The 72089-nt window shown below is 41.0% G+C and overlaps 3 long non-coding RNA genes across 6 annotated transcripts in view; 2 read left to right on the forward strand and 1 right to left on the reverse strand.

Moving 5' to 3' along the window:
- Nucleotides 1-18006: 18006 nt before the first annotated feature.
- On the reverse strand, nt 18007-31862 carry LOC124227764 (uncharacterized). The gene is made up of 5 exons (XR_006885545.1): nt 31125-31862; nt 27077-27150; nt 25847-26237; nt 23078-23240; nt 18007-18403 (listed from the first exon to the last, which is right to left on the reverse strand). It is a non-coding gene; the product is annotated as an uncharacterized LOC124227764 (long non-coding RNA).
- Nucleotides 31863-31920: 58 nt separating this feature from the next.
- Nucleotides 31921-57517, forward strand: LOC124227763 (uncharacterized). The gene is made up of 6 exons (XR_006885544.1): nt 31921-32230; nt 46225-46337; nt 47265-47315; nt 53571-53643; nt 54883-55026; nt 55444-57517. It is a non-coding gene; the product is annotated as an uncharacterized LOC124227763 (long non-coding RNA).
- Nucleotides 57518-69174: 11657 nt separating this feature from the next.
- Nucleotides 69175-72089, forward strand: part of LOC124227714 (uncharacterized) — a 42326-nt gene continuing 39411 nt past the window's right edge. For 3 of the 4 annotated variants that reach the window (XR_006885522.1, XR_006885523.1, XR_006885525.1), the window contains exons 1-2: nt 69175-69938; nt 70623-70672. This is a non-coding gene — a long non-coding RNA (uncharacterized LOC124227714). The remainder of the gene's footprint in view (nt 69939-70622; nt 70673-72089) is intronic. The other variant, XR_006885524.1, reaches the window with a different exon arrangement.

Consider the following 72089-nt stretch of genomic DNA (forward strand, 5'->3'; position numbering starts at 1 on the left):
GTGAATGGGGAATATGCAGCTGGTAAAGAGAGAAACTGGGATTGGTGGGCATGAATTCCTAGCCCTGGAGACCCTTGGTTTAAATGATGCTGTTACAAGTTCCTCCAGGGTGCTTTCTCAGGCTTGACCTTCTCCTGGACATTTCTCTGAGAACAGTTATCTAGTGTGGTAGAATAAAGGAGTGTAAGAAGTACCCATGAACTAGCTTGATAAGCACCCATACACACTTCCATCCAGTAGCCACTTCTTCCTCCCTTTTGCAAGTAGTTTATTATTGTTACAAACATCAACTAGTCATTTTCAGTAGTTGAGAGTTCAACTTGACTAAAAATTTGTCAAAAAAATTCACAACTAAGGTAATCTAAAAAAAGATCTGATTATAACTCAACCCTTTAATGGCAATATCGTTTCATAGTGACTAGTCCATGTTATGTGCACATGATGATATTTACACTCATCAGCATCCCTAAGGGATTTGCAAACTTAGTATATTAAAAATAGAGGCATATATATATATTTTTTTTTTTTCTCCAGAGGAACAGAATCAATAGGATGTACATGTGTATGTGTATGGATAGGTATATAGTCATGTGTCGCTTAACAGTGGGATATGTTCTGAAAAATGCATCGTTAGGCAATTTTGTCATTGTGGGAACATTATAAAGTGTACTTACACAAACCTAGATGGTATAGCCTGTTACATACCTAGGCTATATCGTATGCTTATTACCCCCAGGCTACAAACCTGTGAAGCATATTACTGTACTGAATACTCTAGGTAACTGTAGCACAGTGGTAAGCATTTGTGTATCTAAACATATCTCAACATAGGAAAGGTACAGTAAAAATAGAGTATAAAAGAAAAATGGTACACCTGTATGGGGCACTTACCATGATGGAGCTTGGAGGAAGTTGCTCTGGTGAGTCAGTGAGTGAGTGCAAGTGAAAGTGAAGGCCTAGGACTTACTGTACACTACTGTAGACTCTGTAAACACTATACACTTAGGCTAAATTTATAAAAAAATTTTCATTTTTCAATTATGAATTAATTTTAGCTTAATATAACTTTTTAACTTTATAAACTTTTAATTTTTTTAAACTTTTGACTCTTTTGTAATAACACTTAGCTTAAACCAAACCACATTGTACAGCTTTACAAAAATATTTTCTTCCTTTATATACTTATTCTATAAGGTTTTTCTATTTAAAAAAATTTTTTTTTCTTTGTAAAATTTGTTGTTAAAAACTAAAACACAAACACACACATTAGTTTAGGCCTGCACAGGGTCAGGATCATCAATATCAGTGTCTTCCACATCCATGTCTTGTCCCACTGGGAGGTCTTCAGGGGCAATATGCATGGAGCTGCCATCGCCTATGATAACAATGCCTTCTTCTGGAATACGTCCTGAAGGACCTGCCTGAGGTTCTTTTTGAGGAGGTGTCACTTTTTTCAGAAATATATCCATGGTGGGTGGTTTTCTTGGTATGTTTCTCTTTTTTTGTCATGGATTTGCTTGTAAGCAGATAATGCACCATGAACATTCCTCTCTATTAATAAAAGTCTTTCAGCGTTGGGGTCTATGTTTTCACATTTTTTAAGGAGCTTGTTGAGGCCTGCAAAAGCTTTTGCTAAACCCTTCTCTGTGAATTTTCTTGGGGTTCTTCTTCTTTTTCTTCTCCTACAGTTTCCTTTTCTCTTGCCTCTTCTTGGACTATGTGGTCCTATTCCAGTTCCAGTAACTTCTCATTAGTTAATTCCTCAGGAACCACCTCTAGGAGCTTCTCAGTGTCATCCTCATCCACACCAAGGTTGTAGTTGTTTGCTATCTTATCCACAGTCTTGTTGATTTTTGCAACCTCCTTATCCTTGGCAAATTCTCTGGAGTCATGGATGAACCTCTTGAGTGTTTTCTTCCAAATGCTATTTATTTACTCCTTGGTGACATCACCCTAAGCCCAAGCAAGTTTCTTGATGCAGTCAGATATATTGTAATCCTTCTAGAAGTGTGTCAGTGTCTTCTCAGTGTCTTCCTCATTTGCAGCAACAGCCTGGGCAAATGTCCTTCTCAGGTAGTTGGCCCCAAAAGCTGCAATAACTCCTTGATCCATTGGTTGGATCAAAAAGGTGGTGTTTGGAGGGAGAAACACCGCTTTGATATTGGGATGAAGATCACCAATAAAAGAAGAATGTCTCATAGCATCCTCAACAATACACAAAATCTTGAAAGGTTCGTTATTCTCCAAACAGTACTTCTCCATTTTTCTGGCATAGCAATGCAGGAGGGCATCTTGGAAAAGTAGCTGAGTCATCCATGACTTCTTATTGTTCATGTAGTACTGGCAATGTGTGCTTATTGATATGCTTGAAGGCACTGGGGTTCTCACTGTGCCAGATCACAAAAAAGTTTCAGTTTGTAGCCTGCAACATTGCCCCTAAGCATGACTGTTACCTTTGTTCTTAAAAGCCTTGAAACCCGGCATTGATTTAGCATCCTTATGGATAAAAGTCCTTTCAGGCACCTGTTTATACAATAGAGAGGTTTCATCCATATTGAATATCTGCTGTGGCAAGTAATCTTCCTTCACAATCAGCTTATCTAGAGTTTCCAAAAGTTCCTCAGCTGCCTTCGCATCAGTATTCGCAAACTCACCACTCACTTTCACGTTATGTAGTGAATAACAATTCTTGAATCATTTAAATCACCCAGAGCTAGCAATAAATTAAACGTTATAGTCAAGTCCAGCGTTTTCTTTCAACATTGCAAGCAAACTTTTTTCTTTGGTTGTAATCATCATGGTGCTGAGAGGGTTATGCTTCTGTGTCTGGTCTTCAATTAGAAGTTTCTTCATGTCTGATATAGTCTCTTCTCAAATTTTTGTATCTTTGCTTTTAATAAAAGATCCTTTAGCAGCTTCCATCACTTAGTTCTCGTTCTTCAAAATCATAGCTACAGTGGAATAGAACATACCTGACTGGTGAGCAGTAACCATCGCTGATTTTCTATTTTTGTAGTCCTTAATCACTTTTAATTTCGTTTCCAGGTCAATCACTCAATGTGGCCTTTATTAGCAACATTAACAGTTGATTGGGTAGGTTTAAGGGCCATGATGAACAAAAGAACATGGGATTAGATTGAGCACAAGAGAAAATGATACAATCAAGAGACATGGTAAACATGAGATGTATAAGGCTGCTGCTAGCATAACTTGGCATACTGTTTTACAGTAAACTTTTTTTATAAGTATAAAGAATACACTCAAATAATGCTATGAAGTATATTGTGGTAAATACATAAACCACTGACATAGTCATTTATTATCATTATCAAGTATTACGTATGGTACATAATTTTAAGTGATATACTTTTATACACTTGGTGGTGCAGTAGGTTTTTTTGTATTAGCATGACCACAAACATGAGTAATGCATTGTGCTACATTACGATGGCTATGACATCACTAGACAATAAGAATTTTTCAGCTCTATTACAATCTTATGGGAGCACTGTCATGCATGTGGTCCACAGTTGACCAAATCATTGTTATGCAGCATCTGACTGTAGATAGATATATAGAGATTTATTTATTTTAAGGTATTGACTTAGGCAGTTGGGAGCTGACATCCTAAGGGCATGCTGGAAGGTTGGAAGAGTTGATGTTACAGGTTATATCCAAAGGCAGTCTGCTGATAGAATTCCTCCTTTCTCTGGGAACCTTAGTTTTTGCTCTTAAGGCCTTCAACTGATTGGATGAGGCCCACCCACATTATGGAGAGTAATCTGTTTTACTCAAAGTCTACTTATTAAAATGTTAATCACATCTAAAACAACTTTCACATCAACATCTAGACTGATATTTGACCAAACAGGTGGCCCCATAGCCTAGGCAAGTTAATACATAAAATAAACCATCATAATGTATGTTTCCAACAAAGCATTAGGATGTACTGAACATTTTAGTTTCTGCATTAGTTTCCCAGGCCTGCTATAACAAATGATCACAAACTTTGTGGCTTAAAACAATAGAAATTTATCCTCTCACACTTCTGAAGACCAGAAGTCTAAAATCAGGATGTTGGCAGGACCATACTGCCCTTGAAGGCTCTAGAGAAGAAGCTTTCCTTGCCTCTTCCTGGCTTTTGGTGACTCCCAGTAAACCTTGGCATTCCTTGGCTTGAATATACGTCATTCCAATCTCTGCCTCCATCATCCACGTGGCATTCTCTCCTGTGTGAATCTCTGTGTGCACTCTCCTCTTCTTAGAAGGACACCAGTCATTGGATTTAGGGCCCACTCTAACACAGTATGACTTCATCTTAACTAATGACATCTGCAAATAAGGTCTAAAGTTCCAAGTGGGCAGGAATTTGGGGGGTGCACTATTTACCCCAGTACAGTTTTCATTCAGAGGTGGTAGGACTTAGCATATTTGTAATTAAACATTTATTTCTTTAATTTCTCTGTCCTTTGCTGATGGGCAGGGAGTGTGCTTTATTCCAAGGGCCTAGCATACTGCTTTACACAATACGGTGCTCAAGAGATATTTGAAAGATGGGCGAATTAAATTACTGAATTTAATATTTTCCTATTTTAACTTGGAAAGCCTGTTGCAGATTTACTCAAAGAAAGTAAAGACAACCAGTTTCTTTTAATTTTATTTTTTTCATGCTTTCCTCTTACAGTAGGAATTAGTTTTAAACTGAAGGTCAATTCTATCAGTAAAGCTATTCACAGATACAAATACTTTGCCCGCCACTTTGAATTGCAGAACTCACAATCCCACAAGGTTTCACCTTCACTACAACCCCCCTTCAGCTGAGTATCTGGAACACTGCCATCAGGTGTCCCCTAATAGACCTCCCAGCCCCTTCCACATTTTGAGTGGGACATACTTGCTAAGGTGCCAGGCCTCACCCTTCAGTGCTTCCTATTGCCATGGCCATGGCCCTGTCTTTGCAGACAGTGCCCAGTAGGTGTGTGCTTACACCTGTGATAGGGGCTCTGAATGAGAAGCCCCTAGAGTGGTGAAAGCAGCTGACATGAGGGTCTTCCTGAGAAAGTCTGGGGCAGGTAGCTTGCAGGGGTGGTGGGGCTGTATGGCAGTGGGCCCTAGGAGGGAGGGAGATGGGGAGCAACACCCATGCAGGGAGCTTTAGGTGCAGCTTTGCACAGAGAGGACTGGCCTGGGGTTGGGCATGAGATGGGAGGTCTGCAATGGGCAGCAGGCCTTGGAGACCAGTTAAGGGCAGTGTGCAGCCATTGAAGAGATTCAGTTGTGAGTGACAAGATTAGGTTTGCATTGAAACCCCCTTCCCCTGCAGCCCCCAATCTCTCCCAGCTTCAGTTCTCAGACTCTGCTCAGGAGCTCACCTGCCTCAGTCAGTACTGAATTACTTTGTCCTTCCTTGGGAACAGCTTTTACCTGACTTGTGTTTTTACCTCAGCCCTGCCCTGCCCTCTCCTGTCAGATCTCAGAAGAAGGCCATTTTGTCACTTGTTCTGTGACCTCATGTAAGGCCCTCCAAAGAGGAGACTCCTGATGCCCGTGTCCCCGGTTCTGTGTCAACCACTGAGAAAATGGTAAGTGCAGAGTCAGGGTTGGCATCTGCCTTATTCATCACTGTACTCAAGCAGAATGTCTCTTATATACTAAGAGCTCAAAAATGATTATTTCTTGAACGAACGAATGAACAAATTAATACGTAGAGAAGATCTATCAGCCAGGGCTCAGTCATCACAGCAGCCATTCTAAGAGCCTTGTGAGATAAAGAGTTAATGGCAGCAGTCTGACCTTACACAATGGTAGGAGGAGTTGGGGTCCCATGGGGAACAGAGGATCAGGGTGGCATCAGCACACTCTCAGACTGAGAAGGCCATCATGTCCAGCCGCTAAAGTGGGACTGCAGAGAGGGAGGTGGGGGAGGTCCATGTTGCCTTTGTGCAGCTGCAGCCTTGTGAATCCAAACGGCATCTGTGGTAGGTTGGGGGCTTCTGTTGGTCACCCGAGCCAGAAGCCAAAACAGACAGCTGGACTGGGGGGGACAGCTTAGAGGTCCCTGAACACTTTACATCTGTCCTTCGCTACATCTGATCTGGAAAAAAACCTTCAGAGAGTTATGACTGCTCAACCACCGCTTCCCATCTCTAGCACAAGTCCTTCTTTTGGCCAATGTAAACTGGAACATTCAGGAAAGGGAATTCTGGGAAATGCAGTTCTCAGCTTGACACAATACATCTGGCACCAGGTGAAAAGCCAACATCAAATTTATTGCAGAAGCTATGGTTCATTACAGCAGATAAAATAATAACAGTAATAATAATTACAATAGCTAACATTCATATAGCACTTCTGATGTGTCATGCACTAAAAGCTTAATGCATAATAATTAATCTGAAGCCCAAATTTTCAGTCACATTTAAATATGAGAATTCTTGTAGATTTTCATGGTAATTTTTTGTAACTTTAATTATCCCTTTTGGCATATCAAAATCTAGAACAACATTTAAAAAAAATAATAGCTGTATTGAGAGATAATTCACATGCCATAAAATTCATCCTTTCAAAGTATACAATTCAGTGGTTTTAGTACATTCACAGAGTTGCATAAACATCACCACTAGCTAATGTTAAAACATTTTTATCAACCCCAAAGAAATCCCATAGCCCCTTCCCCCAGATTCTGGAAACTACTAATCTACTTTCTGTCTCTATAATTTGTCTATTCTGGATATTTCATATATATATGTGATCATATAATATGTGACATTTTCACTTAGCACAATGTTTTCAAGGTCATCCATACCATGGCATGTATCAGTACTTTATTATTTTTCAGTGGCTGAATAATATTCCACTGTATGGATATACCACATTTTTTGGTTATCCATTCATCAGTTGACGGACATTTGGGTTGTTTCCATATTTTGGCTGTTACAAAGAATGCAGTTGTGAACCTTGTGAACACAAGTTTGTGTACAAGTTTTTATGTGGACTTATGCTTAATATCTCATGGGAATGTATTGAGAATGGATCTTTTGAGTCATATGATAACACTACATTGTTTAACTTTCAAGAACTGTCAAATTGTTTTCCAAAATGGTGCCACTATTTTACAATCCCACAGGCAATGTATGAGGTTTCCAATTTCTCTACATTCTTACCAATACTTATCATTGTCTGCCTTATTGATGTTACCATCTGAGTGGGTGTGAAATGGTATCTCATTATGATTTCCATTTCCATTTACCTTACAACTGATGATGTTGAACATCTTTTCATGTGCCTTTGCCTGTTTGTATATTTTCTTTGGAGAAATATCTATTCAATCTTGTCTTGTTACTATTTAGTTGCAAGAATTTTTATATATTCTCAATGAAAGTTTTTTATCATATATACAATTTGCAAATATTTTCTCTCATTCTGTGGGTTGCCTTTTCACTTTTTTTGACACACAAACACTTTTGAAGCACACTAGTATTAAATTTTGATGAAGGTCAATATACCTATTTTTTTCTTTTGTCATTCATGCTTTTGGCATCCCATCCAAGACACAGACATCAAAATGAAATAAAGGTACCACATGCCTTACCCAAGGTCATGAAAATTTACTCCTATGTTTTCTTCTAAGAGTTTTATAGTTTTAGCTCTCACATTTAGGTCTATGATACATTTTGAGATGATTTTGTATGTTGTGAGGTAGAGATCCAACTTCATTTTTTTCATGTGCATATCCAGTCCCAGCAGCATTTGTTGCAAAACAAAAAACAGAAAACAAAAAAACCTCTCTTCTTTCCGCCATTGAACTGTCCTGGCATCCTTGTAAAAAGTCAATTGACCATAGATGTATGGGTTAAATTCTGGACTCTTAATTCTTTTTCATTGGTCTATATGTCTATTCTTATGCCAATACCACACTCTATTGATTATTGTAGCTTTGCCATAAGTTTTAAAAACAGGAAATGTGAGTCCTCTAATTTTGTTCTTCTTTTTTAGTATGTTTGGCTACTTTGGATCCCTTGCATTTACATATAAATTTTATGATGAACTTGTCAATTTCTTCAAAAAAGCTAGCTGGGATTTTGTCAAGGATTGCAATGAATTTATAGATCGATTTAGGGAGTATTGCCACCTTAATAAAACAAAGCCTTCTGATCCATGATCATGAGATACCTTTCTGTTATTTAGGTCTTCTTTAACTTCTTTCAACAATGTTTTATAGTTTTCAGTATACAGATTTTGAATTTCATTCATTAAATTTATTCCCACATGTATTTTATTCTTTTTGATGCTGTTGTAGGTAGAATTGTTTTCTTATTTTCATGTTTGGATTGTTCTTTGCTATATATATAAATATAATTAATTTTCGTTTATTGCCCTGGCATCCTGAAATGTTGCTGAACTCATTTATTAGTTCGTGTAGTCTTTTCCTCAGGATTTCCTCTATACAAGATCATGTCATCTGTGAAAGCAAACAGTTTTGCATCTTTTCAAATCTGGATGACATTTTTTTCTTTTTCTTGTTTAATTGCCCTGTCTGGAAACTCCAATACAACATTAAATGAAAGTGGTGACAGTGGGCATCCATAACTTATTTTTGACCTTAAGGAGAATCACTCTGTCTTTTACTATTAAGCATAAACTTAGGGTTTTTCAGAGATGCCATTTATCAGATTGAAGAAATTCCCTTCTATTGAGGATTTTTATCACAAAAGTATGTTAGATTTTTTTCAAGTGCTTCTACATATGTTGAGCCAATTGTGTGGGTTTTGTCCATTATTTTGTTAATATGGTGTATTCTATTGATGTATTTTTGGGTGTTAAATCAACTTTGCATTCCTGGGTTAACTCCCACTTGGCATGGTATATAATACTTTTTATAGGTTTCCGGATTTGGTTTGCTAGTGCTTTGGTGAGCATCGTGTGAATTTCCATAAGGGATATTGGCTTGTAATTTTCTTTCCTGAGGTATCTTTGTCTGGTTTTGGTATGAGAGTAATATTTGTCTCATAGAATGAGTTGGGATGTTTTTCCTCCTTTTCTATTTTTTGTAAGAGTTCAAGAAGTATAGGTACTAAGGTATGAAGGTATTAAGGTTCTCCCTTAAATGATTGGTAGAATCCATCTGATTCTGGGCTTTTCTTTGTGGAAATTTTAAAATTGCTAATTCAGTTGATTTACTTGTTATATTTCTATTCAGATTATCTACTTCTTCTTGAATCAGTTTTGGTAATTTGTGTCTTTCTAGGAATTTATCTATTTTATTTAGATTATCTGATTTTTATACAATTTTTCATGGTATTTTCTTATAAACTTTTTTATTTTTATAGTGATGTCCCCGTTTCATTTCGAACTTCAATAATTTGTCTTCTCGCCATTGTTCTTGGTCAATCTAGCTAAAGGTTTGCCAATTTTATTAATCTTTTCAAAGAAGTAAATTTTGGTTTTGTTAATTGTCTCTAATTTGCCGTTTCATTTATTATTGCTGTAGTGTTTATTATTGTCTTCTTTCCAATGATTTGGATTTAGTTTTTTTTTTACCCCTAGTTGCTTAAGATGGAAGGTTGGGGTATTAGCTTGAGATCTTTCTTCTTTTTTTAACATTTTTAAACATTTAGATATTTATACATCAGCTATAAATTTCCTCTGAGCACTGCTTTAACTGCATCCCATCAGTTTTGGTATGCTATGTTTCCATTTTCATTTATCTCAAAATATTTTCTAACTTTCCTTGTAGTTTTTTTTCTTTGACCCATTTATTACTTAGCATTGTGCATTTAATTTCCACATATTTGTGAATTTCCCAAATTTCTTTCTGTTATTGATTTTTAATTTGATTTTTTTGAGAGAGAACATATTTTGTATGATTTGTAAACACTTTAAATTTACCGATGGTTGTTTTATGGCCTAACACATGATTTATACTGGAGAAAGTTCCATGGGGATTTCAGAAAAATGTATATTCTCCCATTGCTGGGTGGAGTTTATTAGGTCTAGTTAGTTTATAGTGTTGTTCAAGGTTTTTATTTTCTTGTTGATATTCTTTCTAGTTTTCTAATCATTATTGAAAGTGGGGTATTAAAATATCCAACTATTATTGTGCAGTTGTTGATTTATTCTTCTAATTCTGTCAGTTCTTCTTCATTTACTTTGGGGCCCTGTTGTTAGGTGCATAGATGTTTATAATTGTTTTATATTCCTGATGGATTGATCATTTTTTCACTATTAATATCTTTTTATTCTAGTAAATATTTTTGTCTTAAAGTCTATTTTGTCTGATATTAGTATAATCTCTCCAACTCTCTTTTTGTTATTATTTGCAAATTATATCTTTCTCCATCCTTTTACTTTAAATCTAATGGTATGTTTGAATCTAAAGTGTATCTCTTGTAGACAGTATATAATTGGATCATGTATTCTTTTTTATCCACTCTTCCAATGTCTCTCTTGTGATTTGAGTGATTAATCTATTTGCATTTAATGCAATTAATGATAAGGTAGACTTTACATCTTCCATTTTGCTATTTATTTTCTCTATGTCTTATGCATTTTTTTGTTCTTCGTTTCCTCCATTAGTGCTTTCATGTTAAATAGACATTTTCTATTGTGTCATCTTGATTTCCTCCTTATTTCTTTTACCATATCTATTTTGCATTATTTTCGCTGTGATTTCTCTAAATTAAATTAACATCATAACTTAAAACTATCCAGTCCAGAAATATACAAGTATAATTTCAATAGAACACAAAACTTTGTTTCAATATAGCTCTATTTCTCCCACTCTCCTTTGTGCTATTACCATCATACAAATTACATATTTATAGATTATAAGCCCACCAACACAGTTTAATAATTATTGCTTTATATGGTTAACTTTTAAATCAGCTAGAGGAGAAAAGTTACAAAAATATATTTATACTGTCTTTTATGTTTATGTAGTTGCCTCTTCATGTACTCTTTATTTCTTCATATACATTTGAATTACTGTCTCATGTCTTTTTATTTCAGTTTTAAACACTCCATTTTGTATTTCTTGTAAGGCAGGACTGCTAGTGTCAAATTCTCTCAGTTATTGTTTATCTGAGTATGTCTTAATTTCTCCTTCATTTATGAAGAAGTTTTGCTGGCTATAGAATTCTTGGTTGATATTTACTGTCTTTTAGCACTTTGAATTTCCACTGTTCTCTTACCTTTATATGTTCTGATGAGATGTCTACTGATAATCTTATTGATGACCACCTTCTATGTAATGAGTTGTTTTTCTCTTGTTACTTTCAAGCTTCTCTCTTTGTCTTTGATTGACAATGATTTGTCTAGGTTTGGAGTTCTTAGAGTTTATACTATTTAGAGATACTCAATGGAGATTCTTAGATGTATAGATTAATATTTTTTATCAAATTTAAGAGGTTTTCAACCATTATTTCTTCAAGTATTCTTTATGCTTCTTTTTTTTCTCTTCTCTCCTTATGGGACTCCTATTATGCATATATTGTTACACTTGAGGGTATCCCACAGGTCTCTAAGGCTCTGTTCTTTTTTTACTCTTTTCTTCTTATTCTTCAGGATGGATACTCTCAATTGGCCTCTTTTCAAGTTTACTGATTCTTTCTTTGATCACCTGAAATTTTTTCTTGAGCCTTTATGGTGAATTTTTCATTTTATTGATTATATATTTCAATTCAGAATTTCTTTTTAAAAAAATAATTTCTATTTATTTCTTGATATTCCTTATTTAGTGAGATGACATTCTTATACTTTCTTTTCCTTCTTTAGATATGGTTTCTTTTATTTTTTTCAAAAAATCTATAAAATGGCTGTTTTAAAGTCTTTTTCTTCTAAGTCCAACATCTGGGCCTTCTCAGAGGACAGTTTCTATTGACTGATTGTTGCCTTGTGTATGGGCCATATTTTTCTATTTCTTTGCAGGTCTTATATTTTTGTTGTTGTTGAAAAGTATGTCTTTTTTATACAATATAGTGTGGAAACCCTGGAAATCAGAGTCCCTTTTCCTCTTTCTCATCCAAGAATTTCTTGTTGTTTCTGTGTGTTTGTTAAGTGATTTTCCTGAAATGATTCTGTAAATGCTGTATTCTTGATCATACATGGCCACTCACATCTGCTCAGTTCAGCTAATGATTGGACAGAGATTTTCTTAAATGCCTTAAACCAGTAAGTTTCTCATTATTTACTGAGAGGCCCTTTGTGGATGTTGGGGCATGCTTTCAATACTCTGGCAGTTTATAATTCTGCTTTAGTATTCACTTCCTACTTGCTCAAGGCCTGTAGATTATCCAGAGTTTACAGATTAGGGCCTTTGCCTGTTTTTCCTGAGCATGCACACAGCCCTGCACATGCACACAGCATTCTCATTTCTCAGCAATATGTCAGAGCTTTTCAAATACATCTTACACCTCAGGTCTTCCTTTAAAAGTTTTATGGTGAGTCTGTTTGCCCAACTGGTACTACTGCATCAGGAAGCTGCAATGTTAAACAATTGCCATTGATTATTTTAAACAAATATCCTGGGCATAGGACTGTTTACATAGAGTAAGCACTAAGTCAGGGCAAATGAAGACAAACCTTGAGAATAGAATTTTTCAGAGAACTATCAGACAAGTCAAATAGTGACACTTAACTGGTAATGAAGCTTTTTGGAGAACTCCAAATCCCTTCTGCCCCCTCCTGTGGCATAGCAAGTATAGTTGCAAAGTTGGTGATTTTCAATCCTACTTCAAAGCTCAGAAGAGAAATATGATAGGTAGAATAACGTGCTTCTGCCTCAAATGCTCACTTCTTAGTCCCTAGAATCCATGAATATATTATGTTACATGGCAAAAGGGAATTAAGTTTACTGATAAAATTAAGTTACTAATTAGCTGAGCTTAAGAAACAGAAAGTATCCTGATTTGTCTGTGTGGGTCCAGTGTAATCACAAAGGTCCTTAAAAGTGGATGAGGGAGGTAAAAGAGAAGGTTGGTGTGATGTCATGTTAGAAAGACTAAATCCATCATTTGAGGCTTTGAGGATTGAAGGAAGCCATGAACCAAGGAATTAGGACAGCCTGAAGAAGCTTTAGAAGGCAAAGAAACAGATTGTCCCCAAGATTCTCCAGAAAGACATGCAGTTCTGCCACCATCTTGATTTTAACCCAGTGAGACCTATGTCGAATTTTTGACCTATAGAAATGCAAGATGATAAATTTGTGCAGTTTTAAGCTGCTAAGCCTGTGGTAATTTCTTATAGCAGCAATAGGAAACCAATATAAGGGAGATTGGAATAAGACAAGTTAAAATGCCACAAAGCTCACTATTCTTACTGAGATTCATCCATTTTTCTTGAATAAACATTCCTTGGATTGTTGTAATCCTTTGGATAATTTCCAGAGTTCTCAAAAAGGTGATTTTAATTTTTTTTTCAGTGTTCTTTTTGCTTTTATGTAGGAGTGGATCTTTGGAGGTCCTTATTCACCTTTCCAGAATTGCTACAGTTTTAAAATAGTGTTTGTTGAAGTCCTAGGACTTTTGTGAAAAGTTTTCAAAAGACAATCAGTATAGGAGGCTAAAATACGGCCAAGTAAGTCTCCTGGCCTTCATCCCAAAAGCTTAACCTATGGGCCAGCTGGTGGCATAGTGGTTAAGTGTGCACATTCCACTTCGGCAGCCCGGGGTTCACTGGTTTGGACCCTGGGTGCGGACATGGCACTGCTTGGCATGCAATGTTGTAGTAGGCATCCCACATATAAAGTAGAGGAAGATGGGCACAGATGTTAGCTCAGGGCCAGTCTTCCTCAGCAAAAAGAGGAGGATTGGCAGCAGATGTTAGCTCAGGGCTAATCTTCCTCAAAAAAAAAAAAAAAGCTTAACCTAAAGCAGTTTCAATACATTGTTTGAATACGTTGGACTGTTTAATACATTGGGCTCCCATTTAAATTTTATTTGAAGTGTTCTTTGTTTATTGAAAATGAGCAAACAAATTTGAAAACTCTGCTATCTCCTCTTGCCCTATCTTTTTGCTCAATTCTTATAATCACAAATGAGACATGTTAAAAAATTGTAGGATGATTGCTTCCTTTGTGGAGGGCCATGCTTGTTCAGCATGAGTCATTGCATTGTTCTAAGCAGAGGTGGCTGACAGCTGGTTCCAGATATGGAAACATAGACATGCGCAGGTTTATCCCATGAAACTGCCAATCAGCCATGAACTGGTTGATTAAATTAGGATGTGGTAGGGTAAAAAAGATTAATCTGAATTGAAGAGACTAGATAATAATGTAAAACAAAAACAAAACAAAACAAACCCAAGACGTCAGCAACAATGGTTAAGTCCTATAAAGTTATAAAATTGAATAGAATCACATGTTAAGTGTTAGAGCTGAATAGTCCACAGATGTCATCTGGTCTAGCCCCTCAATTTATAGAGGCAGCTATGTTGTTCTTAAGTTCCGTAGTGAGTGGTGGTTAGAAATAGTTCCATAACTTTCTGAAGGCTTACAAAGAATCAGGACAAAGTCAATGGTGAGGTGGCAGACTCACTGCTGAGGGTCCTTGGGCTAGAGGTCTATAGGCACCATTCTGGAAATAAATGTTTGTGACCATGAGAAAGATGGGACTATGACATTAAGTTACATGACTTTCACCCCCAGACTTATTTAACTTCCATTTCTAATCACTAGGTGTGTGACCTTGGGGTAACATAATTTAATATCTCTGAGCCTTGTTTCACTAACCTGAAAAGAAAGGAATAATTATCTCTGAGGAGTAGGTGGGATAACATATGTAAAATTGGCTGGCACAGAGCCTGGCACACAGTAGGGTTTCCCTTCCCTGACTTGTTGGATGTTTTGGTCAAAAATCCAATCACAGAAATTAGTTAGTTTCTGATAGAAGAAATGACATACGAATCTATAGAAATAGTGTGACATCATTTATGGTATCTCTATATCCAGCCATTCTGTTAAGGTGATAATTTCTAGGTGATTTTCAGAGTAGTCTTTTATTTTAAGAAGAATTAGAGTTTGACTACATGAAAATATCCTTTAAATAAGGGTTAAAAAATAAATAAACAAAACAATGATTCTCCTTCTCAACATAAGCCCAGTTGATGTTGGCTAGTTGACCAGTCCTCTGATTACAGGGCTTCTCAAAGATGTCCCTATCTCCTATCCCAGTAACATTTGGCAATACCTGGAGACACTTTTGGTTGTCAAAACTGGGATGGGGAGTGATCCTTCAATGCAAAGATAGCCCCCTACAACAAAGAATTCTCTGGTCTAAAATGTCAATAGTGCTGCTGTTAAGAAACCGCACCCTAGTGTTATGTAAATTAATGGGACTGAGCTCATGTATGATATGATCCTCTTTGATGGAATTCCCAAGTCTTTCTATCTGTAACATCTTTGAGTTATCAGATTACTTGTTGGAGTGTATCAAATGCTTTTCTCTTTCCACCTCCCTGTAGCAGGTTAATTGGCACTAAGTCCCTTTAGTTAACTCCTACAGTCTAGACAGAGCAAAACATCTAAATAAGCCAGACACATGTGCCAGGGTTACTAACTGGGGGCAGACCACGTCTCCTACCACCACTTCTGCTCCACTTTTCTCTCCTCTCTCACATCTCTCATATAAATGATTGAGGTGGGGTGGTTAGAGTAGAGAGATGAGAAAGTCATCATCATTGGGGCCGTAGGTCATGGGGAAAAGGTGGCATTTGTGACAAAAGTTTACTTTCTTCCTTTCATATAACACCTTCTCCTCCTCCCAGACTAGTAGACGAGTGAGGGATTGGAGATCTTACAAAAAGCCCAAGACTACCATTCCATTTCCCAATTCAATGTCTGCTTAGGCAAAAGCTTTACTGATGTTCTCCTTTTTCTATCTGAGTTGGGAGAAATGATGGTGGGTGGGGAGAGGTTGGTGGAACAGCAATTCATAGTCTCTCTGTTTAAAGTCTCAAATGGACATTGGAGTCCAGAAGGGATGCCCATTGGGCAAGAAGATGCCAGATTCAAGAAACTCTGCTGATGAGAGCTGAAGAGGAAGAGAAAGTCAAGCTGCAGCAGGAGCATCCATGTCAGGGAATTGTGTGGGGAGATGCTCCACAGAGTCATCTAAACGACCTCCCTATGGACTTCCCAGAGAGGTAGCACTTAGAAGGCTGATGGAGAGAAGGCATAGAAACTGGTCATCATTACTCTGAGAAGCATATGGGCATAGCCAGATAATAATGAGAATCTTGTCCTGTTTCTTCAACCTCTTCATCACGTCAACAAATTGTGTAGTGAAACAAGCATGAATGAGGAGCTTCCTTGCAGGCTTTGCTTAGTCTTTCAGGGAAATGTCCCTACTTTTGAAGGAATTTTAAGATTCCCTGTAATTTCATCTAGCTATATACCTGTCTCCCCATGGAAACAGTGACATCAGAAAAGGTTCCTTTAACTGGACAACAAAAATCCCAACCAGTCAAGTTCTTCCCTGTAGGGAAACTGAGGCACAGAACCAGAGACTCTGGAGGCATCTTGGCATGATAGTAGCAGAGTTCCAGGTCTTCTGGGGGCATACTCTGGCATTTCAATCCTCAGATAATGCAGTTTCTCTTTCAACTGTAGGGTATATTAGAGCAGTCCTAAACTTCATTAAGAACCACTGAACAGAGCAAGGTTCTCTCAGAAAAAGAAAATTGATGGAGAACATTATGCCTATTCATAGCAAATAAATCCCAAAAACATTCTCTTAAAGAAAAACTCAAAGTATTTTTTTCTGACATGAAACCTTTGAACTACTGTCCATATTTTCCATGAAAGGTATTTCTTTTTCAATATTACTCATTACAACAGGAAGAAAGTTGTGTATTAATCTGTCTATTAACACCTTATAGAATTATTTACAGGCAAGATGAATTACTAATTCTCCCTTTAACCAAAAGGACGTACTCCTGATTTAGGATTAGCACATTCCGGCAGTAGTTTTGGGATGTAGGGAAGGGATTAAACCTAGAGTTCTTCTGAAGAAAAGAATAAGCACCAGGCATGTGGGAAATATTTTAAATGAATCTTCAATTCCAGTTTGTGGAGCAGTGGTCCTCGAATGTTAGTGTGCACAAGAACTACTCGGGAAGCTTGTACAAAAAATGTAGATCCCAGGACCCCACCCCAAGAGTCTGATTTGCTAAGTCTGCTAAAAGTTCTGGAATGTGTGTTTTTAACAAGAACCCCAGGCAACGTGTTGTAGATGGTCCAGAGCCATTCAGTGAGAAAGCCGGAAGCCTCATCGCCTCATCTAACACCTCACTTTATGTGACGGGAAACTAAGGTCCTGAAATGTGGGTGGTTTGCCCAAAGTTGGGCAGTTAATAAGGGCTAGAACTCCGTTCTCAGCTCAGTATTCTTTTCATTATTTCATCGTATCTCCTAGGAAGATATCTTCTGACTTACATTTTGAGGAGAAGAGGCATTGCAAGATGGTTTAAAGTAGAATTTGAAGAAAGTTCCCACGCTGATAACTTTGCAAAAGCAAAAACATATGTTTTTAAACTTAACTACTATTAATTGATTCACTATCTGAAACAGGTTAAGAAGAAAAGTTTATTAAGAAACAGGTTCCCAGGAGTGCCGGCCTGGTGGTGCAGTGGTTAAGTTCACACGTTCCGCTTCACCAGTTTGGATCCTGGGTGTGGACATGGCACCGCTTGGCAAGCCATGCTGTGGTAGGTGTCCCATGTACAAAGTAGAGGAAGATGGGCATGGATGTTAGCTCAGGGACAGTCTTCCTCAAAGAAAATAAAAGTAAGAAACAGGTTCTCAGGGCCTGCCTGGTGGCGTAGTGGTTAAATTTGTGCATTCTGCTTCGGTGGCCCAGGGTTGGCTCATTCAGATCCCGGGTGTGGACCTATACACTGCTCATCAAGCCATGCTTTGGTGGCATCCCACATACAAAATAGAGGAAGACTGGCACAAACGTTAGCTCAGCGACAATATTCCTCAAGCAAAAAGAGGAATACTGGTAACAGACGTTAGCTCAGGGCCAATCTTCCTCACCAAAAAAACAAACAAGAAGACAACAGGTTCTCTCCTGACATGGTGCATTTAATCGCTACTGCTTCCCACTTCCCTGTACCTTGGTGGCCCTCAGAGATTTGATCCCTGTAATTCATTAACCTATTCAGCAGCAGGTACTTAGGATCATGCTCAGAGCTGGCCAAGGCCAAATTCAAATTGCCCGTGAATACTCTTGGCTTCGTCAATGTTCATCACGAGACTGGATTGCTTGATACATGAAGCAGTGGGACTTGTGTGGTGCGATCCACAGGGTCGGATGATGAGGGTCAAGGATCCTGTTCGGGCTTGGGCTGCATTTTACATCTACCTTTATGTTCTTAAATGACATTTTTTTCCTCATTTGGTCTTATTCTGAAAATCAACATTTTTGACAGCAGAGGACAAAATAGAAAGAACAGAATATAATTAGTTGTCATACTGGTTAAAGACATTATTCTGATGATACTTTAAATAGAAGTCAGTTATCATTTTTAGAAAACTGAAAAATAAAATGGCTTTAATGGGAGAGGTTAATTGAGCAATTTAGTTTGTTCCCTTCCTGAAACTCAGTCAAAACCTGAAGTAAATTGATCATCAGGGGAAAGCACCCTGGGAGCTTTGTGTGAACAATGGTGATCTCAGGGCCCATTGGGACATGATTGGCCCCTTACAGTGAAGGAGCTGGAATAGTGAAGGGTTCTATGTCATTGTGCCTGAGAGGGGGCACCCTGAACACATCACACACTCCTTGCTCTGGATCCCATAACACAGCACCCAAGCCTTTTATCATCAGATGATAGAACCTCCTTTCCAAAAATGTCACACTTCCAGCGTGACTACCTGCCAAGTTGGGCCTCCTTGGAAGTCTCACAATTCAAACTGGGCTCAGGACTAAAGGGTACGACTATCCTGCTGTTTGACTTGGACCTATTGAGCCAGGGGAGGTCATGCTTGCCCTCTTTTTGTTGCAATAACACTTTGCTAACATCAAGCTATCTCGCGGGTGTGGTAGAGCTGAGATGCAAGAATGATTCATTAAAAAAAAATCTCAGGCTGGGGACTTGTTCCTATGGGATTCTCATGTTATATGGGAAAACGTTGAGCACCGTACATGTCAACGCCACAGCCAACTGTTGGGATTCCGCCTTGTAAGCAATTGGCCACTGTGCGAAGGCAAAGTGTCAGGCTGTCTTAGCAGCAATGCCCATGCAGGAAAGAGCTGTAGGAACTCCTAGCAACTGTGTCATAGACCCATTTTTAGTAGTCATCTAAATTTATTTTTCCAGTATGAGTTAATAATCAAAAAGGTTGGGAAATTTCAAGGCTGGGTATATCCAATTGTACCATGTATTCACTAAGTTGTAAAACAAACAAACAAATGAGCCTTAAGAGCGTTGTGGTACTCCATACTTCACAGACAACTGCATGCTTCAAAAATAAGTTTTTAAAGTTGCTATCAGCACATGTCATAAAACTGATGACTGTGGAAATTTGTTTTTATTTTATATTAAAAAATGTTTATATTTAAACATACTTTTAAAACTTAAATTAGAACTATTTATTTTTGAGGAAGATGGGCTCTGAGCTAACATCTGTGCCTATCTTTCTCTATTTTATATGTGGGGCGCCTGCCAAAGCATGGCTCGATAAGCAGTGCATAGATAGGTCTGCACCCAGGATCTGAACCAGCAAACCCCGGGCTGCCCAAGTGGAGCGTCTAAACCTAACTGCTGCACCACCCGGCCAGCCCCTAACTGTTTAGTTTTTAATGTGAGATTCGGAAACCTAGATTGTAGCTCTTTGAAAAAAGATAATTTCTTGAGTAATCAATTTAAGATTTGGTATTATTTTGTTGCAATGCATGTGTTGGTCAAAATGATAGAAGTTGATCAATATTTTAAAAAATTAAACCTATTTTGTTTTCCTCTATAAGGCTTAGGATAATATTAATATGTGGCTTAAAAATCATCTGTACTTCAGTAATAACTTTCATATTAGTATTTCCACTGTTTATTAGTGAAGATCACTCCTTTGATCTGTAGTACCCTGCTGGTTTTTGTTTTAAATTGATTTTGGTTATGAGCTAAGTGGGAAAGATCAAATATTTTTCTGTCTACTGTTCGGAATCCATTTTACTGACACTCTATAAATAAAACTGACTTGTTGGCCAACCCTAATGGAATTTATACATAAAAGTGGTCACAAGATCTCAAATCTCTTCTTATCTTAGCCTAGATCCAAGGATGAAGAACTTGGATTCAAATCCAAGTCTATTCACCTTTTTTTTTGTAACATGCTATTCATATATATTTTAAAGAATGCAGGTGTTTTTAATGCAAACATTCTATGGGACGTTGGTGGAGTCAGAGGTGTTGTGTGTGGACTGGGAGGGGTCTACTTTCTCTCCTACCTGCCATCCACTGATGCACCCTTGGCTCCCACACAGATGGACATCTACAGGGTAAGAGAGGGGCTTTTCCTCCCTCACCAGTAATCCTCGAGCCTGGGGCAACTCCTGCCACATAGCAGGCACTCAATAATATGTGTAGAATGATTAAATGAAATGTTTGATGGTTCCATTTTTTAAGCAATAAGTTGATAAAGAAGACTGAGGAATTTGGGGAAAAGGCGCTTAGTAATGAGCCACCAGACGACTCACTACACTTGCTGTGTCATGTCCTCCCAGCTCTCCCTCTCACTCTGCCCCCAAGATAGCTGTCACTAGGGAATAGATTTAAAAGTGCTGTCGAACTCAAGTTAAATTTCTTTCTCTTTAAATAACATGTACATATATACGTACATAGACAAATAGATATAAAAATATATAATAAAATAATACATATATAATAAACTAATATATAATATTTACGTATTTTTCTCCTGGAAAAGCGAACTATACGGGAATAGAAAGAAAAATCACAGTGGCATCAGTTTCCAAGTAGTCCTGCTTCCTGCCTTCTTTCAGGCCCCAGATTCTTTGGTTGAGGCTCAGTAAAGAAAGAACTCTGACTGGGGCCAGCCCCGGGGGCGTAGTGGTTAAGTTTGCAAGCTCCACTTTGGCGGCCTGGGCTTTGCCAGTTCAGATCCCAGGTGCAGACCTATGCACTGCTTGTCAAGCCATGTTGTGGTGGTGAACCACAAACAAAATAGAGGAAGACTGGCGCAGATGTTAGCTCAGCGACAATCTTCCTCAAGCAAAAAGGGGTAGATTGGCACAGATGTTAGCTCAGCGACAATCTTCCTCACACACACATACACATAAATCTGACTAGATGATTTGGTTACTTTAAAAACCATTAACAAGGCTTAGCTTCCCAGCTCCTGTGCTCCTAGTGCTCAATAAAATAAAAATGTTCTAAAGCAAACAGAATGGTCTAACCATCAAGTGTTTTGTTGTGCTTCTATGTATTTTTTCATTTTTTCAAAACTGTGTTAAAATGTGTATTACTTTCATGCATTACAATTAATCAAGCAAGAACCCCAATAAATGTCATTTTACAGAATGGACTTAGGCTATAAGGACTGTGCCAGGTTCCCATCCTATCAACAGCGTGAGAAAATTTCCCAGGGTGTTCCATAGACTGGGAGCCTGCTGGGAGCTGAAACCTGCTGTGCCGCTTTGTCACCTGGCCGCTCACTGGGCCCAGCCCTCAGAACCCACGCCTTGCCACTCACCTCACCCATAGGGCAGCTTTCCCACACACACACACACACACACACACACACACACGGCTCCTGACACTTGGCTTCCTGGAGACTGTGAAACCTGTTTATTGGATGTGTTTCACAGCAAGCCACGGATTATGCACTTCCCACGAAGCCCTGCCCTTTCTGTGAGGGTGGATAATTAGTTCATAGGGTTTAATTTTGCTGTTGGACCTGCCAAAGCTTTGAATACTCTCACTTTCTAAGGGCGATTGGTCACCTGAGAATTCTACTGTGGTGACTGAGGCCTTTTCTCCTCTTGGGAATCAGATACAGTTTGGTAGCACTCATTTGGGGTGAATTTATTTAACAAAGTCATAGATCAAAACAAATGTGTCTCATACCTTATGAAAACATCCTGCTGAAGATAAAATAAGAATAAAACTGCCACTTGCTCTCACTGGAGATCTCCCTGATTCATTGTGTCTTAAAGGCCTTTCTGTACTGCTCAGAGAAGAGGACACTGCTCCCAGAGGTTCAGAGCCTCGGGCACCATGCAGGGCCATCCTTGCTTATCTGACTTTATTGTGGCTCATGGTTGGAATCCTTTGTTTGGTCAAAATGTGTAAGAATTTGTGGCAAATGCCCTATTTGGGGAATATTTTTTTCTCTTTTCCAAAATCATGTGTTGCTGAGATGATCAACAAACATGAGGTTGTGTGGGGACAAACACAGTCTAGAGAGAGGGGACATCTGTGAATTGGCTAGGGTCTAAGAGGTACACTCTGCCTTCTTTATCCTGATATACCTTTGCCCTAACCTCAAGAAATCCACTCTTCTAGCCAGAAAACAGATGGCTTCCAGGAGCCATCAGTTGTAGAGATGAAACAAAATGTCAACTAGAATGCACTTGCTCTGCTTCAATTCCTCTCTGACACATGCAGACTGGGCTGCGCAGGCCTCGACTGCCTCTGGGTTGAAGAGTACTCTCGGGGAAGGAGGGGTTGACCCAGAGGACTTTGGAGAGTCAGAGGGGTGGCTCTGCTGGCGCAGTGGGCACAGATGCCAACTCAACCCAAGATGCAGGAATTAAAGTGGTCCTTTAGTCTTTCATCAATCATTTTGTTTTCTGATAAAATATATTATTTTTAGTGAAGAACAGTTCATAAAACATATGGAAGTAAATTTAATTTTCTCTTTGTGCTGGAAACGCAAGAAAATGGAGTCAGGTACTTTGTTTTCTCACATTGTCCTACTGCTTCCCACTGATTTTATTGATGGCCCTTAAGGTTGTTCATTTCTCTGAATAAGGCAAATTGTAACTTATATAACAAAAGACTCTAAGATTTTACTGCTATTGGTGTTTGTTTCATGAAAAGAAGTTAGATGTTTTCTACTCACGGCTTTACTTTCAATGCTATTGTAATCTCTGGTGAAGAGCTGGATTCACTTATTCGTTCATCCATATTTGTTGAAGACATGCCAAGTATCAGGCATGTATGAGGCACGGGGACACAATGGTGAACAAAACTGCCTTCATCCTTACTCTGGTGGAGCTTTCAGTCTATGAGAAAGGATAAACTGAGATGTGGGCAGAAAATGCTAGATATTCTCTTAATGTATATATCTTATCCTTTAAAAATAATATTTGGTGCATACATTATTTATATAAGCAATATAATAATACAATAGTACATGCACATACTTTAAAATGGATAATTATGCATATCGTGTAAGTTAATTCAATTGATTTTTACTGATAAATAATTAAGATAAAACAGATTTAGAGAACCTTGGTCTAAAGGATGGTCAATGAATTAGAAAGTCAGTCAGAAGGTTGAAAGCCTTGGGATCATTTATCTTAAAGTAAAAACTGCTTTTACTAAGTAAGAAGTCTTGAAACATGTATTGTAAATGCCATCCTCACCCTTGCTTCCGTGTCCTACCACAGGCTGCCCTCTGTGCTTGGAGCCTCCTTTTCCAACTTTTCCACCTGATTCACAGGCATTTATTCTCCTCAGCTCAGCTGGGCTGCCCTCTCCTCCAGGGAGCCTTCCAGGGACTGCATGGGCAGCATGGAGAGGTGCTTCTCCAGTTCCTCAGATGAGAACATGATCGGGGGCTTTGCAGTGCTCACTGCTGTGCTTGATGGTTCATAACTCTTCACAGTGATTACTGTGCCTCTCTAGGACAACACTGACAACTTTTATTGTAAGCCTCTGTTTACTTGCATGTTTCCCTATGCTACGATAGTCTCAGCTCCTGAGTGTTCATTTAGGTTGTGCAGCTTCTAGTCTCCTTTAGCTGGAGAGAGCCTTGAGGAGGATGGACTGAGGAGCTGGAGGGCTCGTGTAGAGCACTGTCAGTCCAAGGAGGCGGCTAGGGTGGAGGCTGTCATGGAGCTAGGTGTGAGCTGGGTTTGAGGTGTCACACTAGTAAAGGGTATTTGTCACACTTAAGCAGCATGCAGGCAAGTGGTGAAGTGCGGATGTGCTGGGAAATTGCTAGAGATGTTTTGAACAACAAGAGAAGTGCAAACTCAATGGAGGACATCAAAGGGGGTATATTAATGTTTATATTTTTTTAAGCTCATAGTATACAGAGATAGTATTATTATTAAGACAACTTTGGATGAAATAGCACTTATTTCTCTTATCCTATAAGGTTAAAAGGGGGTTATCCATTCAAGTCCTCAGATTGAAAACTAGTTTAGCTTTTTTGACTCCACTGTTGACTGCAGAATTCACGTACATAATCTGTGATTTCAGTTATTTGATCAATTGCTATGTTTCAGTCTAGGCTCTTGGTACTCTGACAAGCTTCCTGGTCAACTATCCAGCTAGTAGCCCCTTTCCTCATCATTGTGATTTTGTATTTTACCTAAATCCTTGATTTACCACAAAACATTCTGGGTATGTGACAAATATGTGAGAATTTAGTCCCCAAGCCAAGATAGAGAAAATCATCAGAGAGGCTTAGTGTCAGTGATTAGGAAAACAAAACCATTAGTACAGAGGGCTTCAGAACGAGTCAGTGGGAGCTGCCGTCCAATCTCTCCATCCTGCTGGAAGTACGTCCTCCTCATGCTTTTGTGTTTGTTGTTCTTTGTAAGCTTCTGGACTAAGTGATATCTTTGGAATATATACTAACTATTAGTGAAATGATGAAGGAAGATATCATGATGTGGTGTGATGCATGAGAATAGCTAAGTCTTCCTTACTAGTTGCTCCAGATGCCTGATAAGCCTGTGTGTTTTTATCACATGGGAGTTGCCCAGCCAGCATGCTGAGCATGCCTTCCCTTTGGGGCAGCATCAGGACTTCAATTACTATGATGATACAGCCTCAAAAAACAAGTAAAACAAAATAAAATACAATATTTTCCTATACTCTATTGTCTGAAAACATCTCTAAATTTTCCCCCACACTGTTTGCCTTCTCCAGTGTATAGTGAGGGTAGGTCAATTGTCTTAATAAACAATAATAATTTCTCAGGTTTTTAACACAATGGTTTATTTCCCACAGTCTCATAGATTTGGAGATGATAAAGGAAAGTGTTGACAATGGAGGGGAGATGTGGGTTGGGAAGTGCTTGATCCACATAGTCACTGGGGGATCCAGGCTCTTTTCAACTCAAAGGTCAGCTATTGTCTAGGGCAGGGTTTCTTAATCTCAGCACTACTAATATTTTAGGTCAGACAAGTGTTTGCTGTGGGGGGACTATCCTCTGAATTTTAAGATGTTTAGCAGCATCTCTGGCCTCTACCCACTAGATGCCTGTAGCGCCCTGCCCACTTGTGACAACCAAAATGTCTCCAAACGTTGCCAAATGTCCCTGGGGGCAAAATTGCCCCAGGGTTGAGAACCAGTTATCTAGGGCCTCAGCATCCTCCCCTGGCTTCTATGCAGTGACCAGTAGGTAGGAGAAGAGAGAGAGCATGGAGGGTCACAAGGAAGGTTTGAGGGCTAAAGCTAGAAACTGTGTCACTTCCACTCACACTCCATTGTCCACACACAGTTATATGACCCCACAAAGGAGGCTGGCAAAGATGGTGAAGCTGTGAGAAAAATAGAGAGAAAAATCCTAAACAGTTGAAATAATATTTTAACTTAAAATGACAACAGTATACACAATATATGAGTGTTTCAACACACTGCAAGTGATACCTACCTTCACATATTTCTGAATTTTTCTTCCTTGTAAATTTCAGCTGATATTTGGTTGATATATGTTACGTATGTTGTGTGTATGTGTGTGTGTGTGTGTGTGTGTATGTACATATATGGACATAAATGTTTTTCTCCTTATAATTTCTCCTCACAATGTAATTATAAACTAAAGCAGCAGAAGCTGATATGATACATAATAAAAACAAAAGAAAACGAATCAGTAGATCCTTTATGGTTGGAAGATGAATGGAAGCAACTTTAACCACTGTAAGAAAGCCTTCAGAGACTTGGAGATGGAGTGATGCTGGAGGAGAGAGAAATACTCCCACTTAGGTGCTCAAGTGCTGCACATTTCCATGTCCTCCTGTATTTGGTGAAAGTGGAGTGATTACCTGCACAGTAAAAAAACAGTAAAAAAGTATGTGTGTATCAGGGGGAAGATTGGCCAAAAAGACATGATATATGTGATCTAATGTATTATAATACTATATATGGTCTTTTTGAGGGGGTATATGTGGCCCTTAAAACATAGTTCTAAATATCAGACAATTGACAACATTCAGTGACTACTATTAATTTCATGCAGACTATTGTACTAGGCATAGAGACAGGTACTGGGAAATAGAAGTCATGGCCTATGTACTCAAGGCATTTACAGGCAAATAGATTATATACACATGCCAGTGAATATGGATAATTTTGGCTGACAGCCCGATATAGATATGTTCACTGTTCAGTCTATCTTCTCACATTTTCCACTAAGTATAGTAGGAATAAGTAGGATAGTTTGAAAGAGTTCTTTCTCAAATAAACAAGTATTTTTGTGTCTTTTGTGGTAAAGCCCAGACCACTTATGGTCTATATGGGCAAAAAGAGATGAGTGAAATACTTTTTGAGTAAATTAAATCAGTGCGGATTATCAATCTGGATGCTTTTGGCTTCTCACCACTCTCCTTCGTCATCCCCAAGTCTAAAAATATTCTCTATAAGTCAGATTTTGCCAGAACAGATAGCCTTAATTTTCCAATCCACTTTGCTTGCATAGCTATCACCCAGGTCAGTGAAGCAGCATGATTGACAGGGCTGTCCAAAGCCACTGCTGAGGCACGTGTCTGATTTGGAATTATTTCAGGGCTATTTCATTTAGAGATGGATTGGGTCAGTGATATCGTGGAGAAGCTGTTGAGGGACTGCTTCAGATTTCCTTCCTCCTTTTCCTCCCCACCCTCACCTGTGTTGATCCCCAGCAATTATTTAACAGTCAAGGGAGTTACAGGCAAGGTCCAGCCAGTCAAATGCTTCCGCCTGTGAACAGAACACAAAGGACCAGAGCTGTGAGGGCCTTCATGGAGCCGGGTCATGGCCATTTTGGCTTTTAAGCACATTTAGTTATTTTGTTTGAACTTGTGTTGAAGGAAAAGACCCAAATGAAGTAATATAATACCCATTCAGGTTCACATTGACTGAAACCCTTTTTATTTTTCGCATGTGAATTCCTTCATTTCCCAAGTTCCTGTGATGGCTGACATATCTGTGTAAACTGATCAGTTCCCAAAAAGCTATCTGAAAAATAATCTGAAATATAGCTCCTCCTCAAATAAACTAGCAAGTATTTTGGGGCATGGGTCCTTATTGTGTTTTGGCTACACAGTGTTCTATTTTTTAATAGCTGTAGTCTTATGAGAAAAGCTGTCATTTACTGAGATCCTGGACTTCTACAAATCACCATTTAATAAATTATGTTGTTAAAATCTCATAAGGAAATCCATAGAAGAAGAGCTTTCATTATCCCCATTCTATGGATGAAGAAACCAAAGTTAAGAAACTTAGAGTAAATTGCCCAAGGCTACAGAGCTGGTATATCTAGGGACCAGATCCTGAATCTAGCGCCATATACTCTGAGTGTGGTTTGTAATGCATACAAAACTAATGTGTCAGTGAGGCCAAATTAATGAGGGAGGAGCTTAAGGAGAGCCTGGTAATTACTTGGTAAGTTAGTTCCTCCAATCCTCCTTTTCTACTGTTTTCAAACAAATATATTTTGGGTGTATTTGATATCTATGTTTGTTTCTGGAAAGTTCTAGCTGTTTAGCAAGTGTTTAGGTATTTCTTTGTGAGACTATCATGAAAGAAGTACCTTCTTAGTGAAGGAAGGAAGACTGTGCCTTGTGCAGTTTCTCTTGAAATCATAAATTTGCATTCTTATGAGGGTCAGTCAGGACCTACCATCTAGGGTAACAGCAAAACCAAGAATGAATGCAGAAACAAAACCTTTATCTGGAGGTGACTGTTATGGACTGAATTATGTTCCTCCCCTCCTCTCCATTCCTCACCAAATTCATATACTGAAGCCCTAACTCCCAATGTGATTGCATTTGGAGATAATTAGGTTTAGATGAGGTCATGAAGGTGGGGACCCCACGACAGGATTAGTGTCCTTAGAAGAAGAGGAAGAAACCAGAGCTCACTTTCTGCCATGTGAGGGCATGGTGAGAAGGCAGCCATCTGCAAGCTAGGAGAGGGGATCTCACCAGACACTGAATCTGCTGGCACCTTGATTTGAGACTTCTAACTACCAGAACTGTGAAGAATAAATGTCTGTTGTTTAATCCAGCCAGCCTATGGTATTTTGTTATAGCAGCCCAAACTGACTCAGACAGTGAGGTGACTCTGGGTACTCAGTTACTTAGTTGGTAACTATTCTATTTACACTGGCATTCAACACTGGTGTTACTTCTGGTACGTCCTGGAAATCTCCTCAGGTGATCATTAGGATCAATCACATTTAGAACCTAAATCAGGGGTGAGCAAACATTTTCCATAAAGGGACAGAGAGTAAATATTTTCAGCTTTGCAGGACAAACAGACTCTGTTACAATTACTCAACTCCAATGTTGCAGCATGAAAGCAGACATAGATGACAAGCAAATGAATGAACAGTCAGATTTGTCCTACAGGTCATAGTTTGCCAACCTCTGGCCTAGATCATTTGTATTAGTCAGCTCAGGTTTGTTACTATAACAAAATATCACAGACTGAGTGACTTAAACAACAGATATTTATTTTCTTTCTAGAGGCTAGAAATCCCAGATCAAGATCCATTAGGGTCAGTTCCTGGTGAAGCCTCTCTTCCTGGAGAGTCTTCTGTTACTCACGCAGCAGAGAGAGAGTGAATTCTTTGGTGTCTCTTCTTATATTGGATCGGGGCACCACACTTACAATCTCATTTACCCTTAATTATCTCCTAAAGACCTCCTAAAGACCATGTCTCCAAATACAATCACACTGGAGTTAGAACTTCAACATATGAATTTGGGGAAGAGGGACACAAACATTAAATCCATAACAGTACTCCATAGGCTAAATAGTAGATGGCTGTTTTGAAAATTTGGCCTTGGGTTTAGTAAGTATTAATTCAACAAACATCTATCAAACATGTACCATATGCCAGACAATATACTAGGTAGACAAAGAGAAAATGTGCCTAGTTCCAAAGAGTTCATTTACAACAGTGGTTCCCAATCAGACTGATTATCGAATTCATCTCAGGCATATTAAAAAGCATCTTCTCAGTCATCACCTACATGCCCAATCCTACTCTCTGGAGAGGTGCTAATCATCTGAACTTTTTTATAAAATATTCATTGGTGGTTTTGAAAAAACTGTTCTGGGGCTATGGCTGTAGGGGATGTTTTCTGAGCCAACTTAGGGGCTCTATTCAGTGTTATTATATGATTCCTATAGTACTAATCATGAGCTATTGTGTAGTGGAAAGAGTCCCCAACTTAGAATCAAAAAGCCCATATTTGAGACTTGGTTTAATTACTCATTAGCTGTGTGCCTCTGGGCAAGGTATTTAATCTACCTGAACTTCTGTTTCCTCACACGTTAAGTGCGGATAAAATATTTATTAGCAAGGTCATCATAATAAAGTAATAATGAAAGTATTTTGAAAATCACAAATGTCAGTGCACACAGTAATTGTTGTTGCAATATTATTGTTATGAATCAAATGTGGTCTTACTCCTAAAGAGCCATCATCGTGATCTCCAGGTCAGATGTGGACAACAATTTTGGTAGAATCAAACCAAAGTTGGGTGGTGTTTCTGGAGAGGAACAGAGGTGTACAAAGAAAACATTTCTACTTGCTTTACTTTCCCACTTTAATTATAGACTAATTTCAACCAATGAGGGCTACTAGTAAACATAATTTGGTGATACCTGGTATAGTTTTGCCGATCCTTAGAGGCTCAATTAAAATACTTTCTTGTTCAAAAATCACTTTTCCTATTAAATCTTACATGGATAAGAACCTAAACCAGGGACCAGCCCCATGGCCAAGTGGTTAAGTTCGTGTACTTCGCTTCAGTGGCCCAGGGTTCACCAGTTCCAATCCTGGGCGCAGAACCACGCACCACTCATCAAGCCATGCTGTGGTGTCATCCCATATAGAAGAACTAGCATGACCTGCAACTAGGATATATAACTATGTATCAGGGCTTTGGAGAGGAAAAAAAAAAAAAACAAGGAAGATTGGCAACAAATGTTAGCTCAAGGCCAATCTTCCTCACCAAAAATAAAAACCCCTAAACCAAAGTATGAAAAAGCCAGATGGGCTATTTGAAATCCTTGTAGCCCAGAAATGCCTTGTCTTCAAAATGGAGATTTTTCTAACCACTGGATAATAGAGATAGGACCTTTGAGTATTTTGAACAGTTTGAAGGAAATCAGCTCCATAAATTTAGTTTTCCTCAACAAAATAGATTTGCTAACTCGGTCTTACATATAAACCTATTCCCACAGCAGCTAATATCTTGTTTTTCCTGAATGCCAGAAATTCCACTACGAATACAATAAAAATGAGGTTTTTACTACTTTGAGTTAATATATCAGTGTACTTGGATGAATGAACTCTAGTGTTTAAGGTGTTTCAAAAACAAAGCTCGTTGAATCAGCACATGTACTCATTTGCCTGGACAGTGGAGCAGGTGGGTTTGGGAGTATTTGGTCTTCAGGAGAAGAGGCAGGTATCACATTCACATCACATTGGATGGTTGTAAAATGTCTGTGAAAACTCATCTGTGATCAGATGGCAAGTGCAGGGGAAAATGCCAGCACTTCTTTGATGCCTGTTTGAGGTTTTAAGAAACAATATAGGGTACAGTTAAGAGAGAGTTCTAAAATACTGGTACACAGTTTTGAAGAAGTTACAACAATTTTTTAAAGCCCAATTGTACTGATTAAAAAAAAAAAAAACCCAAAGCAAACAAACCACTCACTGTTTTGCTTTATGTCCAGAGACCTCCTGTCAGGACGTCAAGGCACCTTATGGTGCCACCTTGTCTCAGGATGCCCAGGCTTCCCCGGAATGCAGATCCTCCTCCTCACAGCCCCAGAGCCCTGGGAGGAGAGCGCTGCGTAGGTTAGTGTCCTCTAGCACCTTTGCCTAGTTTGGCCAGGATCCTGGCACTGGCTGAAATCCACAAACCTGCTGTCTTCTGTGGTACATTCAGCAGGTAAGACAAGCTAGACAAAGGCAGAGCAACGACGCTCCTGGCATAACTTGGCCCCTCCTCTGCTTCTGGGCTGGTGTCCCCCCATACAAGTATGTCCAGGAATTGTTTGGGAGTTGTATGAAATGCTCATTGGCAGACATTGTGGAGGTTTTCTTTCCAGTTGGTATTTATTCTGGTGAACAAGCCTGAGAGGTGTAAATCTTGTGTGTGTGCAGTGAGAACTATGTGAGTGAGCCCACCTCCTGCCATGATGACTCTCGGGTCCTTCTTCTGGTGCTTCCTGCATGCCTGTCAGGGTTCTCAGCACTGTTCATCCCAGCTGAGCACACACAGTTCCAATAACAAGACCAATAGCCTCCTGGCCAAGCTCCTCCTGTGTCACAAGAAAAGTTACCTCCTCTCACTACTCCACATTCCGCTGTAAAAACAGGTTGGGAGGCTTCCTGTGAGAAGCTGCGTTACACGGGCAAGTTAAGGAAGGGTATTTTATTCGGAGAGGAGGGCTCCCTCCCAGGTCATGAAGACTGAGTGGGAAACGCGGGCGTAGGCGGGATGGGGGCGGCCGCCCGCCGTCTCCAGAGGCGCAGGACTGGGTATCTGACTTGGGCGGGGGCGGGGGCGGGGGCGCTGACGTCAGTCCCCTGCTGAGGGCCAGTGTCTGGGCGGGGAGGCGCCGGCTCAGGCCTGCTAGCCCCTCGGCGGCGGGTGATGGATGGCCGGCCTGACTGCTGTGGGCAGGCCGCGTCCACAAGAGCGGCCAGTGTCCAGTCTCCCGCCCGGACTGGCTTCGCGTCGCTACTCAGCTCACGCCATCGCCCCCGTCGGCTGCTCTTCGCAAACGCTGCTCTCTGTGCCTGCAAACAAACAAGGTCTAAGCTTTTCTTCTCACTTCTTTTAAAGATTGGACTCCCCGTCTTATCCCTACTACAACCCCGCCCCCGCCACCCCACAGGCTCTTACAATTAATTGCAAAGGGTTTATTGAAAAAATCCTGGCTGAGGCTTCCAAGGGAGGTTTCCCTCTCAAGAGGCGCTATTCCCTGCTTGGCGCCCCTTTGTGAGGCTGGCCCCTCCTGGGAGGCTGAGGGGCGGGTTTCTGGGGAGGAGTGGGGCACAGATGCTGCCAGCACTGGGAAGGGCTTCCGGTCTCTCCACTCCCACTAGCCTGTCTTCCCTTCCACGCATCTGTTTTCATTTTTCTAGTGTTTAAACTTGATTCTCCCCCCACCTCCGTGTCTTCTAAGACAGAAGATAGATTTCATCTGCGCCCTGAAACAGGGCAAAGGAGTACTCAGCAAGTGGGGACACCAGGTAATAAGAAGTGCAAACTGTCACCTGGGCCCCTCCAGAGGAAAATAAAAGAATGCTAATAAGTTTTAATGAAGAACTCAACTAAAAGTTCCGTCATTTTGTTCCTTAAACAAGCTTTACCAATGACATGTGAGACCCATGAACCAAATGGTTTCTCAGGTTTACTTATGTTTTTTCCCTCTTTTTTTTTTTAACACTGATAAGCTGTAGGATCATGACGACAGCTTATCACATCTCTCTCTCTCAGTATTTGGATCTTTAGAAATTACACCAACCCTATTTATTCTACATGCTACTGTACGTAATTAGCTATTGCATCCAGATCATTTTAGTATAGGTTCTAGGAGAGGGTAGTGGAAAAAATATTTGCACAACATTCTTCAACTTTTTCTGTTTAAATTGGGTGTCTTTGAGCTTGGGGAGGAAGGAGGGAAGAGAAAGATATCAGGCTGGCCTGTCTTAGTGGCTGGCCCTTTACTCCCACCCCACAACCTACCTGAGGTCTCCAAAGAGACTGCCCAGTAATGTACCCTCCCAGGCACAGAGTCTTAAAGTTTTAGGACACTTGCATTTTTATTAAAAATTTTAAAAAATGTAAACTTAAAGCTAAACGGATTAAGCACTATGGTGGATTTGAGTCTCTTGGGTGGGTGAGAGTGATTAGAACATATTCCCTCATATCACATGGTGGAAACTTCCTATTCTTCCCATTCCAAGAGAGGCTCACAAGAAGGAAGAGTCCTCTCCCCCGACTATCCCATAACACTCACTTCCCCAGAGATTTCCATCAGGTGGCTTGTGTTTTTAGGGTCACTCATCAGGACAACTTGTTTTGTGCTTACTCCTTGAGATATACTTGGGGTTCATTTCCACTGCACTGTGCGGTGGGGAAAATAAATGCTTTGCTGGAACTTTTCTGCGGCAAGGAGGAGGTGCCATGGCTGGGGTAGTAGGCTTTTTCCTGGAGTTGTTGAAGGCAATTTTCTTGTTCTTCAGAGCCAATGATGGTGTCTTTGACGTGGTATTTCAAAAGGACTTCAAATATTACTGGGGTCAATGTCAAAGTCTGCTAAAAACACAAGGATTTTGTTATTTTCACTTGAATACACTCTTCAAAGTTTCAGTTGATGAGACAAATTCTAAATTGCCTAATGTAAATTACCTAATACAAATTTTCTATAATGTGAAGAAAAATAAAAGGGAATGATAATTTCAATTTGTGTACATATATGTAATATAAATTCTAATTATTTTAACATTTAGTAAGTTTTCATAGTGTATCCTACATTATACAAAACATACAGAATATAGAAACTCTTGATAAGAAAAAAACATAGAATGATTTATTTTACCTTAGGGATTTTTTTAAAAAAAGTTTTCATGTACTTTGATTCATCCGAAGGGCTTTGTACCCAAGAGTACAAAAAGATACAGAATCTGAAACCAACCCCTCATGAAACTGCTAGATTAGCCCAGTCTCCAAATCAAACAAGCTCAGTAGCCCCCCTGAAAAGGAAACCAAAAGTGAAAATTTCCACCAAGCCCCTCTTCTTCCTCCTCCTTCTCTTTTGTGTTAAATATCATTTGAAACAATCAGCAACTTTTCTCTGGCAATGAGTAACTCCTGTGAAAGCAGAATGAACCATTTCAGAACTAGGGAAGGAAAACATCTCTGTGACCCCTCTTTCATTTTCCTGTGAAGTAGTGAACCTTTGAAAGTGTTAATATAGTCATCAAGAACTGCCTGCCTGTGGACCTCCTAATGACTGCTTTCCATAGTGGCCCCAGGGGCCCATCCCATTCCCAGCATTTTCAAAATTCCCCAGGGCCACAAAGTTAATCTCTTTCATGGCCTTCCATTTGCTGTGAACACTGGAGGGGCTGAAGTTGTTATCAATACAGCACCTTCACAGAAACATTGAATGGACAAAGAAAAAAGACTCAGAACTACAGGGAAAGTAAGCAACACAAACATTTCTCAGAGGAAAAGTTGTTTTCAACAGGCGGTTGGTGACCTTTGCGTTGATGAGAAGTAAGGGCACAGTATGCTGTTTGTGAAGGGGAAACACTGTACCTTTATGTGGAGTTTGGGAGGTTAAGAGGTCTGAGATTTATGGAAACAACAAGGAATTTAAAAAAGAAGAAGAAGAAACTCCCCTTGCACGGCTGCAGGTGCAGGAACAGTGGGAGCCTTTCCTCTCCACTCGGGCTAGGAGACCTGCCTCCTGGAAGTGAGAGTTAAGTAATGGTCTGTTCTGCAGGACCTCATCTGACCCTCTGTGTCTTGGGATCAAGACACAGTGAGGAGGTCAGGGCTCCACTTGGAAAGGGCAGGCTTGCCCTCCAGCAGCAGTACTGGGATATGGAGCATTTGAAAAGTCCTAGGACTCTAGTGGACAAGCCTTGAAGTGTTAGGTTCTGTATTGCAGCAATCTCTGGATCGGTTCTTCTGGGTCTCTGTGTCTCCCCTGTGTCAGAGTTGGGCTTGACACAAAGAAAAGCAGCTTGGTGTGGTGGAACCAGATGATGACTCTACCCAGAGTTGCTTGGGCAAGTTATTAAATCTCTCCAAGCTGGGTTTGGAGTCACACTGCTCAAGTTTCAACACTAGCACCGGCTGTGCAATCTTGAGTAAGGTGTCTAACCTTTCTGTACCTTAGTTTCTTGTGTATAAAAATGAGTATAGTGAAAGTGCCTACGTCATTTGATTGCCATGAGGATTAAATAAGAAAATGCGTGTGTTTTAGCTAGAATTCTGCCTCACAAACATCACAGATGACCTCTGACTAACTTAAGCAGAGAACAAATTTGTGAGAAGGCTACTATGGCACAGCTGGAGAAGTAGGTTTAGAAAATGAGCAAGAACCAAGGATGGCTGGACCTTGACAGTGTTGAGCCCTGGTTGGGAGTCCAGTGCTGCTGCAGGACTCAGCTCCCCTGCAGCTAAAGGGAGACTCGCTAACTGTTGCTGAGAGGGAATCCTGTTCTGTGGATTCAGTGGCCCATCTGAAGGATAGGATGCAAGGCACCAAGGTGTGTGTTGAGGGAAAGTGGGACTCATTCTCCTAAATAGGATGAACATTCTGATGTTGAGCTACTAATCAATGGAAAATGTCCACTAAGACTCAAAGTGTATAGAATAACACCTTGCAAGGAGCAAGCACTCACTAGAAGGTAGTTGTTACAGTGATTCAGTTCTACATTCTATGGAATGGTTATGACAATACCTGCCTGAAAAGGCATAAGTATTACAGAGATCAAGTCTAGAACTTGGTATGTACTAATACCTGCTCAATATATGCCAGCTGATATTATTATGAGAATACTATAGATAAATGAAATTCATGGGCAAGTTAGAATATTTTAGCTGATCAATAGCTTCAATGTCCTTCCTCATAAATCGTAAAAATCACAATGAAAGCGTGGATCAGACAAGTTTCCTTTCTTTGTTATTTTCTACTTCACTACTGACACCTCCGTGTAACATCCCCACTTCATAGGAGAGAAAACATTTGCTAAAAGCTGGGTTTTCTCTGAAAATCAAATTCTGATGAAAAATGTGTACATGACACAGAAAGCAGCATTTATTCATTTCCATTTTAGTTTCTAAGTCTTGGGCAAATGCTTTTTCTTTTTATTTTGAGGAAGGTCATCCCTGAGCTAACATCTGCTGCCAATCCTCCTCTTTTTGCTGAGGAAGACTGGCCCTGAGCTAACACCCATACCCATCTTCCTCTACTTTATATGTGGGACACCCGCCACAGCATGGCTTGATAAGCAGGGAGTAGGTCCGCATGCAGGATCTGAACTGACGAACCCCGGGCTGCTAAAGCAGAACGTGCAAACTTAACCACTGAGCCGCCGGGCTGGCCCCAAATTCTTATTTTTAACTCAGAGAAATGTATACTGTCTTGGAAAAAAACACAAATGATGTCACTTAGCAGAATTTTTCAAAAGGTTGGAAAGTGTATGTGTTAGGGTCTTTCTTGGGTTTTAGATGAGAGCAAACTAACAATTAGAGATTTTAGGTATTTTATGTATTTCTCCAGTTCCTTATTAAAAATGTAACCTGTTCCATTCAGGGATCAAGATCTGGAGGAGAGGAAATGGGTCTGTTGTGTGTGTCCCCTTTTCTCTGTTAGGTGGTGTATATTTCCATATAAGGAAACCACATAGTTTGCAAGTTGCCACCATTATGTTTCCATAGCAATCTGTACTTTCTAGTCCTCCTGCAATTATTTAATACATTATGTGCATTCATTTAAATTCTTTATTGTACCTTGTAAGATCCACCAGGGCATTTTGTTTGCCACATATCCTCGGGGCTCAGCTTGGGTCAGCACTTGGACTTTTGAGCTGGAGCCCTGGCTGAAGCATCAGATTTGCTATTTTCTTGCCATGTGACCTGTGCAAGTGATTTCAACACTCTGTCTCAGTTTCCTCATCTGTAATGTTGGGGGTAATAATGTAATCTATCGCATAAGGTACTGTAAAGGTTAAAGGAAATAATGCCTGCAAACTGCCTAGGACACTGTAAGGCCTGCAATAAATGCCAGCAATGAGCTGGAGAGATGTGCTCTCCAGAAGAGCTTGTCAGCTGGCTGAGTTGGGGTAGTCTGTCTTGCAGTGATTGGATCTGCCCACCCTAAAGAGGGAAAACTTTACAGCCATTCAAAACCAACTGAAATATCGAGACCATTTGCTTATGGCCTATTAGAGACATAAATGTGAAAGGCTCAGGATTCAGGATGCATTCTGGAAACAAAACAGTGGAAAACATGAGAAAGCCCTTGAGAAGTATTCAAGTCTGGAGCCTGGCTTTGATGAGTTAGAAAAGCTGCCTTTGAAAACCTTTTCCATTTGGGCAGGAGTTTGTTTATAGTGCTCACCTAAAAGCAAGCCAGCAATTCTAGTGGTTTGGAATGACCCTCAACACTGTAGCTCACTTGGGAAGGGGATCTCTGCACATTGGCAGTAACATGGAGTTGCAGAGGATGAAGATATTAAACAGAGAAAGCTGATGTTCTTTGTTTGGCCTGGACAGTTGCTCACTTGGTGAGATAGCTGTTGGGTTGTGGGCATTGCTTTTCCAAATTGGAGTTGGGTTATGATAAGCGTACAATGAGAGAATGGACACTTTGAATCACTATGCACACTGTCCCCCCTTTTAACATTGCTGTAACCAGTTTAAGATCCTAGTTAAGGTTTTACAAGTAAATTTGTTTGATTCTGAAGCCATAGGATAAAATGCAGCTATCTGCTGGTAAACCCAGGTCCCTGAGTTCAAATTTGGATTTCTCAGCTGCAGGAGCCTCCCCAGGGTTATTTTTTAATATGCCTGTCATTTTTCATTGAAATCAAAGCTGCTGAAAGAGTTAGACAGATAGATGGGATCCTCAGTTATACAGCTTTACTGACAGCCAATAGCACATAAAATTGCAAAGTAGAGTGGGTGTAAGTTGGTTGACTAGGTTGGATATTTGTTATTCTGTGAATCCAGTGGGCTGCTCACCTGTGCTTATATGCACTTGGGGTCCATATCCATCCATTTTCGTAGATGCTCCATGGGTTTGGTGTGTCTGATAGTCTGGGTCTCCCATCTTCCTGCTATTTGCTCCTATAACTCTGAGCATCATTGACCAGGTTAAATGAAATCCTTCTGCAGCTGGCTTAGTTCCAATATTTTTCATTATTTTCTTTGCATTGTGAGTATAAGAAAAAGTGGGCTTTGGGTCTCTGAATGCCCATGCTGAAAGTAAAACAACTTCACTGACATGTTTATAAGTAGTTTAATAGTTAGGAACATGCTACAGGAAAGTCTTTGGGGGAGGGGTAGAAGATGGCAATAAGTTGGCACCATTAAAGATGGTGCCTTTATGGAATAAACATCCAAGAGGCAACCACAATTTTGACCACAATGGGCAGACCACAGACCACAGACCAAGAATAGTCAGGCGACCACTTCCTGAATACAGTGGCTTTGCTTTCTGGGACCATGGAGGAGGCAGCTGTGAACAAAAGTGCAGGATTCACCTGTGCTTTTGCTGCTGCAGGACTCTGAGTATTGGGAGTCTGTTAACACCTGGCTTTCAGATTTCTCATGGAAGCAGCTGTTCATACATGGCAGGAAAGAAGACAAGAGGGCCCCCTATCTTGCCCGCACTGTACAGCTTCTAACCCGGGAAACAAGGAGGCGGCCAGAGGAGACAGAAACCTCAAATTATTTTTTCTTTGTCATGAAAATGTGTCTTATCTATGTTCCATTCTAATAAAAAATTAGTGAATAAAATATAAAATGCAGCTCTCTATTTACATATGCATTGGCAGTGTGCGTCGCACACTCTTTAGAAGAGTCTCACTCATACTTACAGCATAATGAAAGCATTCCTTCTCTATTATCACCGAGGCACTCATTTAGTGTCTCTGTACAATTAGATTTGGCTTGAAATGGGGATTCATTTCTCAGCAGGATTGCTCAATGAATTACTTTAGTGTCTCTGTTCTCTTAGAGGTGTCTTTCGATGCTAGTGGAGGGGAAATGCTGCTCCTGGACAAATCCAGCCCAGAGGACGAGGATGTGACTGATGGTGTCCCTGAGCCTTGCTTACCAGGTCTATTTCCTTTCCCACTGTTTGGCAGCAAAGAAGAGTTTGGAATAAAAATCCAAAGATGGTTGCTTTCAAATAAAGAGAACCCCAAAATATGCTGGCTGAGGAAATTCATGCTCAATAGTAACTGCTTTCTTCCTCACTGAAATACTGATCACTCAATCAGTCTTCTAAGTTCCATAGGATATTTTTCCCCCGTTGTGAGAGTTTGAGCACCAAGCATTCTTTTTTAATGATACAGGGAGCATTGTGAAGAATATAACTGTGGTTCACAAACACCTGCTCACCCTCCCACATCATGCGTGCATGTACAAGTAAATTTTTCAGCAAGTACAGGTCTATTTCCCAATTGCTTCAACAGGTAAAAACTGGCACCGTTTCCTGGCAGAACATGCACTCTAATTGTCTTTCTAGCTGGTACCTGTTTTGAGTTGCTCCAAGTGTATTTATTGTAAAGCCCTCCTATGATCATCCAACTTTGAAGCATTCCAGTGGGCTTGCTTTTAAACTTGGTGGTTGCCCAGACCATAGAAGGAATCAGAGAATTACAGACAAACTTGGAGGAAGCACTGCATGGCTACTGTTGGCTTCCCAACCACCTTAGACAGAACAGGTGTATGTAAAGGTGACTCTTCCTCCCAGGAGACAGTGCCTAGGGGAGCTGCAAGTTGCAGCATGCAGTGAGGTGTTCAGGAGTGAGGTGTAAAATTCCAAAGGTGTGGGTTCAGTTCAGATAAGCACCCACATGTTTGGCTCTTCAGAAGAAACCTGTCTGAAATGTCTCAAACAGCCTGTTAAGTTGGGCTGGAAATCTTTCAGGAACTCATTTCTCCTGAGGTTTTTGGTACTTCCTGTAAGAGTCAGCCCAGAATAGCCTTTCCGTGTCTGAGCCAAAGGCGGAAAAGTAATGAAACAGCCTTCTCACTTTCTATTGTTTTGTGTTAAAAGAGCGTACTTATTTGTTGGTTGTGAGGGCTTTACACGGAGATGAAGTAATAGAAAAGTTCAGACATTCAGGCTCCTGTTTGGTTTGGGAAGTCTGCAGAAGCAGTGTTTGGAGTGGGTTCTCATTTCATTTAGATGGTTTGCCTGTATACAGCCATTTCCCTGTAAGTGATTATTTTTGTTGTGTAAGGAAAACATGGCAGGACTGTATAGTGGACCCAGATTTGTGCTGGAGGCCTAGTTTCTAGGATTTGATGGAATGATCATGACTATCAGTGAATCTGAGTTGATTTCCTGGAGATTCAGCACCTACAATTAGCACAGAGAGAAATGGCACTTCATCTGTCAGTGCCGCTGCAAAGCTGGGGTGTGTGCTACAGGCTGGGCCATCAGGAGTCCAGGCTCTTTCCAAACCTCATGCTCTTGGGTATTATATAAAGGACTGGATTAGGTCTTTTCTTCCAGCAGAAGTGAATAACTAAACAGCCGCTATGTCAGTAGCAGAAGTGGATGCTGTTCCTCAGTGGGAGCAGAGTCACACCATGTTTGGCATGCCTGTTCCCTCAGACCATGTCCACAGAGCAGCCTCTTTTGAGGGGGGAGCAAGACTATGGGAACAAGCCCTCCTGAATGACGATGCAGGTCTGAGTGTGCTGTGGGGGCACTTCCTCTTGGTGAGAATTGTGACACTGTGTCACACTGTGCCTTGGTGATGGATCCAAACCATTGTTGCAAATTAGTTTCTTTATCAATTCGCTCTCCTGACTATCCATCTGATTTTCACAATTGAGGACTGGTGAGCAAGTCCTCTGACCATTTCCTGCATTTTCTCAGTATCCCCTTCTATTATTCATTTTAATGCAATGTCAAAACAATGTGGAGGGGCCGGCCCTGTGGCCGAGTGGTTAAGTTCACGCGCTCCGCTGCAGCGGCCCAGGGTTTCGCTGGTTCGGATCCTGGGCACAGACATGGCACCACTTGTCAGGCCAGGCTGAGGTGGCGTCCAATGTGCCACAACTAGAAGGACCCACAACTAAAACATATACAACTATGCACTGATGCACTGGGGGGATTTGGGGAGAAAAAGCAGAAAGAAAAACAAAAAGGAAGATTGGCAACAGTTGTTAGCTCAGGTGCCAATCTTTAAAAAACAAAAACAAAAAACAATGTGGAAAAGATTTTCCTCAGAGGCCATGTTGGACCACAAAACCCACCCCTGTGGACTTTCCTGTCTCCTCTGGTCCTTTGGAGGAACCAGGAATGGTGTAGAGTAAGGCGGTGCTGGAGGAACCTCCTAAGGGGGGCCTGATGATTCATTTCAGGAGTTGGGTTTTTGCCTTGGTAAGCACTCTGCTCTGGTACAAGAAGGCAATGAGTTGCCATGAAGGGCAGGGTGGCTTGGCCCACATCTCCCCTGGCATATGGGGAAACCTGCTCCATCCGATGTGAGAGCCAAGCTGTCTGGGGAAACCTGGGAGATGCAGCTAGGTCGGGCTACCACTTCAATTCAGAGACAGGGGCTTCACCTGCCTCCTTCGAGGGACGCTTGCTCGTCTGCAGTTCTGGGTCTCTTGACTGCGGAGAGAAGGTCAACCAGAGAGGCACCTCCTAATTGTGGAGAAGTTGTTATGATGTCTAAAACCGAATGATACAGAGCATTTGGAAATATTTGAGGAGAAGATCAAAGCCTGGAATTTAATTACCCAACCCCACTTAATTAGCTGCTGCCTGGCTGTTCCATCTTCCCCATTGACGATTATGGATGGGTCGCTGCCCTCTATACTTCTTCCCTCTGGCCTGGCTACACCCAGGGCAGCAGGTTTTCAGAGATTTGCACATGAGAATTAATGACAGTTTGCAGTGGGGTAGTTGGGGGCAGAATGGCCGAGGAGGCAGGAAGGGACTGGGGGTGGTGGAGGAGATAGCACATGTTAGGGATGGAGGCCCTCTCACATGTTACGGGCTTGTGTGCACTTGTGAGCAAAAGTCATGCTTTTTCTGAATTCTGAGACACCACATAGAGCCTGTCTGATGTACAAACCTCAGAGGTATGAATGGTGAAACAGCTCCAGTAAAGAATGTTCTTTTACTAGTGTTAGCTGGGGCCTAGAGTGGGCACGTGGGGGGAATCACAGCCTCCAAGTGTTGGGGTCCTAGGTGACAGTGACCAGGGTTGGCTGGAAGCCAGGCTCTGCCCACTGTGGGGTGAGTGTGGGAGAATTATCCCTGCTCCATGACTGGACTCATGGAATTATCCGGATTATCCTGGACTCACCAGCTCTGTGGAGGTTCTCACCCCATGTTAGAGCAGAAAAAAATGTTCCTAGCAGGTTGGCAGGCAGTGGGCCTCTCCTGTCCTCATGAAGTCAACACCAAGTGCTTTATAAATGATCTGAATGAAGTGTATCCTTCATCCAACTGCCGTGACAGAAATATGCTCAGAATCTGCAGCACTCTTCTGTTTCATTTGGTCCTCAAGCTTTGTGGAGCACTTTGACCAGCAAAAAGACTCTCACAAAACAATTCTTTTGTATCTTTTGGTAAAAGACAACTAATAAGAATAAAATTTGTTTTGCTTTTTGTTAAGGTGGCCACAACTATTCAGTAGAACATATATTGTAAAATGTTCCTATGCCTTGAACCTCCCCATGCACCTGTCTGAGGTGTCCTCACACCTGCTTTCTCTGTGGGCGTTGGCTTTTCTGTGGAGGTTTGAATGTAGCAGATATCCATAGGAGAGTCCTGCTTCCCCCCATAACTCTGGCCCCTCAGGTGATCTTATGTGCTGGTTTCATTTTTCCGTATGTCAAATATTTTCCTCAGGAAGTATATTCTAGGTCATTGCCCACCCCAGACCCTTCTTGGGGATGCCTTTTATGGGATTCATTTCAATGTTGGCATTTTGGGATTTTTTTTTCCCTTCACCTGGATTACCTAATATAACATCTCAAGGCTCCCCTTTTGTCCTTCTCCCATTTTCTGGGTATCTTAAGCCTTAGGTTTTTATATTCAAAACATCCCCTTCTGTTTCATATTCCAGAACTCCCTTTAACTATGCTGACTTTGCTGGGTTCTGGGACCTTAACAGGAGACAGGGGCTTGCCCAAGCTGAAGGAGCTCTTGTAGGGTGAGGGGAGAAGTTCACTCTGGGCAGCAAAGCCGGAACACTGATCTTCCCAGTGATCCCCATGCAGCACAGCAACTTACCATGATCAGGCAGCAGCCACCAGAGCAGGTCTTCCAGGAACCCCAATCTTTCCTCTGGGGTCCTCACTTTAAATCATGGATTATTTTTGAACACTGCATTATTTTTCTAAGTAGCATTTTGGAAGTTCTGCATTTATTTTCTAGAGAATTTACCAGCATCCCATCTTTTCCAAGAAGCCTGGGGAAGCTAGGGAACCCCAGCACCCGGATTGCAGTGAGCTGGGGCATTCATGAGAAGGTATCAGAGAAGACCCAACACCCTTGCTTTGTAATCCCCTCCTTGGTGCTTGGCTGTGTTCTTGCCTTGTTTTGGGGAGCAGTGCAAAGCATGCGGCATTTTGGGCCTTTCTCAACCTGACTGCTCTCAGATTTTTAGTCTCTAGATAAAAAATGGACCCAGACCTTGTCCCTTGCCTTTTAATTCCAACACTGCTCAAGGTCCACATGAGTAGGAAGACAGCCCTGAGGTCGGTGGAATGCTCTCATCCTGTCCTGCGCGTGCTTTCTAAAGCATTTGTTTGTTTACCTTCACACATGAGTCTGCTGCTGAGGCAGTTAGAGTGGGATTCTCACTTTTTTCTTTTGGTGTGTAAAAAGTGCAGACATTTCATGTTTATTATTGTTAAGTTTTTCTCACTGAATTGAAGAAATACATCTAGATGGTTTATTCTCAGGAGACTAAGTTCAGACATTTCACAACATATAAATAATTATCTTTAATATGAGCCACTTATTCTGTCTTCTTTGTTTATGAAGAATTTTCCTTATTTAATGTTAATAAAATGACTAATGCACAGTTTGTGGGCTTGGTATCTAATCCTAGATTCTTGACCTAATCTCATGCATTGGTGCTGAGAAAATTGCCTTCAAGGCGATAGCATCTTTGCTGAGTCCAATTGTGAGCCTACCACACACTATAGAAGGTGCCGAGATTCAACCCTGGTCAAAGCAAAGACCAATGATGTCCACTTTGAGTTCAGTTGCAGCACATTCTTTCAGTTTTGTCGAAAATGAACTTGTATAACAACAAGCATTTGAATGTGCAACTTGAATTACAAGGCCAAAGGGACCTTAATAAATCATAAAGCCATAAACCAATTTCTCTCAGAGAACCTTAATCCTAGGTCTTTTTGAAACGTATTGGCCATTCAGTCTCTGACTTGGAGCTTCTATTGGTTTTTCAAATATAATACATCATACTTTCTGGAAAAGGATTGTGTGCAATGTCTACTCTGACCTCCCAGATTCTGGCATCTCAAAATGTCTAGAGGCGTGTCTGAACCAGAATTTGTGCAGCAGAATTTCTCCCTGTTAGAGGCAGGCTGTTTCCCCTAAAATTCCTGTGTTCTCTCTGAAAACTTGTGGTATCTATGTGAATCAGTAATTTTGCAAAAGCCATGATTTAATTTAATAATGTTGATTTTGGTTGCCCTGACCATACAAAATGAACATTTGCTGAGCTCTAAAATAAAATTGGAGGCTATTTCCTCTTCATCTTATTTCCATAACATTTCGGATTCAGATTTGGCACAAAGAAGAATGTGTCAAAATGCAAAACTTTTGGGATACAAGAAAACCCAGGAGGCATTATTAAGCATTTAGCATCTAAAGGTTCCAGATTTTAATTTAATACATTATTTAGAAATATTTTGGCACCAGGCAGACTTAGACTTGAATCGCACTGTTGCTACCTTCTAGTCATGTCAGTGAGCAGGTTCCTTTCTTTTTCTAGTGTCCTCTTCAGTAACACAAAGCAAATAGGTACCTATCTCACAGAACTGTGTCTATAGCACCAGCACTTGGCACACAGTAGGAGCTAAATGTGGGCAATCTGACTAGTTGTACCATTTTTTGCTCTGTTCCTTTCTTCTCTCCATGTGATCTACCAAATTTAAGAAATTGGATCCCTTAGATATCAGTCCCAATGTGTTCAGTCAGTGGACTTTTTCTCCTAAGAATGAAGGGAGAGTGGAGCATGTTGGGGATTAAGGGTGTGGGATGATGATGGAAGGAACAGAAAGTTGGATCAGGCTGAATTTATTGATATGGGTTCACTAAACAGAGATTGTACGTTTAATGTTGCAGCTTGGGTGGTTAGAAAGGGCTCTAACAATTTGTTTTGTTAGTTGGCTGAAACCTGGACCAAAAGATGGCCCACAGTGAGCAAGTTGGAAATGTCAGATGTACCTTGGTTTAATGTAGAGTAAGGGAGTCAAAGGCTTAGAGTCACTGGAATATTATAGTAGATTTGTCATTTAAGGTCTACTCATCCATGCTGGGAGCATCCAGAATACATATATTTCAGGACTATGAGAAATAGTTTATGAGGGAATTCAACACTGTTGAATAGCTCTTCTCTGTAAGCCAAGCCTCTTAGTGGGAACTGTAACCACTCAATTGGGAAACTTACTAACAATGGCAGTAACTGGACCTTGAGGTGGCAGGGGCCAAGAGGTGACACTCTACTACCAAAGGCAGAGTCAAAGCAGTAATCAGAACAGTCTGACTCATGCAGACCTATGGCATTGGCTACTTAATCATGGTGTTCTAGAAGTGAATAGATACGAAATCTATTAAATTCTTACTTGATCCCTATAAGCAGAAAAGTTCTTGGTCAAGTGAACAAAAGTCTAACCTGAATCTTAAACACAGAAAGTCATGGCTCCTCAATTGACTTTCAGACTTGAGCTGGTTTACAGACCCAGAACTCCTTGAAAGAAGAGGAGGTGGGGTTCCCTCCATGAAGGACCCTGGTGCAGTGCCAAAATCTTATACTGTTCGTCTTTCTCCCAGCATTCCCCAAAGGGACCTGTTGCCTTTGGATTGAAACTGCAGCATCGGTCTCCTGGGTCCCCAGCCTGCCAGCCCATCCTGAAGATTTTGAACTTGCCACACTCTGTAATCACGTGAGTCAATTCCTTACAATTAATCTCCCTCTTTCTTTGTATACTTCCTATTGGTTCTGTTTCTGTAGAGAAAACTAACTAATACAGAAATAGGAGAGTTTTTATACACAAAGCGAAAGGCTGACTCTTAGTGCCACATCACCCCAGGATTCAGAGTGCAGCCATCTCTGTCAACTCCCACTGGGCTGGGGCACTGCTTCCCATGCTGCTCTGCCTGGCTCCCCTCCAGGCTCCCAACGTCTGACCTCCATTGCCTCCTTTGGCTCTCAGTCACAATGTCGCTTGCTCAAGTCGTCTCTGATGGTGCCATCAAAAAGCTGCTTTGCGCTCTGGTTATCCTCTTCTTTCTCTTGCTTTGTTATTTTCATAGCGTATGTCATCATTAGACATATTATATGTTTTACTTGGTTATTTTGGTTTTTATCTGGTTCTTACCATAGACTATCAGCTCAATGAAGGTAGGAGTTTTTGTTTTCTTCATTGCTGTATCCCCAGTCTCTAGGCACTGCTTGATATTTAATAGATATTCACTATTAAATGAATAAATCCTAACTTGTCATGGTAACTTCTCTCAAACAAAGACCAAATCCTCTGTCCTTTTAAAAAAATATAGGCTGGTCCCGTGGCCAAGTGATTAGGTTCGCGCGCTCCGCTGCAGGCGGCCCAGTGTTTCGTTGGTTCGAATCCTGGGCACGGACATGGCACTGTTCATCAGACCACGCTGAGGCGGCGTCCCACATGCCACAACTAGAAGGACCCACAACGAAGAATATACAACTATGTACAGGGGGCTTTGGGGAGAAAAAGGAAAAAAATAAAAAAAAAATCTTAAAAAAAATATATATATATACACCACACTGTTTCCTAGGAATCAGCTTTTTATGTAAGACAGCTCTTTTGTCTTTTTTTTCTTTCGGCCTCCGATAGGTCTTTGACCAAAGCTCTCAGGGACCCAAAATATAGACACCTGCAAAGAAGGTGAGTATAACAATGTTTTGTAAGTCTGTTTCTTTTTGGGGGTATTTCCTGGTGATACCTGACCTTTTAACATTTAAAAAAAATCATTCCTAACCCACAAAAAATCAGTTGTATCTCTATAAACTAACAATAAACAGTCAGAAAATGAAATTAAGATAACCATTCCACTTATAATAACAAAATAAAATTTATTAGAAGTAACTTAACCAAGGAGTTGAAAGACTTATACACTGAAAACTACAAAATATGGCTGAAAGAAATTAAAGAAGTCAGAAAGAAATAGACATCCTGTGTACATGAATTAGAAGATTTAATATTATTAATTAAAGTAAGAGTTTATTAACAATTGTTAATAAAATTGTCAATTCTACCCAAAGCATATAATGCAATATTATTCAGCCTTACATACAATGGAATATTATACAGCTTTAAAAAGGCATGAAATTCTGATATATGCTACAGTATGGATGAACCTTGAAGACATTATCTTGAGTGAAATAATCCAGACACAAAGTACAAATATTTTATAATTTTTTTCATATGAAATATCTGGAATAGGTAAACTCATAGAGGCAGAAAGTAGAATGGTGGTTGCCAGAGGCTGGAGGGAGTAGGGAATGGGGAGTTGTTGTTTAATGGGTACAGAGTTTCAGTTTGAGGTGATGAAAAAGTTCTGGAGATCAATAGTGGTGATAGTTGCACAACAATGTGAATATACTTAATGTCACTGAACTGTACACTTAAAAATGGTTAAAATGGTAAATTTTGTGTGATATGTATTCTACCACAATTAGAAAGAAATCGTCCTGCCACTGCACAAGAACCACAGGATCAGTGTGCAACGCTACATCTCTTCAAGCAGTGTGTTGTCCAAGACCATTGGGGAAGTGGGTCCATATGTAACTGATGACACATGTGCGTGGTGGGAGGCCACAGTGACTTCTGGGAGCCATCGTTTCATTCTAAATAAAGCAGATTCACTAAAGGACAAAAAAATGAGCTGCAATTGCAGAAAATTTTCCTGAACACGCTATTATTGTATTAAGTTCCCCAAACCATGAGCTTTTATTACATGAGTTCTTTGCCCATGTCTGGAACTCTATCTTGTGGTCAAAAAGGAAAAATTTTGTTAAAACTTTGACGATATATATTGCATATAAGGAGAAAGAGACAAACTTTTAAAAAGTGTCTGAAATCACTTAAAAAAATAGCTATCCCTGACAGCCTCAGAGAGACTGGGCAGAAATTGCTGTATGGCTTTGACTAACAACCCCTTCTTTTGTGTGGGCTCCATTTTAAACCACATGGCTTTAAGGTTGCAAAGAGGGTGTGGCTTATAAATACCCAAATTACAGCAGCAAAGTCTGCATGAATGATTTTTTCCCCTTTGAAATAATAATGTCAGAACTGTTATTACACTTGGCTTCATGGGGGAATTGGAAGTGTTTCTTAGAAGGGAAGTGCTTCCAGCTCTATGGTTCTTTCAAGAGCTCCATTCCCATGTACTTGCTGGAAACTTTCAGGAAACCGCATTCCTTTTCACGTCCCCATTTAGCAATGTGATCTCTCCCAGCCAGAATGCTTCCCAGACCACCTCATCAGCCAGGCCTGGGAATGGAATGTGGCCACAAGGGGCTAAGGCGTTGGGATTTAGGTCTTGTTTCGATGTTGTGTTTGTGAGTAAGAGAGGAAAGGAATGATTTTTTTCTCCTGAGAATATTTTTGTCAACCAGCATATTTCAAAGGATTCAAAGTCTCTAATAAATCAAAGGATTCAAAGTCTCTAATATGGGGATGAGGGGGAATGGAACTTGAGATGATAATGATATCAAATTCTGTCTCAGAGTGGCTAGAGTTAGCCTGGATTATAGGTCAAGAAGTGTTTGACAAGTGTCAGAAAAATCCATAAGAATCATCCTGGTAATTTTCTGCAATTTCTTTTGGAAATGATTAGATCAAAGGAAATTAACTGTAAGGAGAGTGAGATGGTGATTTCTTGTTTTAAAATTCAATGAAAAAAAATGAGAGGAGCAGGGCTGGCCTGGTGGCGAAGTGGTTAGGGTCACGTGCTCAGCTTCATCAGCCCGGGGTTCCCTGGTTCAGATCCCGGGTGTGGACCTGTGCACGGCTTATGAAGCCATGCTGTGGCAGGAATCCCACATATAAAGTAGGGGAAGATGGGCACAGATGTTAGCTCAGGGCCAGGCTTCCTCAGCAAAAAGAGGATTGGTGGTGGATGTTAGCTTAGGGCTAATCTTCCTCAAAATAAATAAATAAATTTAAAAAAAGGGAGGGAGGGAGGGAGAAAAAGAATAATCAAATTTTGAAAAACAGGGTAGGATTTTGAATATTATATGGTTTGGGGAGAATGATTTACTTTATGTTTTTTAAAAAAATACGGTATAGCAAATCTCAACACAAAGCAAGAACACCCTGCCAATCATGATATACCACCCCTGGTCACCAGAAGATGATGCCATGGAAACATTTGATCATACTCCTACCACATGAAGAACAGTCTCTGTGGGCTGGCCTTTTGATTTTCTGTCATTTTCATTTAATTGGGCAAGTGTATGGGGGGAGTTTTGATAGTATGCGAGATTTGATGGTGGGAGTAATAATATTTAAAGGTGCGGTCATATTTGACAGTCAGATATAGCACAGGTTTTATTTTTTCAGGTGTCTATTTGATCCAACCACTTAGTATTCTACATAGTATACAGTTAAAATTTATTTCCTCTCTGACTGAAATCTGTAAACTGAAATCATGTTAGTTGTCAAAGATTTCTAGATAGCACCAGAAAATATGGAGAATGCCCCGTTAGTACCTCAAGTACGCCCTGTGGTGGGTATTTTGACTTTACCATCTGCTTCTTAGAGAAATTGCTGGAGACAGACAAGGAAATATGTTTCTAGAGTAACTAGATCCAGGATTTGCTAGAAAAATGATAGCAGAGGCAGCTGCTTGTGATTCTTACCCCAATGCATTCTTCAATCATGAGATTTTGTTAAGTTCCACATAGATTTTTTTACATGTTTTTTGGATTTAATTATTATTTAGATTTATACGCATGCTTGTCAATGTCTTGGCTCACTAAAGCTTCTTGCATCTTTCTTCTGGCTTCATTTTCCACCTTCTTAACATATATCCTTTAGTAGTTATTTCAGTGAAGGTCTGTGACTGATAAATTCTTCTTTTGTCTGAAAGAAAATTTTATTTTGCTCTCAGCATTGAATAATATTTCAGCTAACTATAGAATTCAGATCAATCATTTTCTCTCAACATTTTGAAAATATTATTCCATTGTCTTCAGGTGTCTTTCATTTGAGGAATATGCTCCCATTAAATGTATTTTCCCTGTGGTTACTTTCAACATTTTCTTTCTCTCCTTTGAATGTGTCTAGATATGGACTTACATTTAACCTTTCTGGTTGGGACTTGGTAAGATTCTTCATTCTAAGTGTTTTCGTTTGGAGCTGAAAATTTCTCAGGGACTTTCTATTTAAAATATTGTTTTACCTCCACTCTCTCTATTTTTTCCTTCTAGACTCCTCTTATCTCATTTTATCAACTAGAGAGATTATAGCTAGATGCATCAGATAGAAAACACAACTTAATGATGGCTTGAATAAATTTCTCTCACATGACTAGATGTCTGGAGCTAGGCATGCTGAAATCTTTTTAGCTGTCTTCTTCATCATCCTTTGTATATTTGCAAGATGAGTGCTCCACCTTTAACCCTGTGCCCATGTTCACATAGAAAGAATTGGGAGGAGAATGGGCCAACTTTTAAAGACCATCCTCAGGAACTTGTCTTTGGAAACTTCTGCTTCTATTTCATTGGACAAAACTGTGTCACTTGGTTACTAGTTTGTCTTGGGAGTTGCTGGGAGATAATCTTTTTAGTTGGGCATATTGTCATCCCAAACAAATCAGCTATCTGTGAGTGAAAACAGCAGAATGGAAACTGTATAAGCAATAAGCAGATCTGCCCTGGTGTGTGTTGGGGTTCTGTACTCCATCTCATGTCTGTCAATGCTACTTTTATGTTATCATCCCTTTATCTTTCTGTCTTTAGATTCTGGGTAACTTCCTCAGATACATATTCTAGTGCACTAAATCTTTCTTCACCTATGTCTAATGTGGTATTAAAACCAATCATGAATTGTTAATATTAATGACTATATATTTTTTTTCTAAAAGTTCTATTTTCTTCAAAGCTACATAGTCTTCTTTTAAAGTATCTTATTATTTCTGTATGGATTCTATTTTTTATTTTATCCTTTTAATAATTTGAAAATATTTAATTTATAACTTACTTGAGAATATTGTTCCACTATTTCAAGTTCCTGGGGTTTGCTATGTCTGCTGACTCACTAGGGATAAATATTTTCTTATGTGTTACAAAATTTTTGATTATGAGATTCCCTTGAGAGGGAAGCTTTTTCTCCTGAAATCCTGTGTGGTCTTGATTGAAAGAATGTCCCTCAGAGCAGCTTTGTGCCTGCTTATCCAGGCCCTTGGGGGTTCCAAAACCATGAAGATATCAGACCATTCAAGACAGTGTCATTAGGTTTCTATTTCTCATGGGAGCCTCTTAGTACAACCAAAGTTTAGGCAGCAGGCATGGGCTGACTTGCAGCTTGTTTTGGTCCCAGCTGTTTTTGGGGTTTTGGTTCCCACTTGTCTTTCCCCCTGCACAGTATTTGGCTTGCCATGCCACCCCAAGGCCTGGGAGGGATAAACAACACAGCAGAGCTCTGAGCTAATTGAAGCACAACTCACAGCTTGGCACAGAGATTGGAAGGCTCTGTGAGAAAGAAGTGTCTTAGTAACATTGATCCAGTGAGATATTCTAGGGACTAAAGTAAAAATGAGGAATGAAAAGCTATAAACCAAAATGAAATCTAAAACATTACCTTGTTTAGTCCCTAAATTCAGAACTGCAGGTCCCTAAACCATCTATGGCAGCTTCTTGTGCTAGCCTTGGGAAGCACAAGTAAGAATTAGTGTTCTGGAAGATTAAAAATGATCCAAAGTTTCATTAATATAACTACCTGTGGCCCTCCAAAAGTGTGATGCATTCATGAAGTGATTCCTCACTACTGCTTTTCTCTTCTGACCACGCACTGTGTGCAAGGCAGTGTGCAATTCTGGTGGGCAGAGATGAATAAGACAGAGTTTTGTTCTCAAGTACAGAGGCAAATAGACAAACAAATCAGTATAATGTAATACACGTATAGCTAGAGGACTAAAGGGCAGAGAAGAGGGTGGCTCAGCTTTGAGTGAAGACTTCATGAGGAAATAGCACTTAGGCTAGGTCTTGAAAGTCAAGCAGAATTTGGATAGGTGAATATGGCATGAAGCCTTTTAACAAGTTATGAATAAAAGACAAGGAAAACATTCCGTTTTTCAAAAAACAATGATTTCAGTTTTAAACCTGGTAGGTTTGAGTGCTTATGGAACACTCCATAGATGGTTGGAATTTTATGATTCTAGAAATCAAAAAAATGGGAGTTAGAGAACTAGTCTAGGAATCATTGGTGTAGTGAGTGAACTGATGGGACTCAAACTAGGGAAGCGATGGAAGCACTCAGTGAGGCTATGGGGAGAGAGAGAAAAAGGGAGAGAGAAGAGAGGAGGAGAGAAGGGGAGGGGAGGGGAGAAGAGGAAAGGGGAGGAGAGAGGGAAGGGGAGGAGAGGAGAGGAGGAGAAAGCAGGAGAGGGGAACAGAGGGGAGGGGAGGAAAGTAGAGGAGGAGGGGAAGAGAGGAGGTGGAACACATAAGGTTGGTGAGAACCTGAGAAAGAGAGATGTAAAAAGGAAAACAAGGACCAGTGCTGTTCTACAATAAAGACCAGAGTCTCATGAATAGAAAGATTGGCCATCAGCATTAGATGCTGCAAACAAATCAAGTAGGAAGAAAACCAAGAGTCTACTGAAGTGGCAATTTCTGGAAGCCTTAGTAAGAAGATAAGTTCTTACAAACATTTTCCAGTGGTTTCCAGAAACATTCATTGCAAGGAAGATGAGAGACAGTGTTCACCTTGAGGAGAGAGAGAGCTCAGGGCTGGAGGAGCTGAGCCTTAGGGTGTCCCACAAGTGAGCCTTGAGGCAGAATGGCTCAGCACTTGGAGCAATTTACTCTCTGGGCTGGCTTCTTGATCTGTGGAAGGATTTATAAACGCGTACTGCTAGACTCATGGAGGGTGCCTCACAAAGTTTGCTGTCTTTCACTTATGTCTGTATTGAAGGTGGAAGTTCCTGGAGTAAGGAGGAAGAGAACTAGCTTGAAGAGGAGAACTAGTCTCATCTCCCTCTGCACAGGTGAGAGTGAGGGAAGATGTAGAGCCCCCCAAGGAACTATAAGGGCGAGAGTGACAGGCACCTGCTGGACCTGGAGCACCCTGAGGACCGGGGCTGTGTGCAGGGAAGGACTGCTACTCTGAGGAAGGGAGAGGGCCATGGGGCACTGTGAAGCATTGTGGGAGAAGGTGAGGGTTGTGATCTGGAATATGATCCTGTTTCTAATGTATAGGGTGACCTTGCCATGGTCCTGGCCATGATCATTCTCCTATTGTCCCCTGCTAAGTGATTAGGAGATGCCAATTGCTAAAGAGACTAAGTTAGGAAACCAGGGACTGTGCTTCTCACAAAGCTCCTCTCCTGGGCCACCATCTCTCTCCTTCCCAGACTAGATCCCACCTCCCCTTGAGTCCCATCTTGCCATGCTTTCCCACTCTCACAAACACCTGGCCATGCTGGCCTGCTCTCTGCTCCTTCCTCACCTCAGGGCCTTTGCGAGGCTCTTTCCCTTAACTTGGCCTGGTTGGCTCCTTCCTCTCATTCTGATCTCAGCTACAATGTCCCCTCCTTGGAGGGCCATCCCTGACAAGCCCCTTTGAAGTAGCTCCTCTGTCACTTTCTACACAATGGCCTATTTAATTCACTTTGTAACACCTCTCTCCGATATTTCCTGTTTTTTAAATTAATTTACTACGTATGTCCATCTTCCCCCATAAGACTCTAAGGCTCATGAGAAAAGAAACTTTTTTTGGTCCTCGTCACTGTACTATTATGCCTAGAGCAGAGAGAAATATTTAACACATAAAAATATATTTTCATGGTGTGAGTGAAGTGAATGGCATGTCAGGATTCTCAAGGTGGGTGAGCAGAGTAAACTCCCTATCGGGCTCTCATTCTTGGGTGCCCAGGGACTAGGGGTGGTGCACGTGGCCATCTGCCCTGCACTGCTCCTGAACATGCTCTGCTCCATCAGCGCTTCCTGCTTACCTCTGCCAGCCCCAGTCTTCCACCTTGCCATCACGCCAGTCAGGATTCTTTTCATTTCCTTTCTTTACAGAAAAGAGATAAACAATCTTTTTCTTTTAAATTTTTACGCATAATATCTACAGAATTTATTTATCATATCTGTCTTGAATTACTTAAAAAGCAGAGCAGCTGTTCCCTCCTGCCTTCCTGGTTTGTGTTACTCAATCTGGTTTGCTTCACCAGAAGAATCCCCATGTCAATTAGTTTCTGTCCTTTTTGCTTTGTATTATGCAGATATGAAATCATCTGAAAGTGAAAGAAAGAAAGAGAGAGAAAGAAGGAAGAAAGAAGAAAAAGCATTCCAAATTCAAAGCAGCACATACTTTCATCCTCTGCCTCTTGTCTCTGTGAATTCATGAAGTAACTCTGAGAAATAAGGTGATGTTTAAGATCTATCATAATTTCTTTGAAAAACAAAGTCAGCATGGCACTTTTAAGGTTTCCCTTCATCCTAATAGGAGCAATTAACTGGGTACAGGGTCCGCAGATTTAGCCTGAGGCTTCCACAGACGTTTGCACAGATACCTTCATAACTGAGGCCCTGAAGTTCTTGCTCACACAGAGCATGTGCATTTACTAAGAAAGTAAGCACATAGTCTTACTTTTTAGTTCTCTATATGTATTCTTCTTCAAGAGCTGCTAAATTTATTGTAGAGTGGGAGAGGGAGGTTTGTATTAGAAAATGTAACGTAGACTCTAAGAAGCTTCACAATATTCCAAAATGGGTTGTGTCTTTAATTGGCTTCGCGGGTTCTCCATGGTTCCCTTTTATGCCCCCGATTTTCTGCCTTACAGAAAGCATGAGGAGCAGCAGCAGCAGCACCCTGTGAAATCAGTCACCAGCCAGGATGTGCTTTGGAAAGTGTCTGCAGCAGCAGCCTATTGAGGCCAGACAGCACCTGAAGAATGCCTCTCAGAGAAAGACATTTCCGCTGTCTTCAGAAGGGAGCGTCCTTTTGTTCTCTTTCCAGCAGGTCACATGGCCAGTCAGCCTCCTCCAGAGCAGGAGAAATTCCTCAGGAGTTCCCTTGAATTGTGCTTCTGTTCTATATCAGGCCACAAGTGGTCAGGCTGCACTGTTTACAAGATACCCTGTGGCTTCTCAGAGTGACCTGGTTTCAGAGAGCAGGTCCCAGATGAAACATGAAAGCTGTCCAGGCTTCCAGGACAGCAAAAGGCATTTGTCTGTGAGGCAAGCCATTTGATTTAGAGAAGATCAAATGATCTGTGAAAGGGGCTTGCACAGTGGAGTTCTCTGATTCATTAAGGAATCCAGTGGAATGTGGTAATTTGTGCAGGCTAATCAGGCTCCCTTAATCCCTCTGCCTGATTTAAAAAAAAAAAAATCCTCTGAATCATTTGGTACTTAAACAGCACAGGATCCCAGGAAGAAGACAAGCAAACCTATAAATGTCCTTTGCTTCTAGGAGAAAATCAATATCAACATAGTCCCTTTTTCTTTTGTGTTATTTTTTTTTCCTGAGATCATCTATAGGCAAATGCATTTTAAGTCATTTTGGCAAGAGAGCAATTGGACCTTTTCAATGTTGTTGTTGGAGGAGAGAAAACAACAGTTGAGTAAGATTTTTAAAAGTTCTGTTAATGGAGTAGAGCAGAAGTTGTTTTTCTTAATTGAAAAGTATGAAGACAGATTTGATAACAATTTTCCCCTTCATCTCCTCCCTACATGTTAAAAATCCAATTAATTTTTAAAAAGAAATTTTATGAAGGAATGAAATATATTTCCTTGTACATGAAGGAAAAGTTTTACTTTGCATACTGCTTTAAAATGTGCCTTTCCACCTGTCCTGGGAGTCTAAGGTTCAGGACTGTCTTTGTCACATGTACACTTATTTTTGATGGGTTAAATGTAAATGGGAGTAAATGATAGAAAAATGTGAACTGTGTATACGCTTGGATCTTAAAAAAGTTTGCGCTCCCCAGTTCCATGACCCTCATGGAAGATGTAGAACCTGAACTTCATGGGAGAATGAGATCATAATGTAAATGAAAGACATAGAACATAAGAGAGATAGAGATGAAAGGAAAATGAAACAGGAAATTCTAGTGGCAAAACTCTGTTCTCAAGTCCCATTAAAGGAAAACACCAGAATTAACGAGAGCGTGGAGCCCACTTGATCCCGTATTTATTTTGGAAGATGTCAGCCTTCCATGCGCAGACTGGAGGCAGAGAGGAGACTCCAGTTGTGGAGCTGCTGGGCTCCCATCTGATGGCCACCAACCTGCAACATGCAAGGAGTATAAGCGCTTTTGTTCATAACTCATGAAGAAATTTCTTCCACATTAAATATTTTCATTTCATGGTCCTTGAAAATGAGGTAAGTTTTAATATAATTCTAGGCCTCAAATTCAACATATATGTTCTCAATCAGCAATGAAAGAATTGGATTCTCCGTCAAGCTGGCTGTAAACAAGGATGTCTCTGTTGCACTTTTTAAAATATTACTTATTTCCCCCAATGGGTGGCTATTAATGCAGGACTCTCAGGGATTCCCTTAGCTGTCTTAATTTACCATGGTTATGAAGTGCTCAGAAGTACCATGCTGAACCAGAAGAAGAAGACTGTAACAATAACATGCCTTTGAAAAGTTTTGATGTGCTGCACAATCTCATTTCAACTGATCATCTCAAGCTTCCGGAAATGCAGGTGGCAAGCAGCATTAGGATGATTATATTCTAAATGTGGTGTTGAGTTAGAGCAAGACTATAAGAATTGACCCAAAGTTACAGAATGGACTTGAGAATGGAGCTTTGCCACTAGGATTTCCTGTTTCCTTTTACATATTTCAGCAAGCTGAAAGAAAGCCAACATTCCATCAGCTTTGTCTTGTTCCTCATACAGATGATATGTGTAAAATAAAGATTGTCTATAAATGCAATCCTTTAGAATTTTTCTCTAAGTTCCTGATTTCTGTGTTTGTGTTACCAAACACTATAAATTAAAGATCAGTGGACAAAATTGTTTCCAAAAAGTGTTAGTGACAGGAAGCCTGATTTTGAATGCATGAAATTCTTTATACCTAATTATCTACAATGACACAGCTCTCTATATATTCCATGACACAAGACTGTGATTGGCTTTACACCCTCTCTAAGCTCAGACTGCCATCAAGAATGAATGGCAAGCTTGTATGTAGACACATGTGGCCATTCCTCCATGGTTAGGGTGGTCAGTGTTTTCAGGAAGCTATTCTTTTGACATTTGTGTAAGCACAGTGTGTCATCAGAAAAGCCCTAGGACACTATAAAGTCATAGGTGCAATTTTGGGAGGAGCTCAACAAGGTCAAGTGCATCAGGCACATTGTACATGATGCTCGGGAGTGAGACCCTGGCCCAGGGAGCCTCTGCCGCAAGTGTACTTGGTGACACCGGGCTCATCATTTTACATATGTAAGCCTTCATCTTCTCATGGGTAAAACAAGGAATTGGGGTTAGAAATGCACAGAGCCTAATGCCTAATGCCTTTGTCTCAAAGAGATCACTACAATGGTTGGGGAGGCTTGGCAGGCTGAGCTCTGGGAAAGAGCTTGCATCCTAGCCAGGGTGGGCTTCAGCAGGCCCTGTGGTTGGCTTCTCCTGTGGAGTGGGCTGGACAGTGGATGGGTAGGGCTAGCCATGAGGAGGTGTGCTTGGGAGCCAGGGTTACCCCAGGCTCTGTGGGTTTTGGCCCTAGTTTCCTCATATACATTTCAGGTCCTAGCTATAGGGGGGCTGGTGGGAAACAGGATGGCATTTTGGAAAGAGCTTGAGCTTTGGACTTTGGCAAGAAATAGACTCTACTTTAAATCTGGTATCTGTCACTGTGAATCAACCTCTCAGTGTTCTCATCTGTAAATGGGATAATAATACCAACCCCACAAGATTGCTTTGAAAATGAAATAGATATGGGAAAGCCTTTAGCATGTAACAAGTGTCTTATGAATATTGATTCCTTCCCAGTGCTTGGAAATTTGGTCTGTCAAGTGCTTGGTGAGAGTTTTAGCGCCTTCAGGACCATTGTCCAGCACATTTGGTGAGGGAGGACAGATGTGACCAGCTGGTGACCCTTCCAGCTCTGACCCCCTTGTTAACCTTTATAAGGCCAGACAGGATCCTTTGGACCTATTTGGAGCTATACTGGGGAGGCACATGTTTGGCGACAGTATACTGGGTTTAGGGCACAGTGGGTTAATGCTGACAATGTAGCTGGAACTTTCTTGGGAAGCTAAGGGAGGACCCGAGGATCAGGGACTGGGAGAGGTGGGCACACTGTGCTGCTTGTGTTCTTTCAGTTTTCCTCCTTGATGCCTAGAAATGCAAAAAGGAGGCTTCACTCCTGGTTTGTAATGGTGATACCTAAATGTAGACACAGCCCTTGGTTCCTGTTACATTGCAGTAACATCCTTGGTGCAGAGTCACCCTGAAAGCATGCTTCACTTTTCAATGTGGCATGTACAGTTTGTTCAGAGTTGGTCAGAGTAATGTTCTTTTCAACTAATAAAGAGGTTGTAGATGCCATCCCACCACGTGAAGATTTTATCTTGACTGCCAGGAGAGTTTGCAGTAACCAGATAGCTGACACTCGTGCAGCCTCCTTCCCAAGGATGCTGGCCCGTTGTCAAGCACAGTCTCAGTTGCACCACAGTCTCCCTCAATCATAGCCTTGTGAGGAAGCAGAGGGAGGGAGGCTGGCTGCCCTCCCTCCACTTGGGATGGAAGGACTAACACACACATACTTACTTTTGCAGTCCTAGCGTTCAGCACGGTACTAGGTGCACAGTTGGTGCTTATGAGTATATCACAGGCTTGAGCTGCAAGACCCCTTCTCATCGTTGTGCTGATTCCACCTTATTCAGCTCTCAGCTCCAATATTGGAAGCTCCATCCCTGCTAAGCTGAGGACTCTATCATACCTTTCTGTTTATGTCCTTTTTAGTTCTCCTCCTACCCCCTTACAATCTATTATGTATGTGTTTACATGTTTATTGTCTTTCTCTCCCTCCCACAAGAATACAAGCACTGTCCCATAATGGAAGAGACATTTTCTGTCTTTTTAATGTTTAGGATGGTACCTTGTCCAAAGCAGGCACTCCATAAATATTTGCTGAATTTGTTTAAGTGGTTTATGATGATCATTAGATAGATAGAAGTAGCAGCAATACATCAATTATCTAGAAGTCTAAGTTTGGGCAACATGAATCCTCTGGAAAATGTCTTTGAACCTAGAAATGAAAAAGTGCTCAAAACCTGAAGTATCAAGAAAAATCTCCTTACACATAAAACTGGTATGATACTCTGTCAACCTTGATAGTGGGCTGCACTCACTTCTAGTAGCATAAAAGTCTTAAACCAGGTTATCTCGTTTTCCAGTTTATACCAGATTAGAAGGAGTAAACATGAACCATGTTGGAGGTGGATACTCCCGCGACAGCTTTTTGTCAGAGTAGGGTATTGAAAAGCTAAGAAGTCAGCAGAGGGTTCTATAAACACAGAAAACAGAGAACTTCTACTTATGACCTAGAGCCCTCCAGAATCAGTTGGAAACCCTGCAGTAAGCAGAGGGGGGGATAGTCCACCTGAACACAGGCATCAGCCATAGAAGCACCTTACCCATGTATTGTCACTTTATAGGTGCAGCACTTGAAAGATGAAACTTCATCTCTCTGGTGGTCTTCTAGCTATTTCTTCATTGCTGTTGATTTTGTTGATGGTATTCATTTTGTCCTGAAAAGAACAGAATGGTATTGCCTTTGAAGTCCCGCATGAATATATTTCTTTTTTTTTAAATTTAAGATTTTGTGATACATAGACTTTCACTAAGTTACACAGATAGATCCTGTAGATTATTTCTTGTTTATAGACAATTGCATCAGGAATATGACTATCTTACTAAGAGATCAGCAAATTTTAGTTCTGAAAACAAGGCTATGTGTGTCTGGCACTCACCAGCTGCTCTTATTTTTAACTGCTTTTGTGTGAGAATACAAAGAAAAATATTACATAGAGAACAAGATGTTTTGGACATCTACTTCTACTATATTACCTAATACTGTAGCTGCAGATTTCATAAGATTCATCTGCAGGTGTTGAGAGCATCAAAAGTGTATATTATTATGCTTAAGGCATTGGTAACTAAGAGCAAATGATATTGGAGGAGATGTCAGAGAGAAGTCATATATTGTCTTGGACTACATTGATGACACTGACTTCACACAGATAGTTTAATTTATGGGGTAGTCTCCTAATTGTGTCATCATGGGTAGTTATCTATGGAGGGGGCTTTATTTCCATATTCATGAACTGGGAAAAGCAATACCTTCTGTGACTAATACATTGGGTAATTATACAATCAAATGAGATGTTGGACGGGATAGAACTTTGGAACTCTGGATGCCACCCATATGAGAGTTATTCATATTTTGTTTTTTGAATTTTTACTCAAAGCACTTCCTCATCTTTGATTCAGCTGTCACAACAACCCATGAGGTGTCCATGTTTTCCAGATGAGGAGTCTTACTTCCAGGGTCAACTTAGTGGGAAGGTGAGTTTGGACCTTATATCTCTAAACTCCTGTTAGAATCCTTCTTCCACTACTCAGAACATAGGTTGTAAGGTTTAAAATTAAATAAGATGCAACTCCAGGACTATTTCTTCAGAAGAACTCTTCATCTGAAAATGGCAAAATTTAGGTCTCCTCAAACTCATTTAAAAGCCATGTTGAAGAACTCTCATGACTTTTTCAGTTGGAATGAGACTGTTTGAGGGATTCCTCTACAAAAAAGACTGAACTTTAATGGCTTCTCCTTGTTAGGATTTCATAAACTCTAGTCCTAACGTGCATTTTCACGGAGCATGGCATCCTGATTCCACAGGGGATTTCAGTGGGACATTGCCATGTTCTCCTAGGATGGGAAAAGAGGTCCCAGCTTCCCTCTTAGCTGACTCTTTCAGAAACATTTACAGAGAGGGGAAACAGAAAAGTAAACTTATTGATTTAACTATAGTATAACTGCCATTCATTGAAAACTACTCTGAAGGATAATAGAAGCATCGTCTCACTTCCTCCTCCCAGGAATCTACTTAATAATGGAATATCATGTTTAAGAGACAGACAGCTTGGTTGAAGTCTTGGCTCCCTCCATCTCTGTGACCTAGGTAGCTCTTTCACACCTCTGGGTTTAGTTTTCTCCACTGTGACATGCCTGGTCATCATGGGGCTGTAGTGAGATTGAAATTAGATTGTCATCTGAAAGCCGCCTAGACAATGCTCAGCACACAGCAAACACTTAGTCACTGTCAACTGTTGTATCAGTATTAAAGCCTGTCCTACAGGTGAGTAAATTGAGGTTCAGGAAGTGAAATGACTTACTCAGAATCACACAGTTAGGCAGGTAGACTACCATTTTCTCTTTTAAATACTATACTTGTCCAAAATTCACAATAAAATCTGTAACAGAGGAAGAAACTGCAGAAAGCCTGCTATCCTCTGCTGAGGATGGACTTTTCCCCTCTTTTGTGTAGGACCTCTTCTTTTTACCCAGGCTTTTTACGCAGGCAGCTTAAGGCCAGGGGAAGGCTTGAAGTATATGAGCAAACCCTGATGGCTGCCGTTTTCAATAGCTGTCTTTTATTCTGACATCAATTCTGAAGTCTTTGCATCTTACTCAAAGAAACCAAATACAGACCACAAATGAATAGTGCTACTGCATAATGGGTAAAATGCTTTCCTTTTTTTTTCTTTATAAAACTCACCAAGATAAAATATTTTTCTTGAAATCATATGCCTGTAATTCTCACTAACCACTTGGCAGAAGGTGACAGTGGTCTGAGGGTAATAGTGATTTTTATTTCACCTTTTCTTTGCAAGGCGCTTGGGCCATCACTCCTGCCTTGCGCAGTGCACACTGACTGTAGTTCTGGTTAGCCAACACAACTTTATCCAAGAAGTTGCGGATTCCATGCTGGCTCTTGTCTTAGTAGCTAAACCTTGTCAGGGAACATGGTACGAGAGTGGTATGGAGATGCTCCCTTGAGAGGGAAAGGAGGCAGGCTTATGTGTTAAATCAGGATTTCTCACCGTCAGCACAATCTGCATTTTGGACCAGATCAATGTGTGCTGGGGAGAGGGGACTGTCCTGTGCACTATAGGATGTTTAGCAGCACTCCTGATCTCCGCCCACTAGATGCCAGTAATACTCCCAAGCCCCTAGTCATGATAACCAAAAATGTCTCCAGATGTTGCTAAACCTCCCCTGGGTGACAAAATCATCCACGATTGAGAACCACTGTGTTATATGCTTGAGTCCTTGTTTTCTCCAGGGTGATCAGAAACAGGGGATTTTCGTGCCCAGTCTGGGTGGACATGGAGTAGGGAAGGACGATGGCCTTCACTGATAGGATCATTTGCATATTAATACACATACTAAATAATTAAGATGGCTATGTTGGCTGCATAGTTATTCACACTGTGGCACATCTGGCCTTTTGAAAAAAATGGTTAATTTAGTTGTTTTGCAGTTATCTTGTACATCCATAGGCATGTTGGGCTTTATTTCTCCCTGTTTAAAATAACATGTTCTCTGTAAATATATCTGGTCATTACACATATCACCCCCATCCCTTTAGAAAATAAATTCCACAAAACAAGAGGAATTGTTTGCAATGGGTAGAGTATATTCACTGTCATACCAGGACTGCTGTGTGGTTCTCATTTCTTCTGCCCTGGTTTCTATGACACCCAGAGCATGTTTGCACGGCTGATCTAAGTCTTCCGCCTTACCCTACCGGGTGGAATTAAGACAACAGGAGTAAGAAGAAGGAAGAAGAAGGGCAGATCTTCCACAGCAGAACCGAAGTGCAGCCCAGCGTCCCTGTGACTCTTCTAGACACTGCCGCTGTGTCTCGGGGTGTGTGTGTCTATGTGCACACATATGTGTATATATCTGTGTGTGTGAGTGTGTCTCCGCGTACATGCACTTCTGTGTGTGTATCTTTCTGTGTGTCTGTGTCTGCGTGTGTCTGTGTGTGTGTGATTTGGACTCGGTTGTGTTAGTCCAGGCGGGCCTTCCTGTCCCCTTTGCCATCCAGAACAGAAAAGGGCAGTTAGGAAACACGCTTAACTACTGCTGGGAAGATAGAGCTACTTTGTGGAACTTGTTTCAAATGAGTTTTGTTTTGAATCTACAAAGTCATTCAAATCTAATCACAGCAAAATTCATATATTGTAATGTCATATGATTGAAACCAAAAAAGGGCTGTATGGGATGCTCTCTGCCAGTTTTACTCATGGCTTCAGGAAACTCCCCCATCCACCAGTCTTTTATTTTCTTGCTTTGTGAGCCAAGACTTCAGGGTTGTGCTTTTCTAAGCCTCATTTTCATTTACAGACTTTTCTTTTTTTAACAGCCCTGTGCCTAAGGCATGTCATTTGTGCTATTATTTCTCTATACTTCTATCACTAATTTATTTTCATATTAAAAAGAGAATATCTCCTTCTAATTGTATAGACACCAATGTTGTCTAGGGGAGGGGGTGGGTAGAGCAGGAATTAATTAGTACCCTGTTTATTGTTTTAAAGCTGACTGAATTGAGACGGCTCTAATTCACAAGGGAAGGTCCCTCTGTGGTGGCCCTTACTGTTGTGCAGTCCCTATGATGTGACATTAATGTTCCCTGGCCTGTCAGCAGACTGGAAATCTCACTCCTTTCATCACTGTGTGGTGGAACTGGATTTTAGTTAAACCAGCATCATCTTCAGGGGTGACTTAAGGAAGCAATATACTTGAAGTCTCATTAAGGGAAGGGGTTGCACTATGAGCCTTAGGCAGTTTCACTAAAGGAAAGGGATGGTTGAACCTCAAGGAGATGGAAAGGCAGGGACTCAAGGCATGCTCCTTTACCGTTCTGTGCTATGGCGCTGGGAATGTCATGTGGGCACGCAGCACTGTCTCTCTGACCCAGCCCGATATCCACACTGCCCTCTGTAGGCAGGAACCATACCCACCTTCTCAGGATTGCTGGAGAACTAGGATCACATCTGAGTCCCTGTGATGAGTATTTTCTAGCTAGAGAACACCAAAACCCACCTTCTCCTGATATAATTCCTGAATGATACCAAAGTGTAAGTGTGTTAGTTCAAACTATCAGACACAGGGAGTAGAATCTTAGTGATCCAATTAATGAATAAATAGAGAAGTGGCTTAGGAGTCAGATCTACTTAATGATTTTGTCTCAGTCTAGACATCTGATGAGCTGAATTCCTATGAGTGCCAACCATGCATTCCCTCTCCCTGAACTGCCAGGGGCAACTCACTGCTCAGATGTCACCAGCTGTATGAGATCCTCCTCGGTTTGTAGAGAATTTCGTACATTTTTTTCTGTGCTACTGTGGGAGTGTGTTAACTCTTATTACAATGCTTACATTTTATGTTAAATTGTTTGTTTATGTCCACATTCTCTTCCCAATGTCACATTTCAGAATGTGAGCTTCTCCAGAGAAGATATAACTTCTTGGGAATTGCCTCTAGGCTCAGCAACTGACTGATGATTGACTGAAAGAATGTGCCAGGAAAGTCTTGTTGAGAAGAGAATTAACAAATAAATGAGGATACATCCTTGTAGTGAGAGAGCCTCCTGGTCACTCCCATTCAATTCTCAATTTGAAGATGCTGTGGTATGACAAACCGGAGACAGGTCAGAAACACTGACATGGAAGAGACCAGAGGAGTGCTTAAAAATACAAAAATAACACAATAAAATGATTATGACATTGTTTAATTGGAATGAATTCTTCTTCTTCTCCATCTCCTCCTCACCCCTCCCTCCTCCTCCTTCTCCTTCCTCTACCTCGTGCCTGTTTTCCAGCTTCTTCCAGCTAAAGAGACTAGACTCAACCTTTCAAGAACTCAGCTTTATTGAGTAAATAGTTACTGGGCAGTATTATGTGTAAGGCACGCATGAGATGCTCTGTGAGATGCCCCTAAACACTTCGCAATCTAATTGTTATGAAAGTTACACTAATGACATACATTTCAAACAGCAAGTATTCACTCAGTCATTCACTTAGGCATCTGACAAACTGTTACCAGTCACTTGCTATGTGTTAGGAGTTGTACTAGGGACTGAGGACATAAAGCTTTATGATAGACAGAGTTCTGTATATCAGTCAGTATGTCAGTTCCCTGGCAGAAAGCATTCTCAAACTGGGCAGTGTGAAGAGAGTGTAATGAAGAGACTATTTACAGAGCTGTTGGAAGGTTCAGGAAAAGCAGCCAGGAATGTGCAGGGCTGGAGCCAGTTGTGGGGAAGTGAAAGGTGAACGTCTGCTTTGCCCCTCAACCCGCACTGGCAGGAGCCCTCAGTGAACAAGGTGGAGTGGAAAAGAATGAAGGTGGCTTGGAAGGGCATGCTGGTCAAGGTGATAGAGGTGACTGGCCTAGAAACACATACTTGCTGGTGTGGTCCTGCCCTTGGTGCCCTGAGATGTAGAAGAGGTGGAACTTGACTGATTGGACTTCAGAGTGGAAGATGGAGAATAATCTGGAGGGGTTTCCAAGTTTTTTATTACGAATAAGAAGAGATAAATATACCATTACCAAAAATAATGGGGAATACAAAAGGATGGAGAGACTTTGAGGGCAAAGATGGGAAGACTGGTTTTAGTGCTTTTGAATTTGAAGTGCCTATGAGACATCTAGCGGAGATAGCCAACAGAAGCTGGAAGCAGGGCTTGAAACCTGAGGAATTAAGTAGTGCTGGAGACAAGCCAGTGCTCAACAGAGTGGGCTGTGGATAAGGTCTCACTGGGGACATGGGGGTTCTCCAGGACAAGATCTCCAGAAGGCTGGCAGTAGAGATGGCTCAGCAGGCAGGAGACAGGAGGACAAGAGTTTTCTCCCAGAGGAGGCTCCTGAGGGGACTGATGGTCACAGTGGAAGAGCAGGTGGGCTCTGGCCATGGAGATTTTCAAGGTTAATGAACATGAGCTTTTTCATATAAAGCAAAGGTGAAGGACTGCAAGGCTTTGAGCAGGGAAATTATGCCACAACATGATGCTAGTATGATCGACATGGTAGTCATGTGCTGAGTGGCCATGAATGGAAAGCTGCTGGCTGTCTTGTTCACCTTTGTATCTCCAGACATGGGACAGGGCCTGACACCCAGAGGTCTGTTATAGAAACTAGAATAGGAATGATGAGAAAGAGGAATGAGTTAAAAAGAAGCTCTGAGGTTATGGGCCTGTGTTATGGGGAGAGTGATATTATCTTTGGTAGCAATTGGAGAGTCAGGAGGGCTAAGTTAGTTCAATCTGGGAAGGAAGATAATGCATTTGCTTGTCAAGGTGCTGAATTTCGAATGATGATGTGAAGATCAAATGAAAATGTCTAGTTGCAGCTGGAAGAACGTATCTAGAACCTGACAAAAATGTCAAGATTGGAGCTTTAAGTTTCAAAGTCACTAGTAAAAACTGTCAGTGTAAGATAATTGTTGAAGAATATAATACATAAAGAGAATAGCAGAAGGCCAAGATATCAGCCATAGGATTCACCCACAATCAGGCAGGAGGTGGGAAATGGAAGCATTAAAGGAGTGAGATGAGCCTGTCAGGGAGGGGGCATCAGGCAGAGACAGAAATGGGGGTTGAGGGGGTTGGCATGTGGCAAGCTTCATAGAAAAGCAACAGAGAAGTAATCGTAGCTGGAACAGGCTTGCCAGCAAAAACGTGTTATTATTTGTGAGTCCTAAGTTCTGAGGAGACACCATCAATCTGTTGTAGGTCCTGCCGTTAGTGAAATCAGCCCAGTGGGCCAGGTGAGCCGGTAGATCGAGGACCCCAGTGCACATGGATTTTCCAATTAGTCTTTGACTATAACCCTTCCATGTGTTATGAAGGCAAAAGTCCCTCCAGATAAAGAATGTTTACTCTTTTAGTTTCTATCTCCAAAGAAGGCCCTGATATAAGAAAGTCACTCCCTTTAACTTGAGGCACAGTCGCCGGGAACCCCCAAAGGCACACACATGAGGATGTTTTGAACTCAGGGAGCAGAGTATGTTCTTGATGAGTCTATAAGAATTCTTCATCTCTTGTCTGGTTTAATGTTATTTTAAAATAACATTTGTGGTTTAATCATTTTTTGAGATCTTGCTACTAGATTTTAAAAATCTGTTGCTAGAAGCCAAGATAATTTGCTCATATAATTGTTTTTGAAACAGATCCTATGCAAGATATTTTGCACTGGTAAAGCTGAGCTGCGCATCTGCTGACTTGTGGCCAGACACCAAGAAGGACCCCAGCTGATTAGCAAAGTTGTACCCTTGCCAGGGATTGGATCTGAGGCACATGTGGCTGTCCTCATGACTCAGAGGAGGTAGGGACTAAAATCTTGTGGGCTGAAGAAGCCTGGCTGGATGCCGGCTCCTCATGTTGCTGAGATAAGCAGTTCTCCTGCCAGCAGTATTTGCCCCCCAGTCCCGGGGGAATGGGCCCCAGTTTCCTCTCCAGGGCCCTCTCCTCCCAACACCGGTGATGAACAATCGCAACTCTTCCCCGGAGAAAGCACCGTTGGTCCTGCATGTTTGTCTGCAACCTGAACGTGGGGGCCCACCGTCTCTCCTCACTTAGTGTAAGTCCTGGACAAGGTTGATAAAGTTCTTGAAGAAGGCCTAGGAAACTCACCTGGATCCGTTTCAGCTTGTGATATTACATGTTCTTGGATATTTGAAGCCGGCAAAAAGCAGGGGGAAAAAAAGGATTTCAATCAGAATTACCATAAAATTAGAAACAGTTTTCAGCAAGCATGGCTACAGTCTGCTTGAAGCTGGTGGCTGGTAGAGACCTGTGATTATTAACGATATGGTTCCTATCTTTTTTTTATTATAACTCAGCTAGCAACGACCGTGTCGGCGGCAGGCGATTAGAAATAAATGCCTAACTTGGATTTTGCACTATTGAGTCCTGCTCCAAAGCACAGCGCTTGCCCACTGACCCAGCTCGAGTTTCACAGGGACAGCAAAGAGGTACAGTTTGGGCAATCGCAGTCCTTCCAGGGCTGCACTAGGAATTTACTGGTTTGCAGGTAGCTCCTGATTAGAAAGCTGCCAGCTGTCTTGCTTGCCCATTCTATTCCGGGAACACCACAAAAGCACATCTACTTTCTTTAATTTTTTTTCCTGGGGCATTTTCTTCTTTTATTCCTTGTGTTCCCTCCTCTTTCTCTTTCTCTTGTTTTTACAATCTCCCTGTAATGACTAATTGGCAGTGTTTCCCAACTTTTTAATGTTTCTCTTGCTCTGGTTACAAGTCGTACTAACCCAGTAATATCCACGGGGACCTATAGACAGCCAAGATTTCCAAATGATATATAGCATTCCCCTTTCTTTTAAAGTGTAAAACATTTACAAGGAAACGTACAAACGCATCAGGAACATTTCCCGGGTCGGTCATTACGCTCGCCCCCGCGCCCAGGGAGCGCCGCCCGGCCTGCTCCCGCGCGTCTCCCAGTGCCAGGGGGCGGCGCGAGACCGCAATGCTCTGGCCCGGGTTGACGAGCCTCCGATGCCCGTTTACTGCGCGCGGCAGCCACTCTGGAGCCGCGGCACATCTGGATGGAGTCAGCGCGAGCGCCAGGGGCCAGCGGCCGAGCCAGCGGAGCACGGCGGCGAGCGAGGGAGGGAGGCCGGCGCCCGAACCGCCCCCGCCGCCCGCCGGGCTGGATTTCCTGATGTAAACAGAGCGGCCCTGCAAGAACACAGCAACTCTGCTGAATGTGTCGTTTAGTGTTCTTTATCTGCTGGGGGTCAAAATATCGACTTAGAAAAACAGAAGCGTTGCTTTGAATTTAAACAGCTAAAAGCCATAGACTTTACTGGTCTGTGTGCGGGGAGGAGAAACGCCTGAAAACCTAGCTCCTGCTTTTGTGTTTACTTGTTCCAGTTTATAGTAATTTGGGGGCTAATTTCATTATCTACAGCCAAATTGGAAACAAGATGCTGTTTCTGTTAATGGTGCCAAAGGCATGTGTGAGTTTGTGTGCTGTAGGTTGAAAGTTCCAACCGACCCCCAGAGCCCAGTGCCCCTGGCCCCCTTGGGCCTGCAAAGCGTTGAGACTCTGATTTTCCCAGAGGGATGTCGGCTACGCTGTTTCTCAGAGAAGCATACTGCTTTTTGTCACTGAGTGCCAGCCAAGATGTATTTCCTTCCTGGATTCCCAGAAAGACTCAGCGCTTGGGGGCTAAAAGGACAGGTTTCCTATTCTTCACGGTGGGATGTGCTTCCTTTCCCGTTTTTCAAGGTATGGGAACTATTCTTCTTATACAGTTGTCTGCTCTAGTGTGTCTGGCTGGGGCTATCTTTCCCCACTTAACTGTCCTGGTTCACATCTCTCCTTTTCTCTCAGGGAATGAGATCTTAAGGATTTGAGGTTTTGAACATTCATTGAGGAGAAATCAGCCAACTATAAACTGTGACGAAGTCATTTTGAAATAGTTGGTGGAGAGGGAAAATATAAAATGATGGCAGAGCTTGTGTTGTCATCACCAATAATTAAAATGAAATGTAAATGTGTTTCCAGTTCAGTCACAAGCCATTTGAACTGTCGCATTTACAAAATTTCAACTGGCTGGAGTCATCCTCAGATACTGGCAGAGCCTCCCTAACCCTCAGATAGGGACTAATTTTGTAAAAGTCTTTAACAGGAAATCAGAAGGAGCCACGTGTGCCTATCTGAGGACAGAATTTGGCCAATATGCAGGGTATTAGCAGGCTTGGGAGAAGCTTGGGGCTGTCAGTGTAAGATTTCAGTAGTGTAGCTTCATGTGGAGGTTTGTCAAAATGTTTGAAGCCATCTGACCCAAACAGTGGTTGGATATGAGGAGCACTTATATGTTAAAAGAACTTTGAATATGTCACTGTATGTTGTATAGGTTAATAGGACATTCTTTTTCCTCCCCCGACTGTATTTTGATGAATTTGCCAGAAGCTGGGCCAAGATTTATGGAAAGAACCAAGGTCCAGTTCAGCAAATTGGTAAGTTACCAGCTTTGCAAACCATAGTTAAAATGAAGTTTGTTTAGAACAATCCCCTGTACTTCTAAATGTAAGTATGGGATTAGCCCCCCAGCCCCACCCCATGCTCTCTTTACATGTTGAAATGCTAAGAAATAGCATTCTATGATCTTCAGTGACTTTCTATGATCACTATAATGTCCTAGCTCACAGAGAACTGGTAGGGAAAGCAGGAGTCTTCAGGTCAAAACAATTCTATCTTTTCACATTATTAGATTTTTATATAAGTACCATGGGAACAGGCAACAGTTTCCAAACAGAGAATTCTTAATTTGCTGCATGAGAGACAAGCATGGTTACTCAGTTACTTCACTGCTCTGAACCTCAGTTTAATCATCTCTGATATGGGGATAACCACATCTGTTTCTCCAGGTAACTAGAAGTTAAATTAGATAATTTGTATGCAGGCCTGGATCAGTGCCTATCACATGGGAGTTACCAGATAAATATTTGTAGAGGAAAGCTTTATATTCCACTATTGATTTTGTGCGTTTGTCTTTTTACTTTTCATCTGTTATAGACGCAAGGACTATGAAGACATTTGATCTCTTGTCCTTAAAGAGATTTCTTTAAAAGCTATTCCAAACATATACCTTACATTTTCTAGCATCTCAAACACTTTGTTCCATTGTCAAACCCTGTATTAGACTATGTATCCTGATTTTTAAAGTCTTGACAATATGTTCACTCTAAGCATAACCTCCTCTATGTGAATCAGCAAGAGCAGATGTGGCAGTAGGTTCTCACTGAGGCCAAGGTGCCAGGCTGATCACACTCCCCTGTTTGGCATCTGGGCCAACAGGAACCTCGTGTGCGCAGGGGTAGGGGGTAGGGAACATGTCTCTAGGCCAAACAGGAACCCAGCTCAGAGCAATGACCCAGTCATAGCCACAGTTTTTTTTTTTCTTTAATTGAAATACTTGTAGATTCACATGTAGTTGTAGGAAAAAATGTGAGAAATCCCATGTACTCTTTACCCAGTTTCCTCCAGTAGCATTTTGCAAAACTATGGTGCACTATCTCAGCTAGGATGTTGATATTGACTCCATTCTCCTACCTTATTCAGTTTCACCTGCACTCATCTGTGTGTATGTTTATTTGTTCTATACAGTTTTATTACATGTGTGGTTCCTATGTACACACCACAGTCAAGACATTGAAACAGTTCCATCACCACAAGGATCCCTCCTGTTGCTCATTTATAACCATACCACTTCCCTCGCTTCCCTCATTTATAACTATACTCTCTCTCCCTATCCCTCCTGTCCCAATCCTTGCCAACCGGTAACCTGTCCTCTATTTCTAGAGTTTGGCTGTATCAAAATGTTATATATAATTAGAATTACACAGCATGAACCTTTTGGGATTGCTTTTTTCA

The sequence above is a fragment of the Equus quagga genome, chromosome 16 (assembly GCF_021613505.1).
Source record: "Equus quagga isolate Etosha38 chromosome 16, UCLA_HA_Equagga_1.0, whole genome shotgun sequence".
Lineage (NCBI taxonomy): Eukaryota > Metazoa > Chordata > Mammalia > Perissodactyla > Equidae > Equus > Equus quagga.